This window comes from Malania oleifera, chromosome 1 (genome assembly GCF_029873635.1).
Source record: "Malania oleifera isolate guangnan ecotype guangnan chromosome 1, ASM2987363v1, whole genome shotgun sequence".
NCBI lineage: Eukaryota > Viridiplantae > Streptophyta > Magnoliopsida > Santalales > Ximeniaceae > Malania > Malania oleifera.
In genome coordinates, this window is record NC_080417.1 from 49,895,291 (window position 1) to 49,967,379 (window position 72,089).

Here is a 72,089-nt window from a genome sequence, read left to right on the forward strand (position 1 = left end):
CTTCTGATGCATCTATGTTTTATAGGGACAACTATACTAATTAAGTGATAATATGCAATTGACAAATACTCGGTATAGTTGATTTTAAAGTTTTGGATTGATGGCTTATACTACTAGGCTTTATGAAATAATTCTCCATCCAGTATAACCAGTTTGTTGCATCTAAGCTATAATTCAAATCGATAGGGGGAGCATTTAAAATTAAAATGCCTATCATATTATGCTCACAAACCTTTGAGGCCTAGATCTGTGTTGAATTCACTGTGGCATGGGCTTAAATGAAATGATATTATTGAAAATCTTAATTTGAAGCATGATGGTTATTGTTGCCATAATGATATGTTTTGCCATATGATCCTTGTTTTGAATTTGTATTTTCTTAGGATTTACATGGTTGTATTTTTCTGGTCATAGTTTATTTTGTACTTAAATGCCTACTAGAAAAATTGTGCTTGCTTGCATGATCTTCGAAGTTTGCTTTGCAAGCATAACCCCCAGCACTATTTTGAAAACATTAAAAATGGGATGTATATTATAATTATATACGTATATATATATTTATCTACATGAACTTTTGGCAAGATCAAATTTCAAAACAAACTCTTTTTCCTCTTGCCTCATTATTATATATATATATATATATATATATATATATATGTTTTTCAAAATTGCATAACTGGTTTCGTAACATCATATGAAAATGCAAGCGAACCTGATATCATATGTCGTGTGCCTTTAACTCAAATATTCCACGGGTCTTATGATATGTTTCAAATTGCAAATGGTTTGTGTATGTTTATGGTCTAACCTTATTTTCATGTCATTTAAATCATTTAAATGACTAGTTATATTATTTGTGTGCTTAATTGTTGAGGTTATCTTTGTCATTCTGTTTGCATAGTATGACTATTATATTTCTTAAATGACTGAAAGTTATACCTCTATTTTATGCGTTGAGAATATTGGTCTGTTTGAGTAAGTAGTTATGGATATCTTGTCAAGATATTACTTAATCAGGTCACTTGTTTACAGAGATTTTTGGGAAATGTTTTATTTTCAAACGACATGCTACCAGATTTTCTAAAAACCTTTTCCCAAATATTTCTTGTATTCAAATGATTATTTGCCTATATTATTAAATGCTTAGTTAGGCCTTTTTTGCTATTGCCAAAAGAGGGAGAAGTAAGCAAGTATTTGTCATCATCAAAAAGGAGGAAATTGTTGACCCTATGGGTCATATCCCGGTTTTGATAATGACAAATACTCTTGTATTTAATGGATATCTAGTTTATGTGCAGGTCTATATTAGCAGATACATTGATGGCACATAAAAGCTTAAAGCTAGAATTAGCAGATATATTGATGGCACGTAAAAGCTTAAAATTAGAAGAACCTATACATGTTGTACTTTATTTCATTATCATTAAAGGGTCTATAATAGTAAATAGGGCTTTGATTGTAATAATTACATGCATCACCTGCATGATGTAATGTGTAAGCTCAAAATGAAAATGACCTTAGACAGACCTTAGGGAACGCCCTTTAGTCGACCAAAGGTCGATCGACACCGAATTTTTTCGGTGCCCTAAAAAGGACCTAAAAATGACCCTAGGACACTCACTCATGCACACACATGTTTAATTATGTGGAATAGGGTGTTTATTGCATAAATAGGATCGAAATGCACAAAATGTGCACCTTCGGTCGACCAACACCTCACGTGTATTTTGCCCTTGGTCGACCGAACTTGGTCCGGGTCAACAAGTTGACCACAGCCTAGTCAATCGACCTATGTAGTTCATTTTGGCTCCGATCGACCGAACCCGGTCTGGGTTAACAAGTTGACCACAACCCGGTCGACTAAACTATGTAGTTTATTTAGCCCCGATCGATCAAACCTCCTAGGAGTCAACTTTTTGACCACCTGATCGACCGAACTATCCAGTTCAAATATTCCTGGTCGACCGAACCTCGCTATACTTATTCGGACGACCGAAGTTGTAGTTCATTTTTTGCCCCACCGACTGAGCCTCAAGAACTTCGGTCGACCAAACCCGTCCAAGTTGACCGGTGCTCTCGGGTTGGTTTGAATTTTTTACTGCGGTTAACTTTTTTAAATGGGGTTGAATAAATTAAATATTGTTAAAACTTTTCTAATTATTCCACTTATGTCCCCAATGGTTATATTTCAGGAGTAGTTAATAAATAGCCGCTTATTTGGAGTAATTAGTGGGGATTAGCAATCTTGATTAGGAGAAATTCTCTAAAATTCCCAAAACCTATAATACCAATTTTGAGCCTTCAACACTTATTCTTACCAGTTCTTACTACTCAAATATCTTTTGTAAGTGTGATTTAAGTGTTGTTGTTCCATAAGGATTGCTCTCTCAAGATTGTGGTTGTGTGAAAGTATTTTATTTGAGAGCACATCCTCAAGTGTTCTTAGGGGGCTTTATTAATAAGTCTTTCCTAAGAAGACTTCGTTGGAGCTTTTTAGTATTGCATCGTCATTGCAATATCTTGAGAAGCTTGTATTTGATTTTGATTGCAAAAATTCTTTTCAAATCACTTTCAAATATCTAGTGTGTTTTTATCTTGACAAATCTTTGAAGAGATATTTGTTTGTGTGATAAAAATCTTTGTTGCAATATTCATTGATTTATATCATTTGTTGAATACAAAGATTAAACTCTTTTTGCAAACCAAACATATATATTACTTGAGCATCATACGATTGAGAAAATCTGCTGAATGAAATATACATATATATTGTTTGGCTAATTTCTTTGTTTGAGCATTTAGATTGAACATCTTGTGATACAAAGATCATATAAGTTTGTATTCTCACGCATTGATTACATAGATAGCAAATATTTATTTGAGAGTTGACATATTGTAAACCATATTGAGCTTACTTATTATATCGTATTGGTGGTGTATGTGATTGCGTGTAACTGGGTACATATCTGCTTTACTTGAAAGCATAATCACTGTACCGTTTCATTTATTGAGCAAAATTGTTGTATTGCAGGCACGAGCTTGAAGAGGGAGACTAGCCCTTTGAAATTGTCCCAAATTGGCTTAGACCCGATTAGGAAAGTTAGGTGTACCATCCTGTTAAGGTGTAGGTTAAGATTAGCCCAACTAATTGACCTGATTGTAAAGGTTGAGATCAGCCCTGTGCTAATTGACCTAGTTGTAATCAGTGCCGCTCGACCCTTAAGTGAGCCTTTAGTGGAATCCTTGGGCTTGTGAGTTAGAGGTGTGGACGTAGGCACAGTTGGCCGTACCCCGATAACATATAGTGTGTTTGTTTATATTTTCACGCTTTATATTTACCACAAGTGTATGTTATGGTGTGAATGATGCGTATGATTTAAATTTCCATACATTATATCTACTTGCGCATTTGGGATTGTATAGAAAGACCCTAGGTAGCTAAATCGTATTAATTTCTGATTTAACTTAGGAGAAAAGTTTAAAATTTCAATTCACCCCCCTCTTGGGAATACACCAATTCTAACACATTGTATAAAATTCACTTTGCAGTTTTCTTCCATATATATATATAGCATGCATATATGATTTTCTTATTATTATTATTATTATTATTATTATTATTATTATTATTATTAAATATAATAATTACTATTTTAATAAATTATCTATAAATTTATGATTTAACTTTTAAAATTTTAATAAAACTACCACAAATTTATAATTAAAATTTTTATTGTTAACTATAATGGAATTAATATTTTTCAACATGGGACCATTGCAAAATTATCTTTGAGCTTACAACAACAAATAATAAACAACAATAAATTAAGTTTTAAGTTCTATTACATGAGGTCAGTTACATGAATTTATTGTTGTAAATTTAAGCAATCATGGGAAATTCCTTTTGATATGTTAGCTTTGGTGCAATCTCAAGAGGGGGGGGGGGGTGAATTGGTATTTAAAAATTCCTTCCTTGGTCAATCAGTCTAGTCGCAGTATTACACAACCTAGGAGTAGTCTAAGTATATATGAATTGTAGATATGAAATATTTACCAGTATTCAAAGCATACAACACAATTTCAGTATTTATCAACTCAATGCAATTCTGTTTCTATTAGATACGCAGTATATTCAACAAGGAAATCAAATCAAGCACATAGCAAGATATAATACAATAAAATTTAAAAGTGACACGGAATATGATATCGGGATTCGACCAATCCTGCCTACGTCTCCGCCTTGGCACACCCGCACAAGGATTACACTATAAGGCTTACATAAATGGGTGGAGTAGCACCTAAACAACCAGGACAATTAGCACAAGGTTAACCTCAACCTTTACAGACAATCCTTACCGGACTGGATTACCACCTCCTTAGGTCACGCCTGAAATACAACAAATTTCTCAATATAACAGGGTACAGTGATTATGCTTCTCAGTCAAGCAGATATGTACCAAATGTAATCAATCAAATGCACATCGACTATATAGGTAAATGTAAGCTCAGTGATGTGAATATTTGTGCAAGCAACACTTAACAAGATATTATTACCAGAATGTTCAAGAGTGTTCTAAACAAGTTATAGAAAATCTCAATAACAAATCAAGGTTTCAAAGATGCAAATCAATTACTCAAACTAACTCAAAGGATTTACTTTAATGAAATATGCACAAGAGTAGTTTGAAAAATATTTTAACTTGTAGGAAATATTTTTTCACAACAAAAATATAGCTCTAAAAATATTGCAATGACAATGCAAGAATCCTTAAGCTTATGAGTTTATCCCAACACAAGATTTATTATGTTCAAATCTGTGGGATAAACTTTGCTAACCTCCCCAAAATTAATCATTCAATTAAGCAAGAGTAATGGGAGTATAAGCAACCTCCAATGAGCACTAGCACAATCAATAACTCTCACAATATCAGAATGTATCAAGGGAATGAATTTTGAGAGTATTTGGGGAATATAAGCTTTTGAAAGTAGAGAGGATTTTTCACTTAATGATTTTGCTAATCACCACAAATCCATACAAATGAACTCATATTTATAGACCAAGGTAAAAATATAACTGTTTAGGACATATAGCGTATTATTAGTATAACACATTAGAAAAATTAACCCTATTTAAAAACATTTTAACCTCGGTAAATATTAAGTAACCTGAGAAGATTCGGGTGGCTGAACTTAAGTTTGGTTGCCCAAATAGACTCAGCTAATAATTTATTTTTAAACAGTTCGGGTGCCCGAAATTGGATTTGATTGGCTGAACCAAAGTCAGAGACATTGGCGAGCGGTTAGGGTGGCCGGTGCAAAGTTCGGTTAACCGAACTGACCAATTCGGTTGCCTAAGGTTTGATTTGAACTGAGAGTTTTGGAAGCCCGAGTAGGTGAGAAGTCTCTTTCTAAGGGTTTGGTCACCCAAGGGAGATGCGTTCATTCTTGGTTCGGTAGCCCGAACCCAAGTCAAACTGCTGACTTTCCAGCAGTTCGGGCACCCGAGGAGTTTTGAACTCCTGGGGTTTGGTCCTCTGACCTCACTCATTTTGTTCTTATTATGTTCAATTTAATTTATTTTTTACACACCTGATTATGAATGATATTTGTGCATGAGTGTTGGGACCTAAGGTCTTTTTTAAGGCCATTTGAGGGCACAAAAAAAATCCGATGTCGGTTGACCTACCCAAAGGTCATTTGGTCCCTATGGTCAATCTACGGTCATGTTGAGCTTACAATTACCTACATGCATGACATGCATAGATTATTACAGACCGATATAAATTATTACAGACCAATATAAAAATGAATGCAAATACAATAGAAAATAGGTTTTCATTCTTTCGATTTTTCAGACGCCCTAAATGAAGCTTGATCTTCGTAGTCCGTATGGCTTGCTTGTGTTCCTACCAACAATTCATGACTATTAAATTTTTACTATCTTATTGCAAGTTAATTTAAGTCTACCTTTACCCCATCTATTATTCCTTATAGCAACTAGTTCATTCCTTATTAGTGCATTATTTGGCCTACATCGCAAATGTCCAAACTATTTGAATTGCCCCTCCCTTATCTTACTTTTTGTAGGAGCTACCCTAACTTACAACGAACACGTTCATTCCTTAATTTATATTTTAATGTTATACCACTCATCCACCTAAATAATCTTATCTCAACAACTTTTACTTTTTGGATATGTTGTTTCTTAGTCTCCTAACAGTTTGATTCAATAGTATAGTTGGCCTTATAATAGTCCTATAAAATTTTTCTTTTAATTTTAAGGTCATTTTATAATCATAATGCAAATTCGAAACACTTCTCCATTTCACCCAACCTATTTTAGCTTTATGTATTACATTTTTTTTTTCAAATTCTCATAATAGATTTCATGTATTGAAATCTACTAGTGTTATTGATAAGATACTATCAACTTTAACTTTTTTCCACTATTCCTCATTCCATATCTGAAAATTACATTTCATATATTTCATCTTATTTCAACTTATTCTTAAAGTTTTAAATTATAAAGCTTCTCTTCATAATTTCAATGTAGATTTTACTCTAACAATAGTTTCATTAATAAAGACAATGCCATCTGCAAAAAACATACACCGTAGAACCTCATTTTGGATATTCCTAGTTGTTGGCCCAAAGGCAACCCAAGAGGGGATTGAATTGGGTTTAATAAAGTGCTTGATGGAAAATTAAAGCAAATTAAATCAAGCAAACAATTCACACAAATATGAAGCAATAAAATCAAAAAGAAAGGAAGAGAAATTGCAAACTCCTTTTTATAGTGGTTCGATCATCCTCACTTACGTCTACTCTCTCAAGACCAATTGTCTTGAGATTCCACTATACCTCTATTTTATTAGAGACCAAGGAATTAATTTTCAACCCCTTGTTCGCTACAAAAAATAAGGTTATTAGTGACAGTTTAAAACTGTTGGAAATGGTGTGATCCCAAGAGGGGGGTGAATTGGGTTTTTAAAACTTTTTAACTAATTTAAACATTTGCCGATTCACCACATATCATATCTCATTTGATATTACTGCGTGTATGTAAAATGATTAAGTTATGAGTGTGAACATACACATGCAGCATATCTCATTTAAATAAAAGTGTGCACGCAAATAATTAGAACTATGAATAAGCAAGCATACACATATGGAAATTTAAAGTGCAATAATTAAATGAGATAGAGAAAGACACACACGATATTTGTTATCAAGGTTCGGCCAAACTAGCATACGTCCCCGCCTTGGGCATACCCCCTAAGGATTATACTATCCCTACTCACTTAAACGGGTGGAGTAGAAGCCGTTACAACCTCTCCTCACGGGGTGAGGTAAACCCCAGCTCAATTACAAGGTTGAGACCAACTTGTCTCCCTTACAGGGCGGAAGCTCCCCAGTTCAATTAACAGACTAAACCCAACCGGTCTTACTTATGGGGCTGAGACTCCCCAGTTCAATTCCGGGTTGAACCCAACCAATACATTAAAATATTTTTGTACATATTAAAACACTTTTAAATACAAACATGGATGCACATATTAAAAGCTCAAATACATGCACTCTCTTATGATATGAGTTATGCTCAGTAGAGAAAGGGTGCTTTCTCTAAACAATATTTTCAATCTTTGAGAAATGATGTGTATGATAAAATACTCAAAAATATGAGCCTAATAAAATTTTCTCCCAAAAATATATTTCAATATAGGAGAACCTAGGGTTTGCTTTTCAAATAGTTTTTACACAAACAAAATATATATGAAAAATGAGTATTGTAATGACTAGGAAAATTAAAATAATTAGGAGATATAATAAATGAAATGGATTAATGGATAATAAGGGAAAAAGGAAAGAAATTGAAGAAGGAATAGTAGGCCTCGTCGACGAGTGTTCTGTCTTCATCGACTAGTGTCCTTTTAGGGATCGTCAACAAATTCTGTTCCTCGTTGACAAAGGAATCCCGAGAGAGTAATTTTGAAACTTTGAATTTCGTTGACGAAGGTATCTTCTCGTCAATGAAGTCTTTTTAGTGCCTCATCGATGAACCCACATGTCTCGTCGACGAAGTCCTACCTATAAATAGAGTTTTATTCATTTCCGCAAGAGGATTCGAGATCTTCTTCTTCTTTTTCTATCTCTCTCTCTCTCTCTCTCTCTAAAATGGTTTTCCCAGCCTTCTCTCTTCAATTTCGGGTCGGATTTGACCCGGGTTGACGATCTGGAACCACTACGAGGTTTATAGGATCGTTCTCTGCAAGGCTGCAGGAGCTGATCGTTGGTTTGAGAGGTTTAGGAAACATCCCAAATCAGGGTAAGTGAGTTATTTTGGGAATTTCTTAACAAATATTGTTATTTGGAGCCTAGGAATTATTAAATAAGTATTTTTCTTAAGATTTAAGTCAATTGGAGTTTTTTTTAATTAAACTAGGATTTTTGGATTTAGGGTCCAAGTGAACGCTGTGGGCATCAGTTCAGGGATCCTGCCAACGTAGTTTAAAAGTCAGGTAAGGGGAAATCATATATTAAATCAGGTTTTTATGAATTAAATAAAATGGACCATGTTATATATATGTATATGAGTTTTCATTTAGGTATAAAATATCAATCATGTAAATTATGTTTTTGAGCCTAGGATTGCTTATATAGCTATGCATATGTGAAAATGAACCAATGAAAGTGAATAATATTTTCAGGATAATTATGTAAGAAATGAAAGATATATTTTCAGTATATGACTATTAAAAGTTGATTGGCCTATTTCATAGAAATATGTATGAATTTTACTGTTAAATTGTGTGGCTTGAGTAAATGTAAGTTCTCTACAAATATATGTTAAATGTATGAGACGCAGGCTAAATAAGTAAAGCATTAAGAGTAAAATATGTTATGGACAATGTTGCTTGTGTATGTTAATGCAACCATCTAAATGTAAGATAGCTAAAAAGAGCCATGTTACATTTCTATGTAAACTAACCGACGACAGCTAAAAGGAGTTGTAGACTAACTGATGATGGCTAAAGACCAGCTGTAGTACGAATGAAAGAAATTAAAATGCAATGTAATGATAATGGAATGAAATGTGAAATGTGAACGATATGAATGGAAAGAGTCACTTAAAGTGAAATGTAATGTTATGTTTAAGCTATAAACATGAATAGATGTGAATGGTTGAATAATGGCAGAAAGAATAATGTATTACGTTATTAGAAGTATTTACACTATTAGAACATGTTTGATTGGGTGAGGCATACTCTTTGCCTAAGGGCTTGTTGAGAAAGGTGAGTGCGCTAGTAACTTTAGATGTGGCAGTAGCGGAATAACGAATTAGGGCAGAAGGAACCTACTTGTATGAGCAGGTAGATTTCCCTATCCTTGGGGCCTTCATTAGTAAACTTTTGTTGAACTGCATGAGTACGAGATCATTCTAATACTTGAGGGCTTACTGAGTAAGGTGAGTGCCCTGACATGCTTTAGTTGTGACCTTTTGGTTGCCAAAAGTATTAGAGCAGAGGGATGCTATTTGTATAGGTGGGTAATCACCCCTATCCTTAGGTAATCTCGTGGGTCAAATCTCTTTCATGTGTTTGGTTAGGTTCAAAGAATGATTTCAGTATTTAAGATAATGTTTTGCAAATGTTATTAAAATGATATTTATAAACATCATGTTAGTCACATGTTGTTTTAATATATTGTTTCTTCCCTTACTAAAATGTGTCTCACCTGAATATGATTATTTGTTTTTCAGGACATCCTCGAGGTCAGGCCTAGAGAGCTCGAGGGTTTATAGTATTTTGGAAATTGTAAAGAGAAAGGGTATATTTTTGTTGAACTACGAGGTTGTGTAAATTTAAGTTTTTGCTTTATGTTTTATGTTGTTATGTTTTAAGTTTGTTGAGGAAGGAACGATTGTGAATACTGAAATGTTTTTTGGAGATATGTGAATATATGGAAATGCAGGTGATGGATGGATAATATGGATGGTAGATAGGAATTAGTAAACTCTGATATTATTGTATTATGTTTATGGAGATTATGTTATGTTTTCTGCTGCGTATGTTATGGATTATCAAGATTTAATCAGGTATAACGCACTAAACCAGGTTTAAGGGTTTGGGGCATTACATTTTTGGTATTAGAGCAATGATTTTGGGATTTTGAGAACTTAAGAAATGATTTATACCAGAGTATAGGAACGAGTTAGGATGAAAAATAGGAGATAAGTAGGTTAGGAGTTGAGAAATAGGTATGGTGTAGGGAAGTATAGGGTTTTCTTTTGTAATTTAGAGATGAAAATAAGTCAACAATTTCCTGTGATTTTTCTGAAGCAGTCGATGGCCTCAAAAAAGTCACAGTAAACCTTAGATGTTTTTGTTTCTAAATTGTTTCTGACTTTCATTTGTTCGGTCGACCGAAGCGTTTATAACACAAATTGGTCGGTCGATTAAGGCTTAGTTAAACTTTTGAATTTCTGGCCTACGGTCTGTTCGGTCAACTGAGCTAATTTGTGCATGGTGGGTTCGGTCGACCGAGACTATTTAACTGAGCCAAAAATCCAATGTTGGTCAACTAAAGGCTTTTTTTTTTTTCCTTGAATTTTGACCTTAAAGCTATTTCAAAAATCCTTATTTAATTTTAACCTTTTAGAAAAATATTTTTGGTGCTATTTTGGGTCCCTTTTGGTCAGTCTAAGGTTGTTATGAGCTTTCAAACATATAATGCAGATGCATGCATTATTGTAGACCAGATAATAAAAATTAAATGCATTATAACTTAAATTAAGTGTCTTCCTCTTTTACTCTTTTGGTGTCATGGAATGCACCTGAGTGTGTGATCTTTATGTTCTTTTTGGCTTCCATGTCCATTACCTCATGTGTGTGCTAAATCATGAACCCGTTCAAAAACGCTAAATGCACACATGAGATACAAGTGCTTTGTCAGTATCAAAACAGAGATCAGACTTAAAAAGTCAACAAAAATCATCACTTATAATCCAAAACCATCATTAATACTTATTAGCAACGGTTCAGTCATTATTAATGATGGTTTCAAATTGGTCATTAAAAAAAAGGTGACTAATACTTATTAGTGACGAATTTTAAAAACCGTCACTAATAATGAGTATTAGTAATGGTTTTATTCCGTCACAAAAAGTCTAAGACCGTTACTATAAATTCTACATTTTTTTGGATCAAAATCGTCACTAAAAGTGGTACTATTAATAGATGCTCACCGGTGCAACTATTAGTGACGGTTTGAAAACCGTCACTACTACTGTGTAGGGGTGCTATTAGTGACAGTTTGAAAACAGTCACTAATAGGGGTAGAATTAGTGGCGGTTTCAAAATTGTCACTAATACTTTGTAGTGGTGTTATTAGTGCCGGTTTTCAAACCACCACTAATACTTTAAAATAATATATTTTTTTGAATTCATTAATTATTTCTTGTAAAAACATGTAATTACATTTTAGCATACATAATATTAAACCAGAGTTAAAAAAAAATTCATAAATTATTCAAAATTAAAATACAAATTTTTCAAGATTCAAATTCAAATTCAAATTAAAATACAAAAAATCATTTTGTTCAGATAACAAAAAAATACAAAAAGGCTCAAAAGCTGCATCCGACTGTAGTGCCTAGCATCATTTTGATGTTGTGACAATTGCAAACCCTACAAAGTAATAATTATACAAAAAATTTGTATACGATTTTTGAACATATATGTATACATACTATAAGTAAAAATGATTTGATATAAAAATGATCAGACATTCAGACATAGTTAAAAAAATTATAAAATTTTAAATAGTTGAGTTTGATTAGTCAAAATTCACCCCACTCGGTTTGGACCTCGTATGCCTAATTCAGACACCTAAGTGCTAAAATTCGCTAAATTTACTAAGTTTTTTTTGTATTCTAACTTTACTTCTAAGTGAGCAAAAAACTGTCAGGGAGGAGTTATTGGGCACCGTTAGGTCTGGCACGTCCAAATCAATGTGATAGACGTGTCGGGACTAACCGAATTCAATTTGGATCTTGTATGCCCGAATTGGACACTTGAGTGCTTAAAATCAACTAAGTTTACCAAGTTCGCCTCTAAGGACATAATTTTCAATCGGGGAGGAATTTTTGGACACTGTCAACTCCGGCATGTCAAGCTCAATGTCACGAACGTGTTAGGACCGACCCCACTCATTTTGGACCTTATATGCCTGAATTGGACACCTCAGTGCTAAAATCCACTAAGTTTTCTAAGTTTGTTTGTATTATAACTTTACTTCTAAGCGGGCAAAAAGCTCCAAGGCAGGAGTTTTTGGGCACCGTCAGCTTTGGCACATTTAGTTCAATGTTACGGATGTGTCAGAACCGACCTAATTTAGCTTGGACCTTGCATGCCCGAATTGGACACCTGAGTGCTTAAAATTAACTAAGTTTACTAAGTTCGACTATAAGCATATAATTTTCAATCGGGGAGGAATTTTTGGACCTCGTTAATTCCGTCACATCAAGCTCATTGTCCTAGACGTGTTGGGACTAACCCCACTTGGTTTGGACCTTATATGCCCGGTTTGGACACCTGAGTGCTAAAATCCACTAAGTTTGCTAAGTTTGTTTGTATTCTAACTTTGCTTCTAAGTGGGCAAAAAGCTCCTAGGGAGGAGTTTTTTAGCACCATCAGCTCTGGCATCTCCAGGTCAATATGACAAAGGTGTCGAGGTTGACCGTGTTGATTAAGGTGTAATCCCAAGAGGGGGGGTGAATTGGGTATTTTAAAAATTCTTTGAAACCTATTTACCAATCAATCCCTATTTCTATGTTTAACTAATTACTGGTAGGGACTTATGTCCGAATTAAAGTTCTTTTATCAATGAATTCCTTTTTACCCAATTAAGTGCGTGTAAAGTTATTCAACATACACAAGCAAGTAGGAAATCAAAATACGATGCGGAAAAAAAAAAAAAAAAGGATAAGGGAAGAGAGAATACAACCATGATTTTACGAGGTTTAGCCAACCCGGCCTACATCCTCGCCTTGAGCAACCCACTCAAGGATTCAACTATAATCCTTGCTCCTTAAATTGGGACGGAGCTTCCTTTACAATCCACCGCTTACAAGAGGTACAGCTCCCTCCTAATCCGCTGCTTACAAGAGGTGCAGCTTCCTCCTCACATTCGGTTCACAACCAAAACCGTGTTTACAATTTAGGCTCAAATCTGCAAACACTCAATGTTACTTCTAACAAAAGCTGGTGAGTATAATTCAAAGTCCTAATACATTAACATATGATGTAACTTGAAGCTCAGAATGTATGGAAATGATTCAATCGTTTATGTATGATATGCTTCAACACAAAAAATCCCTCTTTAACCAAAACTCTCAAGTAAAGAAATATTTGAAATGCCCTAGAGTCAACTAGGGTTCTTGATTCACTTTATAAAGATGCACAAGAATGTTTGATGTGAGCTATTTAACAAAAACTTTGACTTGAATACAAACTCAATAAAAATCACAAAGTTTCTTTCAAGGTTCAATCTTTTAATCAAACTAGGTTTTTCAATAAAAAGCCCTATGAACAATATATATGTATATTTATATACTCTTGAATCAACCGAGCTAACAAGACTTTCTCAAGAAATGATCTTTTCAAAACTCAACTTTTATACGTGTATGCACACTCAAGATCAAAACCTCTTTCTAATGATAATCAAGAAAAGACACGTAAAGAGATGAGAGGTTCTTGAAAATTAAATAATAACTTGAAAGATCAAACCTCAATACTAGATTGAAGTTCAGTTGAGTGAAAGAATGCCCTTTGAATTTTAGAAGAGATTTTTCCAAAGAAGATGGACAATCAGCTCTAGGGTATTCTCAAATCTTGCAATGAGATGTGTTCTTTTCTTGTTGTGTGTCTTGGCTTGTTTCTAGGGTTTAAATAATCAATATATATAGTGTATAACCCTTAGGATTGATCTCAGCCGTTGGATCAATAAGATAGCTCGCGAGTTCGTTTAATAAAAAACACGTTTTTAACATTCCCGTGACTTCAGGTGCCTGAGGGTAAAAGTACAGGCGACTGAAGTTCCTTAAGCCTTGAAAAATCACGTTGGAACTCAGGGTCAGGCGACCGAAGTGGTGACTTCAGGCTCTTGAAGTGACTTCAGGCGCCTGAGGTTCCAAGTCAGGCGACCGAAGAGCCTCGGTCAGGTTCTGTCTTTCCCATTTAATTCTTTAGGCTACTGAACTTAATCTTCAGGCAACTGAAGAAAATCTTCAGGCTCCTGAGGTTGAGTTCAGGCTACTGAAGTCCCCTTTTTCTCAAATTTTCTTTTCTAATTTAAAAATCTGCTTTGCTCCTTTACTTGGGTCTTTAAAAAAAATATTTTTCATGATTTTGAAAACATTTCTAAGTCCATGAGAGTTTCCTAATGATGTACATTAAATGCATGAATCCTAAAATCATTCTAAGTTATATTTGAGCCTCAAAATAAATCATACGAAAATGTAAATACATGAGTTCTAAATACCCATTCCCAAGACATTCTTGAACTTTGCCGCTTGCATCTTGATTCTCATACTCTTTGAGTTCCATGGTACTTTCTAATATGTATAAGCTTTACTTTATGGCATCCATGACTCGTTATCTTTCCGTGCATGCTCAGTGTAATTCCTGTTCACAAACTCAATGCACAGATCAAATATTAAGTGATTTGTCATTATCAAAACAGGATTGGACTCATAGAGTCAACAGACCCCATTCAGTTTGGACCTCGTATGCCCGAATTAGACACCTGAGTGCTTAAAATTAACTAAGTTTACTAAGTTCGCCTCTAAGCACATAATTTTCAATTGAGGAGGAATTTTTGGGCACTGTCAGTTTTGACACATCAAGCTCAATGTAACAGATGTGTTAGGACTAACCCCACACGGTTTGGACCTCGTATGCCTGACTTGAACACCTGAGTTCTAAAATCCACTAAGTTTGCTAAGTTTGTTTGTATTCTAACCTTACTTCTAAGTGCGCAAAAAGCTCCTGTGTAGGAGTTTTTAGGCACCATCAGCTTTGACATGTCCAAGTCAATGTGACAGATGTGTCGAGACTAACCCCACTCAGTTTGGATCTCGTATGCCTGAATTGGATACCCGAGTCCTTAAAATGAACTAAGTTTACTAAGTTCGCCTATAGGCGTATAATTTTTAATCAGGGAGAAATTTTTGGGCACCGTCAGCTCCAAAACCACATTGTTTGGAATCTGAACCACAAGTAAGTTGGGTGGTTTTAATCTTCTCCATTGTTATATTTAGGAAAGAGTTTAATGTTGGATGACTTTGTGCACAAGATTGGAGTGTGCAAATGTTTGCAATACTACTAGTTGTCAAAGTACCAACTTTTGGACCATGGCCTGGAGACATCCTATTTCCCTAAGACCTTACCACTGGTTTGTATAGCGTCATTACCATTTACATGCATTATAATAAGATGAGTCACCTGCATCATCTCGACGAGTTTGGCGCAGTAGTTGTTCCATTTCCGCTTTCTAGGCCATCAAATGATCCATTTGTTGTTTTAACATCTGGTTCTTAGTTTCCACCATGTCTAGCTTGATAGCTAGCTCATCCGCTCGAGACTTGGTGGCTCGACGTGCTCAATCAATCTCAACATGAGAAGCCACACTTGCACTCAAAGATGATGTTGGGGCTACGTATCCACTCCAACGACCTTTCACGTAATCCCCTGGTCGATGCCCAAGCACCTGATTGCAGATCTCATCATCTGTGGGTGGCTGACTACCATCAGAAACGTCTACATCCCTCATCTGGACAATCCTCTCCTATTTTCAGTCAAAAAAATGTAGAAAATGATTAAATAACAATGCAATAAGGGCGTTTTGAATTCAATAATGAACTTAATACTATAATTGACTTACATGTTTGCTCTGAGCACCCTAGCACCACTCCCCCGATGGCCTTTGATGTGTTCTCCAATAAAGGGAAGACCTCAGCTCCAGTTCTCTAGTGACGGGATCATGCTACCTTATTATATAAAACGTCATATTAACAACTTTGGAAGTGTAAACATAAATAACACTTGTAATGTAATACTCAAATAGTTTTATATAAATTATTGCTCGATGATTCAAAATTAACTTCAACCCACCACAATGTGTCGCATCTAATTTGTTACGGTTCTTGGCATTTTATTGGCAGATAGCTTATAGAAGAGATTTAATGAGATAATAATTCACATTGATACCAAAAAGTAGTTCTAATCTAAACACATCACCTGATAGTGAGGCACGAAAATGGTGACACACTAGCTCCCAATATTTGCGGGAGATCATATTGCACGGGTGTCGTTCAGCCTCATCTCCCATTGCCTTAAAATGCCTATGCATATTGTTGCGATAGCTATTAAACCGAGTGCACAAGTGCACGTTAACCGCCTTTTTGACATGAGGATCAGTGTGAATGTCAATATCAAACTTATCCTACATATGAAATACATATAGAATGTTAGATAGTAAATAGTGTAGTATATTAAAAGTAAAAGAATCGGTTGGAAAACTTACCAATATGCGCTCGTACAAAACCAAGCACTGCTCCTCAGTCACCTTTGGCCAAGTGAAGTAGGTGACTGGAGCAAATTATCAGCATATAATGTCGACCTCCCATGTCCAAGCCGTGCACCAATCTCCCAATGATGCCGTGTAGCCTGGAGGAATGTCGATCCTGATCCGCTGCTACATCCTCTACAGGTGCTTACGGAGCGTGGTGTTCTTTGCTGCACCACCGTCTGACCTTGTTGTTTGTGTTGATACGGTCGATGCTGAAAAAGGACTTTAAGGATTCATTATAGATACATGTGTAAGACAATCAATATATTACAAAAATTAAATACTCATAATCTTAATGACATCGCTCATAAGGGTGGGTGACTCACCCTGGGTCTGATCCTCAGCTGACGGTTGCATGTTGGGATAGGTTCCTGAGGGATCAGACGGTGCCGTATCAACACCATCATGCTCCGACTCTCTCGAGGATGCTGCATCCTCGTGGGATGTCATACTGGAGAGCCTAATCCAAACAGATCGATGAACTCCTGTGTCATGTCTGTAATATTATACACAAGCAAATATAAGAATATTGCATATTAAATGGATGAATAGTAAATATATTTTTAGTTATTTACACATATTAGATACATGGTGACAACATAACATGCTTAGCCCCTATACAACCTCAATATCGGTATCATCTTCATTTTCTAGTATGTCTTCCTCCTCATTACAATACTCGACCATAGTTTCATCTTCCCCATCAGTTTCATCATTGTTGATGACGTCAACATTTTCATCTTCCCCATCAGTTTCATCATTGTAGATAAAGTCAACATGTACAAAAAGTTTGATTCCAATGTTAGTAGCCCCTACGTGTTCTACCCTGGCACCAACCCTATTCAATGGTATAGGATCAGCTCCTTTCTCAGCAACATTGAAATCAGATTGAGCTGCTGTACTGACAGATGACTCATCTTCTTGGAAAGCATCTTCGTTGACACTCTTCTCCCTATTACATTCTGCCAATTTTGTAAAAAAAAAAAAATTTAAAAATCCTCTATGTGTAGTAACAATGTCAATTTATTAAAAAATTAATTGATCTTTACTTCACATAAACTTGTTTAAAGTTACGGTCCAGTCGACCACTTGCAAGTTGTTAGAGATAAGAAGAAAACCATTACACGCAAAACTTGCCAAATCAATCGACCACCTTTAAAGGCTAGTCAACCGTATTAGGCCTCTACCTGGGCCTGTTGGCCGCCCCTTAGGGCTGATCAACCGTTCCTGGACCAAGGTTGAGGTTTAATCTACTTTTTGTTCTCCTTATGTCGGTTTTGGGACATTAGTGTTATACCTTATATTTTCTCATTATTTTACAATATAATGTACATTACAATTGTTAAGCGTCGTAGCCCGAGAGTATATACGTGTGCCCTGTAGCGGATATACAATGTAGAGTCAGAGGAGGGGGGGTGAATGGCTCTTTTCACATATTAAAAACTTCTCTTTACAAAACAATAGTCTTGGCAAGATGGCAAACAATTATATCACAATATGGAAAATAAATCATGCACAAGACAATATAATAAAGAGTAAGGAGAAAAAAAATTTAGCACTGGGTTTTAACGCGGTTCAGCATTAAGCCTACGTCCACGCCTTAGCAACAAGCCAAGGATTCCATAATCCACTATAGACGCTCCTTCCCCAGCGGAGCAAGCCTTACAAGTCAGGTACACAACCCTACACTTGGGAACAAATCTCTACGCGCTCACAAAGAGCCTTCACTTTGGTTCACAAAGAACCTTCACCAAACCGGTTCACCAAGAACCTTACAAAGATATGGAAGATTACAAATCAATGCTCCTCAAATGAGCAAATATGAAATACAATCAAATCCTCATTATAATCTCTCAAGGAATGATTCACACAAGATCAATGAGCAAGAGAGAATGAGTACTTTTGAATGATTGACTAAGATGCAAAGTGCAAAGTGTTAATTTTTTGGATTCAAGGATATTTTTCACAAATAAGATCAACAATAATCAAAAACCATGCTAAACAAATTTAGGAACTTGTATAAATAGCACAAAGACCTAACTAGCCGTTAACAAGCCATTGGGAGCAATACCCAAACAGAAATGGCCGTTTTCTGCTCGTTGGGACGCTGGGCTCGAGGCTTTTAGTCAACCATTCACTTTCTATGGTCGACCATTCCCCCAATGGTTGACCAGTGCATGGTCGACCATTGCCCTGCACTGGTCAACTATTCATCTGGTCTGTAAGGAAAAATGGCTACTGGAATTGCTGGTCGACCATTCCCCTATTTTGGTCAACTGTAACCCTAAATTAGAAAAAGTCATCAACACAAAGTTGTGGGATTTTTTATTAACTTTCCATAGACATCAAGATCGTCCTATTTAGACTCTACTAGAAAAAGTTATGCCCCACATACCGAAAGATGTTTAGGACTCGAGGCCGCACTACGTTAAATGACGATTGCTTGATTTTTCCTTATTAAAAAGCCTTTTCATGACTTAAAACATTCTTATACAAAAGTATATAAAATATATAAAGTCTTATAAAGTTTAATGCTTGTCCAAATGAGTTTTCCCTTGAATGTAAGATATCTTGATAATAAAAACATATTTGAAAACTTATTTTGATATCTTATATGCTTAATATGTCCTTTATAAAATATTCTTGACTTTCTTAACACTTTAGGACAAAAGCTCATTTTGACACAAATGGGACCAAGTATGGAAATGTTTATAAAATCAATATGTTTAAAAACTTGGTCTCTTTGAAAACGTATTTAAGTTTAGGATTCATTTGACAAACTCTAAAGTTTAACTTTGAAAATCATGAAAGTTGAGTTTGTGATTTTAGTGTAATCCTATAAACTCATGTATCCTAGTATGCATTCATTTGCTCAACTCTCACTTAGAAATCATGCAAGAAACACACCCGTAAGAATTACAACATTGACTACCTCAAACACTCTCCCAAAACACATAAGACTACATTAAGCTTCCTTTGGTCATGCTTGGATCCTTCCGAGTACGTGTTCTTTTGATCTTTCCTATTTGATGTCTACTCGGTCCGATCTTTACTTCTCATTTGGTACCTCCGTGTATACGACACTTTGTACCCATATTAGATAAGATCTGCAAAGATGTAAAATATTAGGGACAACAAATAGGTTAATATCATCAAAACATATAAACCAAGATAGTGTAGCTGTGAGGGCAAACATTTTCTCCCTTTTTGATGATATCTAACCTATGAAGAATCTACTTAATTTTTGCATTTGTGTTTGTTCTTACTAAGACTTGTTGTTCAAAAATAAGCTTACTTAGAACCACTAATGGTTTGTTGTCATCAAAACAAGACAAATGAGATAATGTAGCCACTAAAGCTAACACACAAGATATTTGATTTTTCTCTCAAAAGTGAGTAATTGAAAGCAAAATAGAGATCAAAAGAGAATCGAAGTTTGGACATTTAGAAATTCAATATAGATATGTTCACTAATGTTCCTTAGGCTTTATAGAGTATACATATAGAGATTAGAGCATACAATCGAAAGCACCAAAAGCTGGCAGATCGCAAAATGGTGGCAACAAACCAAGACCCAATTGAGAAAACGAAAAATATTCTTAAAGAATCAAGAAGGAAAAACCCAATTGTTGCTATAAATTTCAAAATATTGAAGTTATTTCTCAATTTTAGTGCTGCCAGAGTTATTCATCCTCCAAAAAGAGTGAATATTTTTTTCTTCGAAGATCCTGGAGAATAGGTCAAAATATCACCAAGTAAAATTAAAATACTGTGAAAATTTTCTATTTTGATTTTTCTTGCAATTTTAGAAGTATCAGAAGAATGTTGGAAAGTCCTTTAGATGCTGTTTGCTGGCGTATGAGCATATTGACTACTGGAAAGTTGAGATGTCTTGTAACGAAGCGTGCAATACCAGCTTATACAAAGTTCCCAAAAAAGCAGACCCATAATATTTTCGTATAATCGTATACATTATACACGCAGCGAAGCAGACTCAAAGCTACACCGGCTTTTGGAATAACTCTTAATTGCGTAGACGGAAACACCTTGCGGAGCGCGCAAGGCAAAACGCGTAACTTAGCCACCCCACCAAAAAAAAGAAAAAAGAAAAAAAAAAAAAAAAAAAAGAAGAGGCAAAACGAGTGCAAAACCCCCAACGGTAATTGGCGGGTATCGGTTTGGTTTCTATTTCCAACGAACAGTTAAGGCGTTGAACCTTCGTTCTCACTCACAGGTCCTTCGACACGACGATCAAATATTCAAACGCTCCGCCAAATTCCTAAACTTCACAACCCCCGGAAATTTCAGCGATCTCGCGTCCCATCTCTGCTAATCGTCAAGCAAAACCCTCTTACTCAATGATGCAGCAAGGTGATTCCGCCACTTCGTGTTACCAGTTCTATCAATCTCAACTCCAAAACCCTAACCCTAACCCTAGCTTTAACCCCAGCGATTCCTCGCAAGCTACGTATGCATCTGCGTCCGCTCCTCCGTTCCCCTACGATCAGTATTCATATGAGTACCCTGATCTTGTTCCTAATCCACCTTCTTTCCCTCATTTGACGCCTAATGGACCTTACGATCAAAATCAGACGCCTTTGGATTATGCTTCCTTCAGTAGGGCTCCATACGGTCACCGCGGTGATTCGACTTTGCTCACTTGTGAAGATCCGTATCAGAGTGCCGCGAGCCGGAGGGGAGGTTACTTTGATGGCAATGCCGGTAGATATGTTGCAATTTTGCTCTATTTTGATTGGCTTATCTAAATTTTTAGACTCTCGTCCTTGAATTTAGTTTTTGAATTATTGCCTACTGAGAATTCTTTTTTTTTTTTGGAACAATGGAAATCAGCTTGGCTTTGAAAAAAGTGGCTAATTATTTGTTAATGATTTTAGGAGGTTATTCTGATGATGTTGGTGTTGCTGTTTATGCTTATGAAGGAAGCATGGTAGAGCCACTTGGTGGTCGCGAAACTGGCCTTGAGCCTTCTGGTAAGACAGCTTTTGATGATTATGGGAGGCCAATATGCACTTCATCCGGTAAGGATGGGGTGGAATTGGCATCATCAGATGGGAATGTTAATGGAATTCCAAAAAAGGGGATGGAACCCGGTATGAAGAGTGGGGTGCAGAAGTTTCATGTGAAGCTTTTGGCAGAAGATGGAGGTCAGAGTAGCATCGATGTTCTTTGCCAGGTTTGTGGTGCAAAGGGCTTGTATTTGTGGAGTTTTGTTCAAGATGTTCTCAAAATTGTGCAGTATAATTTCATGTATTTGGGCCTGGACTTTTATATACTATTCTTTGTTTTTAATTATCACCGAGCAATAGCTCGCAACTTACATGATTTAATTGAAGTGCTGCCTCGTATTGATCATTGTTGTACTATATTTGATTTGCTGCATGAGTTTTTAGGTTACAAGAGTTACAAACATGTGATTCATGTTTGTAATATAAAGTGAATAGTGGTTTACAGATATGAGTCCTCAATTCAAGTGGATTAAATTTAGGTTGTCTTTTAGACCACAGAGCCTAATACAAAATTATATAGTGTTCTGTCCAGATCAAGATCTGAACTTAAGAAACAGAGTTAAAACTGTGAAACTGTTTTTTGTTTCAATGAGAAGTTAGAAATACGGATCAACTTCTTGACTGTGAAATATTCATTGCTCTATCGCTTGCTTTGGACAAATATAATGCAATTGTTGTTGAGAGAGCACTGTATCTCTCTCCAGAAATTTCTCTCTCCCTCTTACCAGAAAATTCCGTCTCTCTGGAATTCTCTTTATCACTCTCTAGAACACATGCTGCCCTGCTGAGGGAGATCTTCAGAAACTTTGAGTCAGTTTAACAGTGGACTTAATGCTGCTATAAAGGAGCTTAAAGCCCCATTTCATGCATGCAAGTGTGCAGGAAATGTAGGAAGAAGTGTGAGGGTTTGCAGAAGTGTCAAGAGAAATTGTGGGTGCTAGGTGTCATATTGTAAGTATGTTTTGAGAGTTTTTGTTTTTGTGAATACTTGTGTAGATGCTGCACACCAAATTTCATATTTCACTAATGATGCAGTTGTCTTTTTTGAATCCATCTCTTCCAATTCTCAAGAAGTGGTATCATCCACAATTAGGGACCTTTGCAAAGATTGTGGTGTGAGGAGATTCCTCTAGTATGCATTCTAGGATTGTGAAATGAGTTGGTCTTGGAACTAGCTTACTGACTCACTCTAAAAATGAGCTGCTCGGAAGCTATCCTAAGTATAGGAGTTCAGTCATGTAATAATTAGCCCAAGGGTCAGATCGTCTCCTTAGGGAATGCAGTTTAATTTCAAATTTTGTGTAATTCCAAAAGAAAATAAGAAGAGAAAGGTTTACTAAACACAATTCAGATTCGGCTCTTGGGATGTTTGAGATTTTTGTAGTAGAATTTAAACCAACGTAAACCCTAACTAAAAGTTTAACATGCATGAAAATAACTATTAAATACCAGATTTAATACTAGAATAACGAAGTAAGTAAACCCTGCAATCATCCAACTGAATGAAAACGAGCTAAACTAATTAATAAATAAAACTCAACTAAATGAAAATACTAAATTTAATAACAAGCCAAAACCAGATTAAACAAAATAAAAAAACACTGACTTTAAGAATAAGAACACCCAAAGAAAATATTTAAATGCAAACCAAGATTCTAAAAAAAACTCGAATAAGATTCAACTCCAACAACGTCTTTAAATAAAAAACAAATTGAACTTCATAATAAAAATAACCCCCCATAAAAAAATATTTAGATTCCAAAGAGAACTTTAAATAAAATAAAGACAAATTGAAATTAACTTAACCATACTTAAACAAGAATTTAAATGCAAGCTTTAAATTAAAATAAACTAAGGTCTTTAAAAAAAATTAATCCTAACAATGTTGAATTCAAAAAGAGAGAGAGAGAGAGAAAGAGAGAAAGAAGGAGAGATGAGAGAGTAAAGAGAGATAAGAGAGATGAGAGAAGAGATGAAAAGAGAAGAGAGAAGAAAAAGAAGAGAAAGAGAGTTGGGAGAATGAGAGAGAGAATGGGAGAGAGATAAAGCCGTGAGAGAGAGAATGGGATTGGAGCTGCTCGGGTTGGTGGGGTATTCAGCACAGTAGCAGGCAGCAGCAGCAGGAGCAGGCAGCAGCAGGTGGCAGCAGGAGCAAGAGGCAGCAGCAGCGGGCAGCACAGCTCTCGGGTCCCCCTCCTCTGCGTGAAAACTCCCCTGCTGTGCGCGGTGCCTCCCCCCCAAAAGCTGCCGCCCTTCCAAGCTCCCTCAAAAACAAATCCTACTAAAGCCTTTTACAAAAACACCAAAAGCAAAACCTCCTTCCCAAAATGCCCCCCAGCCATTTTAATTGCAATATTTGGCCACCTACAATACCCAGTGCCCCAACGCACGCCTCATTCATGCATGGCCGGGTCAAACCAATTTGTTTTTTTTTTTTTGTTTTCTTGTTTCTTTTTGGTTTCCCAGCCTGGCCTCTCTTCAGCCTCCTTACAATGCTGCCAGCCCACCATTCGGCCTTCAATCATGCTCCAGCAGCCCACTTCACGGCTTCAATACATATATATATATATATACATGTATTTTTTTTTTCTTTAAGTGTCCAAGAGGTCCTTTGGCTCGTAATCTCATTTGGTGCTCACGTACACGGCATCTCTTCATGTTCACGACCCGCGTACATTCTAATATCGGGTTTAATCTCCAGAATTTTTCTTGCAATAATAAAATACAAAAATCCATAAATTATTTGAAATAAGATTAAATATTACAAATTAGGTGCAATGCTAAAATATTGAATATACTTAGGCATTTTATTAAAAATATAATCTCTAATGTACAATTTTAAACGCCTAAATATGCTACTTTGACGCGTAATCACACCCCCCAACTAACGTTTTGCTAGTCTCTAGCAAATAACGTGAATGAAATCCAAGGCGGTACCTACAAATACTAATTTCAATGAATATTAAATGAATACACATGCGACCGAAATATATCATTTCACATACGGGAATATCACCAGATTACACACAAGCTATACACAATTCACGCAACTTTGAAGCAAGTCACTCATGCAAGTTTCATCATTATATAGCCATTAAGAACAATATACTCACATAAATTCAACCAGCAATTACAATTTAGAGTTAATGTAGCCATATAAATTCAAGTATAAATAGGCGAAATCTTGAAGCATATATAATGTGTATGACTCGTTACACCCAAGATACCAGTGGACACCTACAGAACGGTCGTTTTGACTCGGTCTAATTGGTATACCCTCAAAAATGCTAAAAAAGGATGAGTTCACTCATCATATGTGAGGAGAAATGTCATGATCAAACATCCCACGTATTGCAAGAAACAAATGCTAAACGTATGGAGCGGACTAGTCTGAAAAGGATCCAACTTATTTGTGAGGTGTTGTCAGGTTCTTCACCTTTGCATCTTCTTACCTACTCGTCATATCCAACCAAGACCACCCTAGATCAATTTATTCACAAACCAGGCGTGAATACATCTAAGGCATTAGGCAGTTGAAGAGTCTTCATATGTGGAGAACATGTGTCGTGTCCCTGACTTTTTATTATAATTGTGTGGAGCAGGTATTAATCTTTCACTTCATTCTTGTGCATTTTTGTTTCTTTTTTTATTTTTTTCTTTTGCTTATTCTTCGATTTTTGTTTTTTCATGGTCAATTAGGACAATCATTACACTTTCTTTATTGTGTTCATACCACCCATGTGAATTAAGCTCGAATAGGAGTTCATGAACTAAGTTTATTTCTAGGGGTGACTCAGCTTTCACATCTTGAGTAGGCTACAAGACCTAGGTTTCTATCTCCTCACTGGATGTCACCTCTAGGCTAGTAAGTCAAAAACATAGACTAGTGTACAATGAGTATCCAGAAAAAAAAGAAGGGAAAGTTGAGTTTCATGAACTCTAAGTTGACGTCAAAAACTCAAAAGAACGATAAATGACTCAGCAGTACCTTACAAGGTGTCATAGTCGTCACAGGCGCTCTCTCAGTGCTCATAAGGAATCCTAAGTGCTACAAGTCACGTGAATGTGTATTTTTTTAACCTCATGAGATACTATGTAAATACAAAAGTTTATATAGTCAGATTAACACAAATGAACTACCAGTCAACCTTCATGGAGTTACAATTCCTAGATTAGCCATATAAAGAGAAACTACACATAAATGACCCAAGTGTGTAACTTTTAGGTTATATGCAAGTATGTAAAGGGTATAAATCAGTGTTAATCATGGTTTAATAATCCATATTCAATTTTTTTGTCAATGTATTTTCTCATCCCCCCAACTAAAGTGAAACATTGTCCTCAATGTGAAAGCATAGGGGAGACGGGAGAGATGATAAGGAGGGAAGTAGAGACATACTTAGGTGGAGAAGTGAGGGAAAAGAAAAACTGAACTAAGGAAAAATGTATCTAACAATAAAGCAGGATGAAACAAAATGAAAAGAAAGGAAAGAAAAATATCACAGTCTATCTGGTGGAAGCTCGGGAGGAATTTCGTTTGGTGGGTGCAGTTTTATAAATTTAACTGGCGGATCTCCAAATTTTGTGCCACCACAATGAATCAGTCTTATTACCTGCACAAAAGTTAGTCTCAAATGAATTAATACTCTTCAAAATACCAAACAATACATGTGCAGATTGACTTTCTTTAAGAACTAGTTTTTGAGGAAAAGTTGTTGGAACAATTACCTTTAGTTCTTCAGAAGCATCAACATTAAAATTTTTACCTGGTTCCTTGAAAGTTGAACTCTCATCATTCTGCTCAACTTCTTCATCTGGTGCACCAATTACCTTACCGTTGTAGAGATTTGCTTCGACATTGCAATCCTTGACATTCACTACAGTAGGTAATAACGGTTCCATGGTTGTCACTTGCACTTGAATATTTGGCTGGGATTGACTTGACTTCTTTAATTTCGTGCTCGCTTCCTCTGATTCTTCTTTAACTCCATCTGTCTCAGTTGTAACTTCAGGTGTCAGGAGAACTGTTTGTTTGTCGATGGGTATCTCAGGTCGGGGAACTTCTTTTTAACTTCTCAGAGTACTAACGGCCTTCTCTGTCTCAAGAGAATCCCTTGAGACATCATGTACCTGTTGATGTTGTTTCCGGTATACTTGAGGTCGAATTGAGGTTGTGCTGGAAATTCCCCTTGTTCTAGGGTACTCAATTGCGTGCTTAACTCAATAATGGTGCCCGCAATTCCTTTATGGTCTGAGTATTAATCTGCATAAATTCCTGAAGTATATTAGCCATTTGTGCCATGTTATCCTCAAAAGACGTCATCGGTGGAACAGGAGTTTCATTAGATTGAAATTCTTGAAGTGCGTAGCTCTTATAGATTTGCTGTGGCGGATAGTGATGTAGAGGAGCATCTGGATAATATGTTGGCTGCAAAGGTAGTGCATAAGACTGAGGAGACTATTGAAACTGTGAAGAATATGGACTAGATTGATCACTCTCCCATGAGAAATACGGGTAATTCCTCCATTCCGGATTGTAGGTGTTCGCGAATGGTTGATTTGGAGCTTTGTTAACCCAATTTGCTGATTGTATCTGATCATAACTACTTTCCCTTTCTAATTCTTCTACCCTCCTTTTCAGTGCATCAACAAGAGCTTGGAGATCATTCTCCTCTTTGACCTCATATTTACCTGCACCACTGATTGCGTTGAGAGGTTGTACTGCCATTGGTGCCCAATCATATTGTGTATTCCAGGGTTTTACATTTTCAGCTAAGTAGTCAAGGAATGACAATGCCTGATTCGGTTCCTTTCTAAAGAATTCTCCATTGCACATATTCTGGATAAATTGTTTCCATTCAAAAGTAAAGCCTGTATAGAAATAATTGGCTAACCTTCAGGATTCGAACCCGTGATGTGGACAGATATTTATCAGATCCTTGAACCTCTCCCAACAAGCCTGGAAGGTCTCGTTACCCTTCTGCATAAATTGACTGATTTGCTCTTGCAGGTACTGGGTTCTTTGAAAAGAAAAGAATTTGTGTAAGAAGTCACGCTGCATATCAGTCCAACTATTAATAGAGTTAGGTCTCAATGAGTTAAACCGGATCTTCGCCTTATCCTTCAAAGAAAAAGGAAATAAGCGGAGCTTGATATACTCATGAGTTCCAATAAAGGTGGTGCAGGCCAACTCAAATCTATCAAATGTTGATACAGACTCTTAGAATCTACCCTGTGGAATTGGGGTATCACTGACAACACCCCAGGCTTAATCGTGAAATTCGGTGCGTCATGTGGTAAAGCAATGCAAGAAGGTGTGGTGGTGTGTGTAGGCTGCAAAAAATCCATAAGCGTGCGTGGTGCAGGTGCAGCCATATTTATTTTATTTTATTTTATTTTTTTAATTTTTTTTTTCATGAAGAAAAACAAAATAAAAAGGAAAAACACTAGTTTGAAACTAAATCTAGCATTTCCCGGCAATAGCGCCAAAAACTTGACTCACTCTAAAAATGAGCAGCTCGAAAGCTATCCCAAGTATAGGAGTTCAGTCGTGTAAATTAGCCCAAGGGCCAGATTGTCTCCTCAGGGAATGCAGTTTAATTCCAAATTTTGTGTAATTCCAAAAGAAAATAAGAAAAGAAAGGTTTGCTGAACACAGTTCAGATTCGGTTCTTAGGATGTTTGAGATTTTTGTAGTAGAATTTAAACCGACGTAAACTCTATCTAAAAATTTAACATGCATGAAAATAACTATTAAATACCAGATTTAATACTGGAATAACGAAGTAAGTAAACCCTGCAATCATCCAACTGAATAAAAACGATTTAAACTAATTAATATATAAAACTTAACTAAATGAAAATACTAAATTTAATAACAAGCCAAAACCAGATTAAACAAAATAAAAAAAACACTGACTTTAAGAATAAGAACACCCAAAGAAAATATTTAAATGCAAACCAAGATTCTAAAAAAAACTCGAATAAGATTCAACTCCAACAATGTCTTTAAATAAAAAACAAATTGAACTTCATAATAAAAATAACCCCACAAAAAAAAATATTTAGATTCCAAAGAGAACTTTAAATAAAATAAAGACAAATTGAAATTAACTTAACCATACTTAAACAAGAATTTAAATGCAAGCTTTAAATTAAAATAAACTAAGGTCTTTAAAAAAAATTAATCTTAACAATGTTGAATTCAAAAAGAGAGAGAGAGAGAGAGAAAGAGAGAGAGAAGGAGAGATGAGAGAGTAAAGAGAGATAAGAGAGATGAGAGAAGAGATGAAAAGAGAAGAGAGAAGAAAAAGAAGAGAGAGAGTTGGGAGAATGAGAGAGAGAATGGGAGAGAGATCAAGCCGCTCGGGTTGGTGGGGTATTCAGCACAGCAGCAGGCAGCAGCAGCAGGCAGCAGCAGCAGGCAGCACAGCTCTTGGGTCCCCCTCCTCTGCGTGAAGACTCCCCTGCTGTGCGCGGAACCTCCCCCCCAAAGCTGCCGCCCTTCCAAGCTCCCCCAAAAACAAACCCTACTAAAGCCTTTTACAAGAAAACCAAAAGCAAAACCTCCTTCCCAAAATGCCCCCCAGCCATTTTAATTTCAATCTTTGGCCACCTACAATACCCAGCGACCCAACGCACGGCTCATTCATGCATGGCCGGGTCAAATCAATTTGTTTTTTTTTTTTTTCTTTCATTTTCTTGTTTTTTTTTTGGTTTCCTAGCCCGGCCTCTCTTCAGCCTCCTTGCAATGCTGCCAGCCCACCATTCGGCCTTCAATCATGCTCCAGCAGCCCACTTCACGACTTCAATATATATATATATATACACATGCATTTTTTTTTTATTTTTTCTTTAAATGTCCAAGAGGTCCTCTGGCTCGTAATCTGCCACCTCTTCATGCTCACGACCCGCGTACATTCTATTCTCGGATTTAATCTCCAGATTTTTTCCTGCAATAATAAAATACAAAAATCCATAAATTATTTGAAATAAGATTAAATATTACAAATTGGGCGCAATGCTAAAATATTGAAAATACTTAGGCATTTTATTAAAAATATAATCTCTAATGTACAATTTTAAACGACTAAATATGCAATTTTGACGCATAATCACTTACTTGGTTAAGTGTGGGGGATCACCAAGTAATGATGGCGGATATTACAACCTTGGCTAGCAACATTGAGAAGCTCAGCAACAATAATTATAGTTGTTGGAGTATTGCATGCAATTTTACTTGCTTGGACTAGATTTTTGGGAGATTGTTGGTGGTAGTCATACTACAGTCTACACCACCAACTGATGTTGAAGAGTTGAAGAAAAAGAAAATTGTATGTGCTGTAAGCAGCATAGAAAATGAGCTATCACAACACATTAAGGATGCAAAAACATCCAAGGATGCATGAGACACCCTAGCAGCTCTACTTACAAGAAAAAACGATGCAAAGCTCCAACACTTAGAAAATGAGCTTCTATTAGTCTTGTAGCAATGATGATAAGACAATATTTCATTAAAGTTAAATCTATTTGTGAAAAAAATCCAAAGTTAGACCGTGAACATAAATTGTGACCTTCGGATTTGATGTAAGACAAGAAGCAAGACCTTGAGAAGATTCTTGTTGGAAATTAATGGAGGAGAATTGGACAAGGGTCGTTGTGTTTAATTATTAGTAGTTTATAATGTATGCTTAGTATAATAGTATAGGATTATGCGTATTTGGTGGCTTATTTGTAATATTTGTGTATTTTAGTGGTGTTCTCATATTGTTTTAGGTTTATATGTGTAATTTCATGCGTTAGAGGGTTTCTTATAAATAGTGTGTGAAAGTCATGTTGTAAGTAGGTTGTTGTTGAATTTGAAGTGAACATGAGTTTTCCTCCTTGTATCTCCTCACTTGTCTCTTCCCTGTCCATCTTATATTCAATTTCTTCTATTTTCTCCTGTGGCTGCTGATCCTTGATGCTGCCTATCATCATTTGGTAGCAGAGCCCAACCACAATCTCTGTTCTTCCATTCCATTCCTCAAGCGCTGGCTCTCGAAGAGTCTGAGTTTGCTTCTTCCTTCTGATTGTTTAACATCTCAAAATTTGAGGCTGAATTTTTTCTAAGTGGGAAAAAGGAGAATGTGGTTGGGCTCTAATCCCAAATGATGCACGGGTAGCATCAACAATCTGCAGCCATGAGAGATCTAAGGGAGGAAGAGGGAATGCATATGTTCTCCCACTATAATGGGAAGAAAATCATTTTGAAGCCTGCTTTACCAGTCAACCAACAAAAAGATTCAACCACATCTACTCAACTTGAAGGCACTACAAGCAAGAAAATGAATGTGTTTGAAGACATCCGAAGTCTTTTAGACATTCCTATTGTCTTGTTTGTCATTCCTAATGTATTTTTTGATGCTGACTCTCAATTTAAGCCAAAGGATCATGATTTCTTGTATCAATCAAGCGCTGGATTTTGAAGAGTTTGAGTTTGCTTCTTCCTTTTGATCATCCAACATTTCAAAATTTGAGGCTGAATTTTTTCTAGGTGGAAGAATGGAGATTGTGGTTGGGCTCTGATACTTAATGATGCAAGGGTAACATCAACAATCTGCAGCCTCAAGAGATGTAAGGGAGGAAAAGGGAAGAAGGAAGGGGGAAGTGAGGAGAGAGGAGATACAAAAGGGAAAACTCTCGTTTCACTTAAATTCAAATTCGACAACATACTTACAAATTGGCCTTCAGAAACTATCTATAAGCAAGCCTCTAACAATGGAATTACGTATATACCCCTAAAACAACATGAAATTATAAATGAACCCCTAAAACTATATTAATTTACAAACATACCCTTAAAATATAAGCCCTCTAATACACATAATCCTATACAAATTAAACTAAACACATGATTAACAACTAACTAAACCCAAATATTCCTAGTCCAAATTCGTCTCAAATATTCTCCAACAAGGATCTTCCCAAGGTCTTGCTTCTTGTCCTACACCAAATAGGCCAAAGAACCAACTCTATTGTAGTTAAAAATATATTAGCTAACCAAGAGGCTTTGGACGAACATATGTTTAGAGTCATAGTGAAGGATGAGGAAAAGGCCCTCTTTAATAAGAGAAGCTTTAAAAGAGGGAATATTGGATGCAAAACAACCATTGCTATAATTGCAACAAGAGAGGACACTTCATTCAAGGCCATTGTTTTTAAGTAGCAGTTGCAGGTAACATCATGTAATGGTTTTGACTTTTGAGCGAATCGGGAAGTGAGAGTAGGGGATTTTACATGGGGTGAAGCAGCACATAGCAGCTGTAAATTTTGTCAAGCATTCACAACCATGTCTATATTAAAGAATAAACATATGATTTTTTGGTGTATTTTGGATCAATTTATTCTACCTAGAAAAAAATTATTTAGCTGTGAAACTAAATTTTATATCAATTTCAACACACTATTGATAAGAGAATTATATATTTTTTGTTTTACCATTCACTACTTTAATGTCCTAGATGTTTAGAAATACAGTTAAAATTTTAAAATTGACAAGTAATTAATTTGCGACATGACAGAAGTAAATTAAAATATATTAGAAGTTTAAATTACAGAACATATTTATTGTGTATTTTTTTGTTCACTTTTAACTACTTTAATGACCAAGATGTTTAGAAATACAATTAAAATTTAAAATTGAAAAGTAATTAATTAGGGACTCGACGCAAGTAAATTAAAATATTGGCAAAAGACACTAATCACTGCCAAGGTTTGGCAAAAAGACATTTATAGCTTTCAAAAATCCCAAAGACCTCCCTTGAGATTTCAAAAATCCCATAACCTCCCTTGACATTTGATTTTTGGGACACTTACACCCGTAAAAAGGTTTGTCTTTTTTATAAAATATAAGGAGAGGTTTGTGTCCTTTTAGTAGACCTTGGGGAGAGCTGTGGAATTCTAAAACATCAGGGGAGGTCTTTGGGATTTTCGAAACTTCAGAGGAGGTGAGTGTCTTTTAGCCAAACCTCAAGGGAGGTCAATGTCTGTTAGCAAGCTGCTCCCTCCCTTGATGGATGTTAATGCAAGACTTTGCTTAGATGAAGGCAAATACTTATAGTATGTGATTGTTAGATTACCATTTTACCTAAAAACTTAAGCTATTAGGTTGAACAATGTATATCAAGCTTTAACACTACCCTGCATATGCAGTCCGACAACACGCATAGAGATAAACACACAATAGATAATACCCATGACAAGGAATACAATATTTTTTTAAACACCACATAATAAACGCAGGCAATGAGACTAGAATCAATGATCTCCTAGTAACCAGCTCTGATACCATGTTAGAATACCACTTTACTTAAAAACTTAAGCTGTTAGGTTGTGGGCCAACAATGCATATCAAGCTTTAACAATTACTGTAATGATTTGCTATTTCTTTAATATTTTTTTTTAATATTCATATACGCTAATATTCTCTGTCTGTAATACTACTGATAATTTCTCAAGCTCAACGGAGCACTGAAGAAACTCTATGCACCATACATATCTAAGCAGCGGTATACAAAAAATGGGAACTAATATATACAATACCAGAAAACTACCATGTTCTGAAATTTATTTACAATACAAAAATACCCAGTGACATCACCATAATCTGAAAACTATCTCAAAACACGGGTATCTTATAAACATCTACCCTTCCACCAAGGGCAGCTCAAAACAACCTCTACCCGCGAGCCTGATCTGCTCGCCTAGCTGGTTCTCCTGAAAAATAGAAAGTCACTGGGATGAGTCGATGCTCAGTAAGAGGAAATATGCTATTACTAGTGTGTGGCGGCTGAGTTACACTTTTGAAATACTAAAATAATACTGATACTATAATATGAGTAAGCTGATAAACTGTACAGAATATATGGAATATAATTTAAAACATAGCTGTGTATCTGAGTTTGCTATCTGAAGGTACTGCTAATATAATAGTATAAACTGCTGTTGTGTGATATATTTGTACATAGGAACTTCTGCTAAACCCTGGGATTTGTATATCATGATATATCATCTCATGATAGGGTTGTGCGGCCCGTAGGCTGGACTTACTATGGTTGGCCTACCAGGCAAGTCATTTTAAATCTCTAACATCCGCCAATTTGTGTAAATCTAGCCCACTGCAATCACTCCGGCCATCTCTAACCTCTGTCATCGTCTAACTGGTTACCTTAACCCAACATGCTGGGGAGATTGCAATCTCTCCTCGCACGGTTAGACGTTAGACGGAATCCACATACTATCTAAGTTGTGTGGTTGCACGTGTCTGAAATAGCAACGGTACCATGCTCTGCTATATATCTCTGTCTGTAATATCCACAGGGGTCTGAAACTGTATAATACTATATACATATATAAATATATAATCAACTTGCTGCTTTTATCATGATTTCAAAACAACCATAACACTATAAATTTGAGATGTAATATCAGAAATATTTATCTGAATTATCTGTAATATCTATTTAAAATATCTGAAATATCTGTTTGTAATAACTGGAAATATCTGTCTGTAATAAGTAATAATTGTGATATCTATCTGTAATATTTGTTTGTAATGTCTGTAATATCTGTCCGAAATATCTATATATCTGTCTGAGTGTTATGGTTTAGAAATCATGTTATTCTGAGACATATTATAAGTCTCATTCATTGCTATAATCTATAATATTGTAAAATCTACATACTATACTGTAATAAACTCATGCCACACATTTGGGTAATCAAAATCTCATGCTCAATTTCTGTAATTTTGTTGTAAAAATAATATTCATGCTATTTTAGAAAAATAATTTGATCTGTATGCTTATAAATACTCATTCATAATTTTCTGTCATACATATAAAAAATCTCTAGCATAGCATATTTCCCTTACCTAAACTCTGGAAAACCCCTACTGTACTTTAACCCTATACCCCCAGGGTTCCCTGTTCAACATCCTGAAAATATAATCTCTCAGAACAAAATATCAGTATTTCATTGCATACTACATTTCCTATAACTGTGGGAAAGGTAAAAACTGGATAAAATACCTTACCCTAAGATTGGGATGAATTTCAAACCATCTCCACCAAAGATCAGCTCTGGCAGACTTGCAGAGAACTTCGCTAGGAGCGTCGTGGTGGCCTCAGATCTTCAATCCGGTGAGAAATGGAGCCGGGATCCAAGAGAGAAGGAGAGGAAGACGTTTTAGAGAGAGAAAAAGAGTTTCTCGCTAGATTTCCTGCTGAAAAATTCGAGTTTTAACTATTTATAGGGCCGATTTCGTCGACGAGACACGTCATCTCATCGACGAGTCTTGTAGAAATTTCGTCGATGAACTTGCACCCTCGTCGGCGAGTTTTAGTCTGCTTTAAACCCTCTCTCGGTATCTTCTCGTCGATGAGATGGGTCTTCGTCGACGAGTTCCTGAAGAGCCCTCGTCGATGAAACCCCTGTGTTCGTCGACGAGGCCTGGAGGAATTTCTTGGGTTATTACATTCTCCCCTCCTTATAAAATTTCGTCCTCGAAATTTACTATTTGAATCATACATCATTCTCTGAGGAAAATGGTCTACATATTTAATTACTTACCCTCACTTATAGCGGAGGAAGACCGTGGTTACATTTTTAATTCTGGGAGATTACACACATATAAAAACTAATAACTACTTTTATCTATTCAATCCATGTACTTGCAAAAGAAGCACTATCTAGCTATTATACTTTACCTGATTACCTCTAAACCTCTTTGAACAACTGTGGGTATTTCTGTCTCATTTGCTCCTCGAGCTCCCAAGAAGCTTCCTCTATAGAATGATTTTTCCACAAAACTTTTACTAACTGGATTTCTTTAGTGCGTAATTCTTGTGTCTTTTTGTCGAAGATTTGTACGGGTACTTCTACATAAGCTAATGAATCCTTAAGCTCTATTTCTGCATAGCTAATTATGTGGGGTGGATTTGAAACGTATTTCCTCAACATAGTAACATGAAACATGTGTATTTTGGATAAAACTGGCGGCAGAGTTAGCCTATAGGCAACTGACCCTACTCTATCTAGTATCTCGAAAGGGTCAATATACCTAGGGCTCAATTTTCCCTTCTTTCCAAACCTTATAACTCCTCTCAGAGGAGCTACTTTTAAGAATACTTGGTCTCCCACGTCAAATTCTAACTCCCGACGGCGAGTGTCTGCGAAGCTTTTCTGCCGATTCTGTGCGGTACTGATTCTTTCTTTAATTAATCGGACCTTTTCATACGTCTGCTGAACAATCTCTGGACCCAAAACTCGCCTCTCGCCTACCTCATCTCAGAAAAGAGGTGAATGACACCTTCTACCGTATAATGCCTCGTATGGTGCCATGTCGATACTAGCCTGATAGTTGTTATTGTAAGCAAATTCAACCAACGACATAAACTGACTCCAGCTGCCCCCAAATTCTAGCACGCATGCCTGAAGCATATCTTCTAATGTCTAGATTGTCCTCTCAGTCTGACCATTTGTTTAGGGGTGAAAAGCTGTGCTAAATGCTAATTGTGTACCCATAGCTTCCTGAAAAATTTTCAAAATCGTAAAGTGAATTGAGGATCTCGGTCCAAGACTATGGATATCGGTACCTCATGGACGCGAACTATCTTCTGAACATATATTTCTGCCAATCTGTCCATGGAATAACTGATTTTAATAGGGATGAAATGGGCAGTCTTCGTCAGACGATCAACAACCACCCAAATTGCATTCAATCCCTGCCGTACTGGTGGTAACCTAGTAACAAAATCCATGGAAACGTGGTCCCACTTCTACTCTGGAATGAAGAGTGGCTGCAATTGTCCTGCTGGTCTCTGGTGCTCAGCCTTAACCTGCCTGCAAGTCAAGTATTGCTGTACAAACTCGGCTATCTCCCTCTTCATTCCACTCCACCGAAAGTACTCTCACAGATCCCGATACATTTTAGTACTACCTGGATGTACGGTGTATAGGGATTTGTGAGCCTCCTCCAATATAGTTCTTTGGATCTCGGTATCCGCAGGAACACATAGCCTAGTACGGAACCATAGGGCTTCATCATCTGATATGCTGAACTCCTCTCCTTGAGCATCCCGCACTCTAGCCATAACCTCTGCCAACTCTGCGTCATCACACTGAGCTGCTTTAATTTTCTCATATAGTCTAGGCTGTACAACCAGATTGGCAACAAATGCCTGAGGACTATCTTCTACTAATTCCATGCTAAGTCTCTCCAAATCCATTAGGATCGGATGCTGAATCTCCATGGCTGCCAGTGCTGGTCCCATTGATTTCCTGCTCAGAGCATCTGCTACCACATTTGCTTTCCCTAGGTGGTAACTAATAGTGCAGTCATAATTTTTAAGAAGTTCTAGCCATCTTTTTTGCCTCATATTCAATTCTTTTTGGGTGAAAAAGTATTTCAAACTCTTGTGATCCGTGAAGATCTCGCATTTTCCACCATATAGATAATGCCTCCAAATTTTAAGAGCGTACACCACTGCGGCCAACTTTAGATCATGCACAGGATAGTTTTTCTCATATTCTTTAAGCTGTCTAGAAGCATATGCAATGACCCTGCCATGCTGCATTAGTACGCACCCGAGTCCCTTCAGGGACGCATCACTATATATCACAAACCCGTCCTCCCCTGATGGGATAGCCAACACTAGGGCTGTAATCAACTTTTGTTTCAACTCTTGAAAGCTCTGCTCACAGTCATCAATCTATTCAAACCTCACATTTTTCCTTGTGAGTCGCGTCAACGGACCTGACAAACTGGAGAAACCATCCACAAAATGCCGATAATAACCTGTTAAACCCAGAAAACTCCTAACCTCTTGAACATTTCCTGGCCTTACCCAATTCACTACTGCCTCTATCTTACTCGAGTCAATAGATACACCTGTCTTAGAGATTACATGGCCGAGAAAAGAAACCTGCCTCAGCAAGAATTCACATTTCTTAAATTTCGCATACAACTTCCTCTCTCTTAATGTCTGCAATACCAGCCTCAAATGATGCTCGTGCTCCTCAAAGTTTCTTGAGTAGACCAGTATATCATCAATAAATACAACTACGAACTTGTCCAAGTATTGATGGAACACTCGATTCATTAAATCCATAAACACCGTTGGTGCGTTAGTCAATCCAAATGGCATCACTAGGAACTCGTACTGCCCATATCTTATTCGAAACCCCGTTTTTGAGATGTCTTTTGCCCTCACTTTCACTTGATGATACCCAGACCGTAGGTCAATTTTAGAATAAACCTGGGTCCCTTGGAGCTGATCAAACAAATTGTCGATCCTGGGAAGAGAATATTTATTCTTAACTATCAGTCTCCCTGTAATCTATACACATTCTCATGGTCCCATCTTTTATCTTCACAAATAAAACTGACGCTCCCCAGGGCGACACGCTGGGCCGGATGAATCCTTTATCCAACAATTCTTGCAATTGATTCTTCAATTCTTTTAACTCGAATGGGGCCATCTGATAAGGAGCTTTAGATACTGGTGCTTACCCCTGCAGAAGATCCACTGTAAACTCAACTTCACGATCTGGTGGCAAATCAGGTAATTCCTCTGGGAATACGTCTGAAAATTCTCTGACCACAGGAATATCAGCTTGTTTTAATTCTTCTTTTGACAATTCCTTAATGTAAGCAACAAATCCCTGGCAGCCTTCTTGAATCAGTTTTCTCACCTGAATAGCCGATACAAGCTATAGGGAAGAACGAACCCGTGAACCAAGAAATCTGTATTATGGCTCGCCTAAGAGCTCTGAAAATCACTTCTTTCAAATGACAATCAATACTAGCATGATTAACTGCCAACCAATCCATACCCAGAATTATGTCAAACCCCTTCATATCTAATATCACCAAATCAATTGGTAACATCTTTCCCTGTATAGTCACTGGAAAATCCCTGAGTACCCTCCTACATCTCACCACTGACCCAGTCGGCGTAGCTATAGCTAACCCAATATTCAACAACTCTATCTCATACCCCATTAACTTAGCATATACCGATGAAATAAAAGAGTGGGTGACACCTGTATCAAATAAAACAATAGCTGTATATGAGAAAATAGTAAGGGTACCTGTACCTACGTCTCCAGTTGCATCGGCATCATCCGACGTTAATGCGTACGCTCTCGCCAGTGCAGTGTTCCTTTGCTGTTTTCCACGGGGCGCCTGATAACCACCTTGGTATGGTCTGGATCTGGTGCCTAAGTTGGTAATCCCTGACACGACCAAGATCTATGCCCGGGTCTCCCACAATGGTAGCAGACGTCCTCTCCCATTCTGCATTCACCTGGATGTCTACGACCACATCTAGGACAGGTAAGAACCGTCCATCCACCCTGAAAAGCACCATGGCCCGACATCCATCCCTGATCACCTCCATTGCGATCTCCTCTCTATGGCCCTCGGTTAGAGCTCGCCTGTAAATCCTGAGGTGCGGACCCCTTCCTCTGACCCTGAGTTTCAGCACCTCTCTGCATACCACTCTCAATAATAGCAGCTCTATCCACCACCTCTGAAAACGTCTGAGCCCGAAAGCTAATAACTTGCTCAAATAAGCTCTGTTTCAGACCTTCTTTAAACTTCCTTGCCTTTTTCTCCTCGTCTGGTGCCAAATGTGGGGCGAAACGGTACAACTCAAGAAATCGCGCAGCATACTGTATCACTGTCATCAACCCCTGAGTTAGATGCAAAAATCTGCTGCCTTTGCGCTTTGAACGATAGTAGGAAAATATCGCTTGAAGAATAATTCCTTGAACCGACTCCATGACACTGGCACTGGATCTGGCCCCTGCTCCTCAATCAGCCACTTTATGCTCGTCTGTACATGCCAGTACTGCTAAAATATATTCTACGTCCTTAACCCAATTCTCAGCTACAATCGGGTCAGGTCCTCTAGCAAAAGAAGGAGGTTTCATTCGCGTAAACTGCTCGATCGTGCAGCTACGCTCTCCTCCGCTCCTAGCCATCTCAGCCATCACCTGCTAGGCGACGCTACGTAATACGGCATCTGTATCTCCACCTCCCATACTGGAGGGTCTTGATCTGTCACGTCTAGTATCTGTACCACTGCTACCCGAATTCATCCTGAAAATACAAAGAATACTATTTTAGAATCCTATTTCCCGCACAGATCTAATTTATCTTATTCAACTAAAATCTCAGTTTCTCTATTAGCAACTTCCCTGTTCTTACCCCAAAATCCAATCCTGCAACCTAAACACATGACTCGTTGATAGTTTATTACGGTTTTCTTGAAATCGTCACCCCAGGAAAAGTACAGAAATCACCACGAAAATCCTGTATTCAGACCACAGAACAAATCCTCAAATTCTTTTCCTATATTCTGGTATTGTATTCGCTGCATTCTAGAGTCTACAGAATCTAGTAACCTAGGTTCTGATACCAAATTGTAACGACTTGCTATTTCTTTAATATTTTTTTTAATATTCATATACGCAAATATTCTCTGTTTGTAATACTACTGATAATTTCTCAAGCTCAAAGGAGCACTGAAGAAACTCTATGCACCATACATATCTAAGCAGCAGTATACAAAAACTGGGAACTACTATATACAATTCTAGAAAACTACCATGTTCTAAAATTTATTTACAATACAAAAATACCCAGTGACGTCACTATAATTTGAAAACTATCCCAAAACATGGGTATCTTATAAACACCTACCCTTCCAGCAAGGGCAGCTCAAAACAACCTCTACCCACGAGCCTGATTTGCTCGCCTAGCTGGTTCTCCTGAAAAATAGAAAGTCACTGGGATGAGTCGACGCTCAGTAAGAGGAAATATGCTATTACTAGTGTGTGGCGGCTGAGTTACACATTTGAAATACTAAAATAATACTGATACTATAATATGAGTAAGCTGATAAACTATATAGAATATATGGAATATAATATAAAACATAGCTGTGTATCTGAGTTTGCTATCTGAAGGTACTGCTAATATAATAGTATAAACTGCTGTTGTGTGATATATTTGTACATAGGAACTTTTGCTATGCTTTGGGATCTATATATCATGATCTATCCCCTCATGATAAGGTTGTGCAGCCCGTAGGCTGGACTTACTCTGGTTGGCCTACCAGGCAAGTCATTCTGAATCTCTAACATCCGCCAATCTGTGTAAATTTAGCCCACTGCAATCACTCCGGCCATCTCTAACCTCTGTCATCGTCTAACCGGTTACCTCAACCCAGCATGTTGGGGAGATTGCAATCTCTCCTCGCACGGTTAGACGGAATCCACATACTATCTAAGTTACGTGGTTGCACGTGTTTGAAATTGCAATGGTACCATGCTCTGCTATATATCTTTGTTTGTAATATCCATAGGGGTCTGAAACTGTGTAATACTATATACATATATAAATATATAATCAACTTGCTGCTTTTATCATGATTTCAAAACAACCATAACACTATAAATTTGAGATGTAATATCTGAAATATTTATCTGAATTATTTGTAATATCTATTTAAAATATCTGAAATATCTGTTTGTAATAACTGGAAATATCTGTCTGTAATAAGTAATAACTGTGATATCTATCTGTAATATTTGTCTGTAATGTCTGTAATATCTGTCCGAAATATCTATATATCTGTCTGAGTGTTATGGTTTAGAAATCATGTTATTCTGAGACATATTGTAAGTCTCATTCATTGCTATAATCTGTAATACTGTAAAATCTACATACTATACTGTAATAAACTCATGCCACACATTTGGGTAATCAAAATCTCATGCTCAATTTCTGTAATTCTGCTGTAAAAATAATATTCATGCTATTCTAGAAAAATAATTTGATCTGTATGCTTATAAATACTCATTCATAATTTTCTGTCATACATATAAAAAATCTCTAGCATAACATATTTCCCTTACCTAAACTCTGGAAAACCCCTATTGTACTCTGGCCTTATATCCGCAGGGTTTCTTGTTTAACATCTTGAAAACATCATCCCCCAGAACAAAATATCAGTATTTCATTGCATACTACATTTCCTATAACTGTGGGAAAGGTAAAAACTTGATAAAATACCTTTCCCTGAGATTGGGATGAATTTCAAGCCATCTCCACCAACGATCAGCTCCGGCAGACTTGCATAGAACTTCGCCAGGAGCGTCGTGGTGGCCTCAAATCTTCAATTCGGTGAGAAATGGAGCTGGGATCGAAGATAGAAGGAGAGGAAGACGTTTTAGAGAGAGAAAGAGAGTTTCTCGTGAGATTTCTTGCTGAAAAATCCGAGTTTCAACGATTTATTGGGCCGGTTTCGTCGACGAGACATGTCATTTTGTCGATGAGTCTTGTAGAAATTTCGTCGACGAACCTGCACCCTCGTCGGCGAGTTTTAGTCTGCCTTAGACCCTCTCTCGGTATCTTCTCGTCGACAAGACGGGTCTTCGTCGACGAGTTCCTGAAGAACCCTCGTTGAAGAAACCCCTGTGTTTGTCGATGAGGCCTGGAGGAATTTCTTGGGTTATTACAATTATAATGTGCAAGAAATTATTGGGTGGATTGATATATCTCACTGTGGCAGGAAAAGTATCATTTGAAGCGGTGTGATGAATTGGTTCATGCAAAAACCAAAGATGATTCATCTAGATGCAGTGTGACAAATTTTGAGGTTAGTGAGAGGAACCGTCAAACTCTTATATGGTCAAGAAGGAACATATGAAGTAGTGGGGCATTGCAATGCTGATTATACTGGTCACTGGTTACCATAACTCATGTTGTTTTACTACTTGGTATGTGTTCAATCTTGTCTTTGGAGCAGTCTTTTGTTGTAGTTAAAATAAAAAAATAACCAATAGTGTCACCATCCACTACTGAGGCAGAGTAGAGGGCAGCAGTGATGGCTGCACCAGAAAGTGCCTGGTTAATGCAACTTATGGAGGATCTTCATCAACCACTTGATTATCTAGTTCAATCACACTGTGATTGTCTATTGACACTTTCAGTTTGTAGAGATCCCTGTATTCCTTGCAAGAACTGAGCATGTAGAGGTGCCTACTTCATCATGGAGAAAATATTACAATGAGAGATTGAGATGAAGCACATTAAAATACAATACAAATTGCAGACTATAAAAGGACTCAGCAGTGTCATATTCAAAGGATTCATGATGCAACTTGGTATGACTTCTAGAACAACATTAAGAGAGAGTAGTCGTTGTTGGAGGGGGGGGGGGGGGAAGTTTTGAGAGAGCACTGGCTTTCTATCTCTCTCAATAAATTTCTCTCTACTACTCTCCAGAAAATTCCTTCCCCTCTTTAGAATTTTCTGTCTCTCTAGAGTACATGCTGCCTTGCTGTGGGAGATTTCTATAAACTTTGAGATTGTTGAGGAAGCAACTTACTACTGCTATAAAAGGACCTTAATGATCCATTGCAGGTGTGTAGGAAAGAAGTGAGTGAGTGCAGGAAGTGCAGGAAACATAGGAAAGAAGGAGGGGTGTGTGTTCAAAAGTGCTGAGAGAGTGAATGTGGATGCTGGGTTTCATATTACAAGTGTGAGTAAGTTTTAAGTATATATGATTGTTAGTTTGGGCTTGTGTGTTTTTGCGTGAATGAATACTAGTGCAGGTGCTGCTCACCAAATTTCATATTTCATTAATAAAGTAGTAGGTTATTCTTATTTATTTAGTTATTTATTTATTTATAGTCCAGCACTTCCCATCCTCAATGAATGTCAGTTTGTTACATCAATCTTATGGCTGGATTTGTAAATTTTGTTCCAGATTGGCTTTAATGGGATTCAAATGCTCGATCCTTCCTCAGGTCGGAAATTGAGAATATATCCACTTGAAACAATCATGAGATGGGAAGTGAGTTGGTTGATTTAGTTTTTCCTAATAAATTGGCCTTAACTCACTTGAAAATAACTTCTGCTGGAATCTCCTTGTGATTTATTACTCCCTCCTTATTTAGGTATTGGATTCGTCTATCTTTGAGTTCTGGGCCAAAAGCTCCATTGATATTGAAGATAAACGCATCAGGCTGCAGTCAAACAACTATACTACAAACATCATTCTGGACACACTTACAGCAGCAACAGTTCAGGTTATGGGATTTTATAGTTATTCAGTCATATGCTTTAATGTTTCTCTTATAGCTATGTTTTTTAATATTCTTCTCTTAAAATGATGCAGCTCCAAAATCTATGAGTGGCCGATGTTGTAGTTAACCTTTTTGCGAACTGAAATTCCAACAACATCTTGCATCTTTTCCGTTTACATTTTTTCTTCCCCCCGCTTTGCAAATTATGAGTTTATTGATAGGCGTCTTTTTCTCAATATCTATTGAAATCAACAACTGAGGATGCTAGTTTTCAGTATGATTTCAATGTTATTCATATTGCAACCTTCAATGACTTCACAAGATGGGACCGTGGGAGACATAGGTATAATATCAGAATATAATAGTTTACAAACAAAGAGAGTCATTTTAAGGTGAATGACATGCAAACGTTGTTATTGTTTGATGTAGAACAGTTGGGGTTTGCAGGGAAAGATAGAAGGAAGGAGTGACAAGGGGAAAGATATGTTTAAGAGCTCCAATCAAATTCACAACTGTCTTTGCATGATATCCTTTGACTAATTAATAAGAAAGACTAAAATAAAGGAAATTACAAATAAACCCCTAAAAGACACATTTATTACAAATAAACCCCAAATACACGTAAGCCTATTACAAATTAAGCTAAACACATATCTTAACTACTGATTAACTGAACACATTTGGGTTTAGGACCCAAAAATCCCTTTACACTATTCTTTGAAATCATTCTCCAAATTAGATCAAAATGATTCATTTAATATCCCGCTTCCCATCATTCCTTCTTGCTGAAAAGAACTCGAGGGAGTTGGGGGAAGCACCAAGGAGTCCATCTATGAAAGGAGTCATACTGCTGCACAAGAAAGGAAGCAGTGCATTTCATTTTGGCTTGTGGATGAGCTCAAGAGGGCATCAACTTATGCCTCTTCTTGCCAATGGAGAAGGTATATTAATTTTCATCAGCAACATTCTTAACCCTCCTATCAAGAACCATGAACCTCTCGAAAAGGAATGTGGCAAATCTTGAGAGGAAGGATATCGCATTGCAGTCTCCACAACAGAACTAATGCTGAAGGTAAGCAAGCAACAATCATTGACCTTCAAGTTGGTATCATTCATCCAAGCAACCTTATATGGATCAAAATTTGGTTTAATCTTTAAGTTCCAAGCAACCTTATATGGATCACAATGTGGTTTAATCTTTAGGTTCAACTTCCTGACAATTTCTTCAGAAACTACATTTATAAAACTGCTGGTTTGTCTCCAATCTTCAATCCTTCAGCCTTGTGGGAACAGAGGATAGGTTGAGGTACTACTCAATTTCCCATGTTGTTATCTTCATCTATGTCACTTGGGGACTTTTGTCTCAACATCAATCATTTGGATGACATCATCATCATCATCTTCTTTTACTGCAATTGCCATGAGTTGGTTAGGACATTGTGCAGCTTGATGCCCAAGATTCCCTTAACATTCGAAACACTTAATTTCTGGTGGGACCTTAGAAAAGAACATTCAAGAGTTACTGAGGAATAGTAGTCTAAACCCCTTTACCAACTGCTCAACTGATTTCTTGCACAACTCCACTAATCTTCTTCTCAAACCAAAGGGTTGATGTTGTAGGAGGTTATACCTGTGTATCGTCTTCTTTCTGAATAGCAACCTGCACAGCATCTTCAATCATAACGAGATGATATGCAGAAAGCTTGAAGATAGCTGGCTACAACCTTTTCCTGTACAGCCTCTCTCCAATTTGTGTTGACATGAGTGACCAAATTATAGAACCTACTACTTCTGCCATTGTCTTGTCTTCCTGCTTCAAATTAAAAAAAATTGCAGATGAAGACACTGTTGGTAGTTGGGAGGTGCAAATTACAGAGAGGAATAGAGGAGAGGAGAGGGGAAGAAGAGGAAGGAAGAAGGAGGGGGAAAAGAGAGGGAAGGAGATACAAGGGCAAACACACATTTAACATCTCCATTAAACTGTCTTTACATGATATCAACACACTAATTTAGAGGCCCTTAAAAGACACATCTATTACAAAAAAACCCCAAATGCACATAAGCCTACTAGAAATTAAGCTATACGCACATTCTAACTGTAACTGCTAATCAACCAAACATAATCCTTGACCCTGAAATCAGTCTTCTGATTTGATCAAAATAATCCATCCATTTAGCTGCTTCGCATTCTGCATCATTATTCCAACTAACATGGAATAGCATGGTAATGAACATTTCTATAGTGAAATTTGGATACTGTCATTCCTTGTCGATCTCATCTTGTTGGAATAACACCAACTTTTGCATGATAACTGCCTTGGAATGTGCACCTGTACTAAACAATTGCTATTCCATTCCACAAACCAAACATAACATTATAGATTGAACTTCTTGTTCACACCGAGAGATAATGGTATCTATTAAAGTGGTGAGACACCTATGAAGCATACTGTGATTGCAGAATCATTTGTTGAGCTCAATGTTTTGGTTTGAATGGTTTGGAGTTTGATAGTTGATTATCCAAGAACACGTGCCTGTAATATTCATGTTGTGGGAGTTTTCCGCTTTTAATATTCCTATTGAGTTGTTTAAAATGACCTAAAAAAGTAGCAGACTGTAAAGTGTTAATTTTTATTTTCACAATTTAGTGATTGATGATTTAACGCATGAGGAATATTCCTTTATTCTGGTAAGTCAGTTTGTCCAATTTCTATTTGGTAGGGTCAGAGAAATAAGCAGTCTGCGAGGATGGATATTTATTTGACTTGTACGAATGCTGTTTTTGGGATGAATGATTCCCTGGATGAAGTTTCAAGTTGAAACAACTACATATCTTTTGTTGAAATTGTTGGGGAATCAACTTAATTGTGAGGTTAGAGTAGGATCATCAATCCTTTTGTTTCTTGTGGCAACTGTGAGTGGTCATGTTGTTAAACTGTGGCAGCATGTTTTAGATCTCAATGTGGATGGCAGAAACAGTTTTTAACTTGAACAGTTATCTTTTATCACTTTTCTATAGGCTGACATACAAGGTTTTTCAATTTGAAGTGCTAACCTCGTCAATGCCATAGGATGCTCGAGATATGTCATGCTTTTGGAACATTATGGTCTAAACATTCATATGCAGCTGATAATGACAAATTTATGATGTCTTTGATAGTAATATTTGTCAGTTTTCTAGTTGTTTCTTCATGGCTTCATCTGCATGCTGGGTTTCTAGTTTTCTGATTGGTCTCTTCCCCCGCACCCCCACTCCTCCCTGTGGAATAAGCAAAATTTTTATTAGTTTTTTGGTTTCTTTATTTGCACAATATTGGTTGCCAATATGTACTGAAAAACTGTGATTTGTTGTAGTGAATGTCAAATTTTTTTTCTTTTTTTAAAAAACGAAAAGGTAGTGATAAATTCTTGCTCTGTAGTTTCCTTTGATTAAATTATGAACTTGTGAAATTGTATTCCTTCTACTGTTTTTGTTTCGTTTTTATTATTTTGTTGATGGTCATACTTCTATGGAGCATGGTCAAAGAAGGGCGTCCATGTCTAATTCAAGTGAGGTGTCTAACAAGGCTTTTGAAAATAATGAATCGCACAGGAACAAGGACAAATTGGTTGTCATGTCTGACATGGATGCACTGTGTATATCTATAACCTGACATGTTTTAGGTTTTGAAACTAGTATCCTTTTTGGGAAGCAGGTCAAGGAGATAGGTGGAAGGGATGAACCTTCAGACTCTTTCAAGGTCTCTGAGCAATTGTCAGAGAAGAAGAAAGGCTTTGCTGATTGGATAAACCTGATGAAACCTAGCAATGAGGAGAAAGATCACTGGGTATGTATTTGTTTTGCAACTAATATTTAGCTACTGGAGTTTAGGATTTCCAAGGTCATTTAATTTATTGCTTCACTTGAGTTGTTCCCCAGATAGCTATAAAAATTTCATTGATTTATTAATTTCATACCCGAAACTGATACAGCCAAGTGATTTTAGAATACACATTGCAAGTGTGTGGGGGTGTGTGTCTCTGCTTACCTTTTCTTTATTTTGTTTTTTCTGCTTTGCTGTGAAGTAGCTAGGGCATATATTTTTTCAATTTTGCATTGTCTAAGCATCGTAATTCTTCAACTATAAGAATCATTTCCCTCTTCTGATGGGCTTGAACTTGAATTGAAACTTTGAAAGTCAGTATATGTATGCGATGCGTGCACATGCATACACAAGCGTGCTGGAGGACTCCAGCACACATTTACACTCTTAGAAGCAAATTTTAGTGACATATACTGGTATGTGGCATGTTGCCTATTCACAGGAAGCAATTGTGTTTAATATTAAAAGCTAATAAGAGTTATGTTGTAATAGAGTACAAATAACATATTTTATGTGTTATTGAACAAATATGAGTTGCTAGTTATGATGATTGCTTAGCCATCCAATGCATATATTGAAGTGTGCATTTGGTGTTATCAGCTCGTGTTTTGTCAGTTGACTTTCATTATTTTAGTATGACTTACTGACTTTTATAGATGTTGCACATCCGTCTTCTTTCCCCTATTCTTTTTATGACTAAGATGTAACAAACTGTGATAGACCTAATTAAGGTTATGGAGACTGATTTCAAACTTTTCTGAGCCTGTAAATCTTGACTTGGGAGGCTTGATGTTATAGCTTAATAAAGCTTTGTTGGAAATGCAGTTCCTATTCTATTATGACATTTGGTTCTCTTGTAAGTGATAAGAAATGGAATTTTGTAAAGCAGATGGCATTCCCCATAGCTACTGGCCACCATTGCCTCACAAAGTTGGTTTTCAAAAAATTGTTGAATTTGAAACTTGACAAATGTTACAAACATAAATCTAGCCAGGTAAATGTTGAAGTTTCATGTTTTAACAATTAGCTTAATTGTGCTGCTGGCTTGTGCAATTGTTAGACTTCTTTATTTTTTAATGGGGTTATATCCTGCTTTTACATCTTGGATTTTGATTAGTGATTATATTATTGTTTTTGAAGGACTATTCATTTTGAATGGTCAAACTTTGAGCTTATTGATAAGTTTTTCTTCCATTATATTTTCATAGGTTCCTGATGAAGTAGTTACCAAGTGTATGGCTTGTAGCACAGAATTTGGGGCTTTTGTGCGTAAGGTTTGAGTTTTTATTAATTATTTTTTCATGGAATGTTCGTGGTCAAATTGGCTTGAACAAAGACACTTTTGGATATTTTGATTGGTGATTCTCATTTTCCCGACTACAGCATCATTGCAGGAACTGTGGAGAAATTTTCTGTGACAAGTGTACCCAAGGTCGAGTTGCACTCACTGCAGATGAGCTAGCTGAACCAGTTCGAGTTTGTGACCAGTGCATGGTATGCAATTGTTCATGCATTATTCTTTCACAATTTTTTTTTCTATTTTTTCAATTATGTTAGAGGAGTTAATTCATAAATTTAAGTGGTGTTGAGAATTATTAATGTGGGTCATCTATTCAGGTTCCATTTGGTGACTTCTATATGTCTATGAAAAAAATGAAAACTTTCCTTGAATTGGGGGCTATTGATGGCGGTGCTGTATATTATTCATTAACGGGGTCCTAGGAGCTCCTTCACTTCCTTGCCTTTCGCTCTTCTGCTGCCTATATCTTCTTTTGTTTTTTTTTGCTCCCGTCTTCTTAATAGAAATTGTGAGAAGTTAATGAGGATAAAAAAGAGAAGACACGGTAGGAGCTCCACAACCGCAAAAGTGAGAAAACCACCATAAGTCTTCTACCTAACCAACATGTTGTCCCGGACATCACTTTGGTCATGTCTGTCTCCACTACCTCCATGCTCCAACATTTACCACTTCCAATGCCCCGTTGCTGTTGTATTAACTACCACCATTGCTGTCACATGATTCACATCCATGCCATTATGTTCAATACTTCACTACCGTCATTGTCACTGCAGTGGCAACCATCACAATTTTACTGCCTGTGGCAACCTTATGATGAACTTTGGTACTTCACCACCACTTTAAGGGACTTCTGGTAAAATTAAGTGGTTAGTCTGAATCAAGTTTTGATTGGTGAACTGATTCAGAGACTGAAAATTTTAAATTGTTTGGTAAACAACTAAATTTTAGTTATTGCCACTGTTTTTTCGCCTTGAAGAAATTTAGACGTGTTATTAATTTGCTATGGTGAGGACAGCACATGGATGGCTATCTATGCATTATTACTTCATTCAGTACTCAGTTGATAAGTTTTAATTTTGCTCAGCTGTGGTTTACAGCTATCTATTTTAAAAACCCTTTTTTTATGCATATTATTTATGCCATTTGCTCCTTTGGCATTTGAGTTGGTTTGAAATTTGCATGATTCTTATAAAATTAGGGAGTTCTGTTGCCCTTCTCTTTATTGATCTGTATGAATGCTCTTGTTCTTTGTCTAATGCTCTTTTTACAGGCTGAAGTTACTCAAAGGCTAAGTAATTCAAGGGAAGCGTCTGGAAAATTTTCTGGATTGCCGAGCCACAAAGATCTTGCAAAAAAGCTTCAGGTAACCTTTAATGTGCACAGTGAGCATCTCATATTTAATTAATTTATTTTGATTGGCAATTTGTTCTATATAGTTTGTTTTTACACTTTTAGGGAATGATATTTCATGGAGATGCTGGATTCTTAATATGGGGATTTATTGTTCATAAGAATAAGGGATTTACTGTTCATAAGAATAAGCTGGAAACTTTATCTTGCATTTATAAATTTGTCAATTATACCCTTCAAAGTTCAAACATATTAATTCAATGTGTGTCCTGCATCTTTTTTCCCTGTGGTGGAACATAAGTATTAGCTTTTATGGCTTCCAAGTCTGCAATTTGTCAAATTAGTGTCCAGCTTTTGATTTATGACTATATTTTGGTGTTCTGTCTGCACTCAAGTTCCCTCTCTCTCTCTCTCTCTCAAGCATGTAAACAGGTGGATCTGGAGCAGATGGCCATTAACATCCTGAACCCGCCTAACTGCACCCCCCCCCCTCCCCCCTTTTTACTGCCTAGAGCCTGTTTCAGGGAAACGTTTGTATGCCATCCCTGAATTATTTAAAGCCTTGCCTCCTGCTTGGGCTCTACTACCCCAACAGTGATCCAATACCCCCATCTCTCTCATTCAATTTTTTTTTGTTTTTTAAAAAATAAAATTTCTCACTGCATCAACCAAAATAAACACAACTCACATTCTGTTTTCATTGAGAAATCTTTTTTATAATCATATTCCCCAACTCCTTTAAAACCATTACTGTGGCATTTACGTTAATCAAGAGTCCAACAATTAGAAACGTAAGGAAAAAAAAAAAGAGTAATCCAAATCATTTTGCTCTGTGTGCAAGGAGGTGCAAGTGTAAACAATCAACAGTCTAAATGCTGTGTGTCAATCCACTAATACAAGGATTTTTTTACCGCCGAAGTTTTTTGTTCATGATACATATGTTGTGTGTGGTCACTATGAGTGAGAGAGAGACCTGTGATGAAGAGGCTGGGTGATTGCCTGACTGGGGAGTTGTTGGGCTATGGACCGAGAGGACTGCCAGATGGCTCTGACAGTGGGGCTGTGACGGGACTGCAACAGAGCTAAGGGCTCTCAGAATGGGTCTAGGTTGTCTTTGAGATTGCAAGGAAGACGAAAACCTCAAGCTCCTGGCTGCTGCAGTGTGTCCGTGCAGGGGTGATGTTGCTGCACTATGGCTTTATGGTGCCACAATGTTGTGACACTGCAGCTTGTGTGGGCTATGCAATCCCTGAACCTAAACAGCCATAAAGACTAAAGATGAAGCAAACTTAGGGTTTTGTGGGAATGTGTTCCCGAATTCCCAAATCCTGCTTTCCACTTTTGTACCTATTTTTTATTTATATATTTCTTGGTGGTTTGGGCATGAAATAATTGCATTGTGTGTGTGTGTGTGTAAATTGTATACATGTATTTGGGGTGGGGTGAGGTGGGGAAGGAAGATACGGGGCAGGAAAATACAACTCCTATTTAGTTCCCTGAATCTGTCTCCTAGGGATCAGGGTGGAATCTCCACTAACCTGGATCTGTTTACATCCCTACTCTCCCCCTCTCATCAATTGGGAGGCTTGTTGGGCCTGAGATACAGTAAGGGGGAATAGCCCATCCCCATCCCAAAATAGAACCTAAGACTCAATATGGAAGTCCCAAGTCTAGTCACTGGCATGTCCTTTCCTATTGTATTTTGGCTTCTGTATGCAATCAAGTTCTCTCTCTCTCTCTCTCTCTCTATCTCTCTCTCTCTCTCTCTCTCTCTCTCTCTATTCTGTGCCCCTCCCAACTTGTTGTAGTTGGTCAATCTGGTCTCTAGACATGCCTTTTTTTTATTGGTTTCTATTTTTTTTAAAAAAATTTATCTTACAACTCTTATGCCTTTCCTGATTCTGTCTTAAAAAATTAGTTTGTCAGAAGAATTCTCTTTTTTTGGCCTGTCAATCAGTGAGTGGACTGAAAGTTTTCTTCACTATAGCTTGCTTGCCATTTTACAATGTATGGGAAACATCTCCTGCAATCTTCTGTCCCTTCTAAAATTGAAATCAAGATTCCAACTACCTCCACACTTCCTTATAGGTGATTATAGTGGACTGACATTTTTTCCTTTGCCCAGCTGAAACTACTAGTGTGTTTATTTTTGCAACTCCATTCAACCTCAAAAATGTAATCAAGCAATATAGTTTTGTTGTTTTTATCCATAACTCTTCCCCATCCGAGGTGGATGGGATCGTGGCATGTTGCATGGCCTTTGTCCAGTTAGACTAACTGAAGCTATTCAGGGGGTCTGTCTCCCATAGTTTTAAGAATCGAGAGAGAATTCTCTTTTGCAAGAACTACTGATTTAAATTTTACTAATGCTGTTGCCTTGTGCTTGGGGACATGTAACAGGAGATGCTGGACAGAAATCACAAGACATCATCAGGTAGTCATTATCTCTGGATGTCCCTTAATAGTTTTGAGTATACCAGCATTTTGCTAAATTGAAGGATGGAAACAGTACTTATAGGAGTTGGGCTTATGGCAGGGGCTTTTTGTTGTAATATTCATAGCTTCCTCGGTTTCATCCTGGCTCCTGATGCTAGGAATGCACCCTTTGGATGAGGCCAAGGAGATCTTCATCCAAGATGCTCCTTAATCTGATTCCTGTTGAATTTTATGACTGCAGGTTTGACGTCTGACAGATCTATGACGCAGATAAGAGAGGTTGAATGTCCTACTTGTACTGTTCATTTGCAGGTTTGCCATTTTTTATTTGCTGGAGTCTTTCCTGCTCTACTTGTCCCCCTTCCTGTCTGCTGGTGTGGTCCAAAAATGAGAGGCTTTTTTAAGCCTCAACAGTTTGGGGCAACCTATCCTAGTTACAGTTTTGTTCCTTTTTAAAGTTATTTTTTCGGCGGCCTCCACTACATGTAGTACATATATAGCTCTGCTTGTGCAGGTTCAGGTTCCAACCATTGGTTCGAAAACCCTCGAGTGCAGCGTCTGCCAACATCCGTTTCTTGTGAATGCTCATTAGCCTACCACGTTTACAGCAATTCCTTTATCAAAAAATCAAAATCTCTCTCTCTCTGTGCAATAACATTACATAGATTTTATAGCTCATTTCTGAATGTTGTCAGGTAATAGACAACAAGTTCATTTGATATTTCAATTCTTTTTCTCACTGCAGATTGTATAGTTCCTTCTTTAATTTCTATACAAATTTTCAATGACACAGAAACCCCTATATCATTTGAAATCATTTGTCCTCAAGCAAAGATGAATTCCATGAATGAGGGTTTCCTAGTTGCTTTTCAAAGACGTGATGTTGTAGAAACTAGCTAGGAAGAGGAAGCAATACTCGGACACCACCCAGGGGCAGAAGAAAAGAAAACCATGGATTTTGAATTCCAATTGTTGATTACTGATAACTCACTTCAACATGGAACTACAAGATGGATGAATTTATGCTCTGCAAGTCAATTAAAATACGTATATAATTGCTAAATTAATCCCAACCTAACTGAAAAATTCCACAAAAAAGTTTAATGCGAGCATTCTAATGTCCTAAAAATCTAAGCCTAAAATATGTAGGTTGCAGGACAAAACAATTGTGTAGACCATCCAGTTCTCTTAACTACCAAGGGAGGATGTGCCGGTGGTGCTTCTGTTGACAGAGTTAGTATATACTATAGGTGTAGACATCAAGTTTAATGGATAATTATACAATTCACTCACTTTATGTTTGAGAGAAGTTTTGAATTTAAATGTGTGAATTTAAATGAGATATAACATAAAATTATATTAATTTTTATCCGAATATATTCAAATTTAAATTTAAAGATCGAGATTGATGCTGCTAAATGCATCATGCACTGTGCCTTGTGGTTGTAAAAGTGGGAAAAAAAGAAAGAGCCCGAAGCATTACAAAACAGAAGGTTCGTTTTAATTTGTCTCAGTAGTAAGATGCCAAGTCCTTCAGACTGAGAACATGTGTTATGAAAATAAAGCACGTATGCAGTCGGTCCAAGTTTTTTGAGGAAGGAAAGCGTGCGGCTTCTTAAAAGAAATTGCGAGGGTTGCTTTCGGGTCTAGCGCCAACGATGATGCTACTACGACATGAAATAACTACAGCATGCAAAATCATATCTTACAAACAAAAAACTTGAGATTTAGACATATAGGCAAGTGGTGGCAAAGGATCAAGATTAATGACTGGATGTGATGTGTAATCGAACCCACCGAAAAAGATTTTTATCAACAAATTTTTGTTTACAAATTTGTTACGAGTCAAACTTAATGTGTATGATGTGGAACTTGGCAAAAACTTCTTAAAGAACGAGAAATATATATATACCTTTTTAACATTTATGTAAAGAATTTGTAAAATAATTAAAAGAAGTTTTCTTACTATGTGAATATTGAAAAACTAAAAGTCCGATAACTTTTTGAGTATGATCTCTGTTTTGATATTAATAAAGCACTTGTATTTCATGTGTGTATTTAGTGGATGAGTAGGTTTATAAATCGGCATGCACACAAATGAGAGGTACAATGGAAGCCATGAGGATCCAAAAGTTCATATACACTTGGCGTATTCCATGAAAATGTGAAGAGTAAAAGGAAAAGAAGACACATGATTTTACTTGTAATGTATTTAGTTTATATTTTAATTTGTAATAATGTATATCATGCATGATGGGATGAATGCTCAAATAAAGACCATATACTGACCTTAGGGAACCCAAATTTTCATGAAAAATCCTTCACTTAAAATGTCATACTTATACACATAGGGTTGAAATTTTTCAAAGTTAAATTTAGGGTAAAACCTTAAGCTTTCATTGACCTCGGTCGACCGAATCCTTCACATTCAAATAAGTTCAGTCGACTGACCATGCCTTGTGGGTAAAATAGTAACTTTATCCAGGCTTAGTCGACCGACCAGTTTTTCTCTTGAAACGCCCAACCGACCAACCCTCATATACTCGATTGATTTGCATAGCCCAACCGACCGGCCATCTTAGAACAAATATGCCTCAGCCGACCAGCCCTCAAGCTCGACCGACAGCTCTTAGGGCTCAGTCGACCGAACTATCGTAACTTTGGAAATCACCTAGGCTAGTCGACCGACGCATTGCTCAGTTGACCAACCCTCTCGGGTTGCCCAATATTTTCAGCACTAAACATGCTTAATTTTTTGTTTAAACAATTCTAAAATGACGAGCGTGTCCCCAAACAGTCATATTTTTTTTAGTGCTTTGTTTATAACCCATTCTAAAGCATAATTAGGGGTTGATTGGTTTAGAAATTCTCTAAAAATATTTTGTACTATTTTTTTTCTTATACTCCCACATACACAAGCTTTCACTTATTCTCTTTCTCATATTTCTTTGTAAAATCTTCTTAGAAAGAGAGCATTGATTCTCATTCTTCATTTGCAAATTTATTGCACTTGAAGATTGATTGAGTATTCATTATTATGGGCATTATACATTTTATTGCTAAACTTATACTCTCATTCATTAATATTTGATAATCATTTTTTAGAGAGTGACCTTGAGTTTTTCCCATACTATTTCATTGATAAATATTGTTGGGAAAAATCTCTACAGCATGTGAATCTTTGCATACTTATTGCAAGACTCAAAAGCTAGTCTTTGTGCATATTAGAAAGTATCTTTTAAGCTAATCATCTTTATCTCCTACATCTCATCGTTGAAAAATATATTTTTTGGAGATATTACTTGTGTTTTTAAAAGATCTTTGATTTACGCTTAGCAAATATTATATATTTGAAACAAAGATCAAATTCACCATCATCTTTCACAATATTTCATATATATATATATATATATATATATATATATATATATTTGAGAGGTATCATATAAACTTTACTGAGCTTACACTCCCATCATACTAGAGTGCATTGCGTTTATTTTTGTACACATATGCTTATTAGAGAAACATTTTATTTGTATAAAAATCATTTTATTATCTTTGTATTCTAGGCGTGGCATGAAGAGGAATACACCGTCATGTAACGTGTACCAGTTTGGCTTTAGTCCAGTTAGGTGAGCTGAAGAGACTCTGCCTTGTAAGGAGAATTGGTTTTGTGATTTTAGGTATAATCCCAAGAGAAGGGGAGGGGGGGGGGGGGGGGGGTGAATCGGGTATTTAAAAAAATCTAGGTCTTCAAGTCCTAATTTTAAAAATCACAACCACACAAACACAAGGTAGGAGATATACATATTTTAGTGTTACACAACCTAACAAATTTAAACTATGAATTTCTCAAACAATCAGTATTACCCAATTAATCTCAAGTGCAATAAATATTTTAGACATTCATAATAAAAAATATGAAGTAGTTATAAACAAGCACAAGAGGAAATAAAAAGTGACATGGGAAAGAGAAGCGAACTTAAGATTTTATGAGGTTCGGCCAAAACCAGCCTACATCCTCGCCTTGGGCAAACCACCCAAGGATTCCATTATCCGCTCCTTAAAATCGAGCAGGCTTCTTGTTACAATCCGCTTCTTCCCATGAAGCGAAGCTACCTTTTACAATCCGTTGCTTCCACACGAGGTGTAGCGACCTCTCCCTGATTCACAATCCGAACTGTAAATACAAAAGATATGAAATATTTTTCATACAAAGAAATGCTTCTTAATAAGCAAAGATGTACAATATGAAGTCTAGATGCACTCTCAAATGATTTTATATTTGAAGCTCAGTAGAGTATATGAAATCCTCTCAAAAATATTTTTCACTAAAAGGTGAGATTATGGAAAATGATTTTCTCAAATTTTGACCTTAGAAAATAAGAAAGCTTTGATGTAATAAATATGAGTGTAATTACACTCAAAGCTTTTCAAGAATAAGGAGCCTTCCAAGCAAGTATATATAAGTGAAATATATGCTCAAGGCTTCCTTGTAAAACTCAAAATATTTTCTCTGAGAGATTTTTCAAAATGAAGAGTAGGAGAAAAATATTTCTTTAAGATTGACCCTTAAAAAAATCAAATGCAAGAAAGCTTTCAAGCAAAAAAACTCCTATAGATGTGAATATATGCTCAAACTTTCAAGATTACCTCAAGAAGAAGAAGCCTTTGAAGCAAAGAATATATGAGTTGATATATGCTCCAAGCTTAATTCCTTGAATAACCCCAAAAGATTTTCCCCAAAAAGAGTTTTCAAATAGAAAGAGTGGGAGAAAATAAAATTTGATCTTCAAATAGGGTTTGAAAATATGAATAAGAATCAAAGTATGTGCAAGTATGCTCCAATATAAATTTCTAACCTTTTTCAAGTCTTTTGGCTTTGTATTTATAGGCAAATTGGAGATATAGCCGTTATATGGATGTTGGGGAATAAATAATTGATTTTATTTTTAAAACTAATTATTTTATGGTCTTTGGTGTTTTGTCACCGTACAAAACTATTGACGATTTTTATAGGTTCTCCCAAACCGTTGACCGTTTTTTCTTGAAAGTCTTCAACAGGAAAGGAATTTTCTACTGCGGATACCTTCCAGTATTTTGGGCATAATTTTTTTCTATAGAACTCCAATTTGGATGTTCTTGGTATCAACATAAATTTAGGATAAAATCACACAACTTTCATGTTGGACACTTTTTAAGATGAGAACTGATTGATCAAGAAAATTGCTCATCAAGGAGCTGGAAGAAACATGAAGGGATTTTTAAAGAAACTTGTTTTGGAAAAATGGTTTCATGAAAGTTTATGTGCCTAAGGTCGGTCTACGGTCATCATTGAGCTTTTCATCATATCATGTGAGACATTCATATACATTATAATCTAAAACAATACAACTGAAATAAAAACATGTCTTCACTCCTTTGCTCTTGAATTCTCATGGAATATGCCATATGAATTGATCTTTGTGTTCCTCCTGACTTCCATTTTGCCTTTACCATATGAGCATGCTTGAAGTATGAACCTGTTCAAGTACTAAACGCACAAATGATATATTTGTGTTTTGTCATTATCAAAACGGGATCAGACTCAAAAAGTCAACAGGTTTGGTTCTGCCTGGTAAGTGAACTGAGGAGACTCTGCCTCGTAAGGAGAACTGGTTGTGGCTTAGCCTTGTTATTGAGTTGGGAAGATTCTGCCCTGTATGGAGAGTTGTAAACGGCATTGCTTCGCCTAGTTAACTGAACATATAGTGGAATCCTCAAGTGGGTTGGTTTGAGGCGGGGATGTAGGCAGGATTGGCCGAACCTCAATAAAAATAACTATTTCATTCTCTTTCCCTATACTCTTTACTTTCCGCACTTGTATGCTTATGCTTAAATTATTATGAATGATTGACTTGTTTTAAATATCTGCATACATTAATATTTGTGGGAACTGAGATTAGTTAGAAAGACCCTAGGTTGCGTTATATTGATTGTGGATTTCAAAATAACACGCACTTGATCTAAGAATATTTGTTAAAATCCCAATTCACCCCCCTTTTGGGAATACATCATTCACATCAATTGGTATTAGAACTTATAAAGTGAATAAGAATAAATACTCTTAAAATTAAAACACTATTAAGTTCAGACGAGTATGTTAACTTTTTGAGTCCGATCCTTGTTTTGATGCTGACAAAGCATTTGGATCTAATGTGTGTACCTAGTACTTGAACATGTTAATTATTCAGAACACACACATGGAAGAGGGAAATGGAAACCCGAATGGACTTAAAGATTATGTAATTTTGGCACAGTCCATTAAGAGTAGAGGAAAAGAAGACATATTTTTTTTATTATTGTAATGCATTTTGTTATTGGTTTGTAATAATGCATTTCATGCATGATATGAACGCCAAGCTCAAAACATGACCATAGATAGACCCTAGGAGCTGACAATGTAGAGACCCAAAAAATATAATAATAAAAGAATTTGGGAAAAAAAGTGGATTTTTGGATCGGTGACGATTTTCTGAGAGTCATAGAAAACCATCGACGGTTATGGGGATTTACCGTGGATCGGTAATGGGTAAACGGTAATTTTGGTCTGGTTAAATTGAAAATCGGCAACGGTTTTCTGACAGTCATAGAAAACCATCAAAGGTTTTCCCTGCAGTGTGAATGATAAGAAGATCCCGCGAGCTTCATTCTTCATTCAAAAAAAATCACTCTCTCTCATACTCTCTCTCAAACCCTATGGCCCTATCCCCTCCTTCCTTCGATTCTCACTCTGTTAAACCCCAATTTGACGATCAGGAACCAATGAGGTTCGTGGGAAGGTTCTCTGCAACTTCATCGAAGCAAATTTTTAATTTGGGATTCCAAGGCACCACTCCAAAACTAGGGTAAGTGAGGTGATCTATAGTTTTATTGTTAATTTGGAGTATATAGAGTCTAGGAAATACTGAATGATAAATATACTGGTGGTTGAGTTGATTAAATTTTGGAAATATGAATTTCAAGGTTTTGAGCTTCGAACGCCATGGGGCGTAGATTTAGAGTTTCGGCAGGCTTATCATGAAACAAGTAAGGGAAATATGTTATGCTAGATAAATTAGAGATTTTTTTTACCAAAAAAATATAGTATATGGTTATGGGTTTCTAGAGTAAGATTTTGAATAATTCAGAGTAAGAAATTATATAGTTTTACAGATTATACTTAGTGAGTTTTAATTATTGTGTGACATGAGAATATTGGTATAGTACAACATTCTACACAACTTTTACAGAACTATGATTATATAGTCTTTACAGAATCATGATATACAAATTATACAATTTTATTTACAGAGCTATAGCTAAACAATGTTTTACAGAATTATAGTTTACACAGTTATACAGAACTATGATATACAATTTTCATAGTACCATGACATTCAAATTTCAAAACCATAACGTACAAATATTACAGTTTATACAAATCAGTTTATTACAACATCGTGGTTAACACAATTTATTACAGAATCATGGTAAAATAGTAAAATATAAATATAACAGTATTATATAGTATCGGACCTTGATGGACTAGATCAAATTACAAAGCACGGTACCGTAGTTATTTCAATTCAGAGTGCAACCACACATCTCAGATAGAGTGTTGAATTTATGAGTAGTAGATTGTGCCTTAGGAGAGACGAAGACTTCCTGGTAGTCTAGGTTGACGTGGCCAATCTGACGATAGAGGTTTTCAGTTGACTTATCCTGGTAGGCCAGCCAGTGTTAAGTCTAACCCATGAGCCACACAATCCTGTCATGAGGGGTTAAATCATGACATACAGTTATCCATATAAGGAAGTTTTTTCACAATTATATATATATATATATATATATATATATATGTGTGTGTGTGTGTGTGTGTGTGTGTGTGTGTGTGTGTGTATAGATTTTCAAAAAACAGAAAGTATATATATAATAGCTGAAAGTATGATTATGTAGAAAGTTAATAAACACTTGTACTTTAAGTGACATAAGTGTGAGTTATGATGTATCTTATCTTTATATGTTATCCTAGTTACAACTTGATCTACAAATATATTGCTCATGTAGACTCATTTGCCACACATTGGTAATAATATATTTCGTCTTACAGAGAGTTGTCTCATCCTAGTATTTATAAACATTTCAGGTGATCCAGTTATACGAGCAAATCAGACTCAGGGTTAGAGGAGACCCTTGTACTGCCCTGTTTATAGGGTAAGTGATTTAAAGCGATGTATTTTTGAGTAGCACCTAGGGGTTTTTGTGGATGATTTTGGAGAGATGTGTATGTATGTTTGGAAATTATTGAAACTCTGGTATTGTAATTTATGGTAATGTAAATTATGTTTTCCGCCGCATAGGTGTTTTGTTTCTATGAACAGGAATTCTCGGTGTCCATTTTGGGATCGAGACATTATAGTAGATTTTATAAGGGGTATCAGAGTAATATAATTTCACAGTTTATAAAAAAAATTGTATGAATTTTTGGGTTGTCACAGTTTGGTATCAGAGCAAAGGGGTAGTTACCCCTGATCCTCGGGAACTCTCACTTATGAATGATTGTGGCAAAGTAAGACTGTCATGCCCTGAACCTAGTAATGGGACCTAGGGGTGAATAAATAATCTAACCTGTCCTTGTATCATACAAATCATCAATGACATAGAACAATGAATGAGGGTCCAACCCCGAGGGTTCCCGTACACCCTATATACATTCATATACATTATAGATACACAGCGGAAAAAAGGTCTTTCTATACATAATCCATACCATACCAAAGTCTATACAAAAGGAATCTAGGTCCCATAATACAAAACACAACCTGGGTGTCAACCAAAACCACAAAAGACAACCCAATACAGTCTTAGTACTTACCCAAGTACTTCCTGCAGTACACCGAACACTACGCTCCCAATACAAGGACGCTAGTTACGATTACTCGAAGGACCTGAAAAATATGTATGTACAGTAGGGGTGAGACACATCTTAGTAAGGCAGATCCAGGTTATATCGGTGTGTGGCATATGATTGTTATCATGACATAAAACATACATAGTTTAAAACACTTTTAGTATTTTCACAAAACAAGCAATACAATCTAGTGTCGTCACACACTTCGGCCAAAGCCGGACTGTCTGGTGATATTTCACACCTTTCGATAAAAATTGGCGATCTGGTGATATTTCAAATCCTTTGGCAAAAGCCGGTAGTCTGGTGATATTTCACACCCTTTGGCAAACTCCGGTGCTCCCGGAAACTTGGCATAGCATCAGCCCACAGTGTTGAACCGATGCAGATCTGGTGTTTTCACACCCTTCAGCAAAAGCTGACTGATCTAGTCGTATTGTGCACTCTTCAGCAAAAACCAGATTTCAAAACCTGGAACAATTCGGAACCCCGTTCCTATTTCATCTCCTTAAAACACAACTCATGCACGTTCCTATAACCAAACAATTCCACACCCATTTGGTAATCTAAAATCATGATTTTCCAAATAAATATAGTTTAAACAAGTCAAGGCACGACCATCCCCATAACATAATATATATCACAATATATTCACGGTTTTCCAACAAAACCAGAGATGCAAACCAATACCCCCTTTTCCCAAAACTGCAACATGAAAAACCCATAATTTTACCCGTTAGATTTTCCCAAATGAGTAACCAAAACATACATAGGATCGTGAACCATAGTTCTACCGAGTTCAATTTCAGAAATAACCGACATAAATAGAATCCCCTTACCTTTCCCTAAAAATCCAATCCTGAACTCTACGGCTCCTAAACAGCAAACCGAGTTCTCAAAACCTATAAAACACAGTACATAATATACTTACAGTTCCATTCCCTACAAAACTTCTGGAACGAAAATGAAAACTGAGCCTTACCTTGATTTTGAGCCAAAACTAGAAAATGCCTAGAACGAAGATCCGATCCACAAATCTTGTAGAGAATCCTTCCCTAATACTCGTGGTAACATTGGATCAACGATTTCAGCAATGTACCGTGAAGAAAACTAGAGAAAGAGAGAGTGTCTTTCAAGTTTCTAAAGAGAGAAAGAGAGAGGTTTTCTTAATTTCTTAGCTAATAAGTAATGGAACAGATATTTATAGCCCTTTGACTCGGCCAACCTCATCGACGAGATGACGTCTTCGTCGACGAGTCACTGAAGAAAGTTCGTTAACGAGGTAGTGGCCTCGTCAATGAGTCACTGAAGAAAGTTCGTTAACGAGGCAGTGGCCTTGTTGATGAGCCTGAGATTCCCGGTTTCTCGAAACCTCTCGGCTTCTCCTCGTCGATGAGCTTCTGCATTGCATCGCCGAGTAACAGTAGGCCTTCGTCGACTTGGCTTCGTTGATGAAGCCTGCTTAATTACCATTTCACCCTTCTCTTTATTAATTCATTCCATATATCACGGTTTGGGTTCTTACAACCTCCCCTCCTTACAAAAATTTCATCCTGGAAACTTGCAATCTCTCATTCACGAACTCATTCACACAATCAAACACACACTCGACTCTAGAAAGAACCGGCGACCACAACAATGCAGCTCTGTCATAATATATACATACCCTTACTTATGGCGGAGGAATACCGTGGTTACATACATAAACCGTCTCAGGAGTTTCCAATACACACACTCCCCAAGACTAACCATCTATTCCAATACAAAGTAGGGTAATACACACACATACTCACAACAACTGTGGATACTTTCGGCATATCTCTGCTTCTAATTCCCAAGAAGCTTCCTTAAACCTCATGATTCTGCCACAATACCTTCACTAACGATATATCCTTGGTACGTAACTTCTAAAGTTTATGGTCCATAATCTGAACAGGTATTTCTTCATACGCTAAAATATCCCCAATTTCCAAGTTCTCGTAATTAATAACATGCGAAGGATCCAACACGTACCTCTTTAACATGGATACGTGAAATACATCATGGATCCTCGAGAGTGTTGGAGGTAGTGCAATCCTGTAGGCTATCGGACCCACTCGCTCAAGAACCTCGAATTGGCCAATATACCTTGGGCTCAGCATGCCCTTCCTCCCGAATCTCATCACTTGTTCATCGGAGTGATCCTTAGAAATACCTTACCCCCCACCTCGAACTCCAACTCACGGCAATGAACATCCGCGTAACTCTTCTGCCAAATCTGAGTCGGTTTAATCCTGTCTCGGATCAAACCCACCTTCTCAGATGCCTGCTGCACGAGTTCAGGTCCTAACACCTGACGTTTGCCAACCTCATCCCAATACAGAGGAGATCGACACCTCTGACCATATAGAGCCTTGAACGGCGTCATCTCGATACTAGCCTGGAAGCTATTGTTATAGGTAAACTCTACCAGTGGCATAAACTGTATCCAGCTACCATCAAAGTCTAACACACAAGCTCGTAACATATCCTCCAAGATCTGTATTGTCCTCTCCGACTGTCCATCGGTTTGGGGGTGGAACGTTGTACTAAAAGTAAGCTTCATCCCTAGTACTTCCTGCAAGCTCCTTCATAAATAAGAGGTAAAACTCGGGTTTCGATCTAACACAATGGACATCGATACCCCGTGCATTTTAACTATCTCATGCATGTACATGTCTGCTAGCCTACTCAAAGAGTAGTTAACCTTCATCGGTAAAAAGTGAGTAGATTTTGTCAACCTATCCACAATCACCCAAATGCATTCTGCCTGTGAAGTGCCAGCGGCAATCCGGTCACAAAATCCATGGAAATATGCTCCCATTTCCACTCTGGAATAGTTCAGGGCTGTAATGGCCCTGCCGACATCTGATGTTCAGCTTTCACCTACTGACACGTCAGACACTGCTCCACAAACTAAGCAATCTACCTTTTCATACCACTCCACCAGAAGGTCTCGTGCAAATCCCAATACATCTTCGTGCTACTCTGATGTATTGTATACAAAGAACGATGTGCTTCCTCTAGGATCACCCTTCTGATCTCATCGTCGTTTAGAACACAAAGCTTGGTTCCAAACCTCAACACACCCCTCTTAGAGATGTTAAAGTCTGCAGCCAACCCTTGCTGCACTTTCTCCACAATCTCAGTCAACTCCGCATCACTAGCCTGCACGACTTTAATACACTCAAACAACGTCGATTGGATCACCAAACTAGTAATGAAAGCCCGATGATCATCGGACACCAACTCTATACCCAAGCTTTCCAGATCCCATCTGATATGATGTTAAGCTACAACTGCAGATACTGCTGCATGCTCCGACTTCCGACTCGACGCATCGGCTACCACATTAGCTTTCCCCGAGTGATAACTGATGGTGCAATCATAGTCCTCGATTAGCTTAAGTCACGTCCGCTGCCTCATGTTCAAATCCTTCTGTGTGAAAAAGTACTTAAGACTTTTGTGATCAGTGAAAATCTCACATTGCACACCATACAAGTAGTGTCGCTAGATCTTCAGTGCATAGACAATAGCATCTAATTCTAAATCACGCGAAGGGTAATTCTTCTCGTATTCCTTCAGTTGTCGAGAAGCATATGCTATTACCTTACCCTGCTGCATAAGCACACATCCCAAACTCTTTAGAGACATGTTGCTATAAATCACAAAACCGCCATCCCTAGAATGAATGGTCAAAATCGGAGCAGTAACTAGCCGGTGCTTCAACTCTTGAAAGCACTACTCGCAATCACTGGTCCACTCAAACTTCACCCCCTTCTTGTTTAATCATGTTAGAGGCCTAGACAACTTAGAGAATCCCTCCACGAACCGATGATAATAACCCGCCAGTCCTAGGAAACTCCAAACCTTTACACACTCTTCAGTCTCACCCAGTCGATCACAACTTCAATCTTGCTAAGATCAACTGAGATACCACCTTTAAACACCACATGGCCTAACAATGTGACTTGATTCAACTAGAACTCACACTTCTTCAGCTTAGCATACAACTTATTCTCCCGAAGAATCTATAACACTAACCTAAGATGGCTTTCATGCTCTTTCGAACTCCTCGAGTATACCAAAATATCATTGATAAACACCACTACAAATTAGTCCAGGTACTCATGGAAAACCCTATTCATCAGATCCATGAACACCGCTGGAGCATTCGTCAACCCAAAAGGCATGATTAAAAACTCATAGTGGCCATATCTGGTTCACAAAGTAGTCTTTGCAACATCTTCAGATCGAACCCTCACCTGATGATACCCTGACCGTAGATCGATCTTTGAAAAAACCTGCATCCCCTACAGCTGGTCAAAGAGATCATCAATTTGAGGTAAAGGATAAAGATTCTTCATAGTCACCTTACTGATCTCACGATAATCAATGCACATGCGCATCGACTCGTCCTTCTTCTTCATAAACAAAACTAGAGCTCCCTAGGGCGAAACACTAGGTCTAATAAAGCCCTTATCCAGTAATTCTTGCAATTGTTCCTTCAACTCCTGAAGTTTTACTAGAGTCATTCGGTACAGAGCTTTAGAGTTTGGTGCCTTACTAGGCAGCAATTCTATCGCAAACTCCGCCTCACGATCTAGAGTTAAACTGGGTAAATCATCGAAAAACACATCCAAGAACTCGTTAACCACTCGAATATCCTTAAGTTTCAACTCATCCCGCGGAAGTTCCCTCACACAAGCTAGGTACCCCTGACATCCGTCTAAGAGCAACCTCCTTGCCTATAATGCCGATAGAACCTATGGCGTTGAATGCACACACGATCCTACAAATTCGTACTCCTGTTCCCTAGGAGGTCTGAACACCACTACCTTTCCTTGACAGTCAATCATAGCATAACTGGAGGATAACCAATCCATCCCCAGTATGACATCGAACCCTGACATGTCGTATACCACAAGATTCTCCGGTAGCAGTCTTCCCTGAACAACCACTGGGCAGTCTTCTAACATCCTCCTATAGAATGATACATTCCTAAATGGTGTATCTACAGAAAATTCTTCATTCATGACTTGGGTCTCCACCTCACATAGTTTTACAAAATTAGAAGATATAAAGGATTGGGTCGCACCCGAATCAAATAAAACCACAGCTCTATTTAAAAGCAACATTATAATACCTGTCACCACATTCCTCGTATGCTCAGCATCCACTGGAGTAAGCGAGTATACCCTTGTCGAAGTTGTGTTCGCCTGATAAATTCCTCGGGATGCCTGATTACTTCCTTGATTCTGACTCGAAGAAGGCGTACCCCTATTTGATGAGTGACAATCCCGAACCATGTGACTTGAATGGCCACAGTTGTAGTAGTAGCCCCCAAACAGTTGGCATTCATCGTCATGCCACTTATGGCACCTGATACAACGATCATGCAACTAATCCACTTGAGAACCCTGACGCTCGGTAGTCTGATGGTAACCCGAGCCCCTGTTCCTCTTCTTCCATGATCCCTGAAGAGATCCCGACTGAGAACCAGAAGGTACTAGCCTCTTCTTCGGTTCTTGATCCACCTCATCCTCCCAGAGGCCGGTCTCGATCACAGTGGCCTTATCCCCTAAAACTGAAAACTCACAGATCTGCAACATACCCACTAATATGTGGATGTCCTTCCTCAAGCCCTTCTTAAACCTCTGAGTCTTCTTGTACTCGTTTAAGATCAAACATGGCGCGAAACGGGATAACTCTATATACCGAGCCGCATACCCCTGCACTGTCATATTCCCTCGAGTCACAGTAGAAAACTTATCCGCCTTAGCATTGCGTGTGGAAGCCGAGAAGTATCTTTCAAAGAACACCTCCTTAAAACGGCTCCATGTCATCTCCATAGGACCGACTCTATGCTTCTCCAGCATACTCACCGAAGTCCACCATCGCCCTGCCTCCTCAAATAGCTGAAAAGTAGCGTAAAGGACTCTCTACCTATCTGTGCAGTGTAAGACTTCCAGAATCTTCTTATTCTTCTCAACCTAGTCCTCAACTATCATTGGGTCATGTTCTCTTGAGAACGTTGGAGGGTGCATACGTGTGAACCTCTCGATGGTGCACCCCGCGGCAGTAGGAGAACATTCGCGTCTCCTAACACTCCGCTTGATTTCTCGCATGACCTACCTCATTAAACCTCAAGGCACAGAAGGAGACTCACGCTCGCGGTCTCCTCGGAGCCAATTCTGAAAAACGATAGGAACCTATTAGTATGTAAAGACCCGAAAAATTAAAATGATTAAAATAATTAGGAAAAAATAATAAAATAAAATTAATTAGTTAATTAAAAATATTAATCAATTAATTAGTTAAATATTATTAATTTGATGAATTAAATAAATAAATAAAGAGAAATAATAGGAAGAAAAAAAAAGAAAAAAAAATTAATTGAAATGTGATGTGTGAAAAATGCAAAATGGGAAAAAATCATATAAAGTGAGATGCTATGAAATGTCAAAGCTGAGAACATGAACAGATGTGTATGAATGAATAATGATAGAAAGAATAATGTATTATGGTATTAGAAATATCTATGTATATAGAACACGTTACGTTTGGGCGAGACGAACTCTTCGCCTGAGGGCTTGCTGAGAAAGGCGAGTGCACTAGTGACTTTAGATGTCGTAGAAGCTGCATAACGTACTAGGGCAAAGGGAACCTACTTATATGGGCGAGTGGATTTCCCTATCCTTAGGGCCTTTGCTGGTAAGCTATTGTTTGAACTGTGTGAGTACGAGATCAATTTATCTTGAGGGCTTACTGAGTAAGGAAAGTGCCCTGGTATGCTTTAGCTGTGACCTTTGGGTTGCCTAGATATCAGCGTAGAGGGGTGCTACTTGTATGGGCGGGTAATCACCCCTATCCTTAAGTAATCTCGTGGGTGAAATATCTTGCATGTGTTTAAATAGGATTAGAAAAATGATTTTAGAAATTATGTCAATGATTTTCAAATGTTAAATATTATGTGTTGTATAATCTCATGTTGGTCACACATTGTTTTAATATATTATTTCTTCCCTTACTGAGATGTGTCTCGCCCGAATATGAACTAATCTTTTTCAGGACCTCCATGAGATCGAGCTTAGAGAGCTCAAGCTGTTATAGCACCTTTGAGGAAAAGGGTATAATTTTGATGTTTTTGGGAATGTAAACATTTTATGTATTATGTTTAAGTCTTCTAAGTGATAGATGGTTGTGAAACATACTGAAATTTGGGGATTATGTTTTGGAGATATGTAATCCTACAACACGTACAATTAACACAATTTTCTACAACTAATCATGTTAACTACCACCTCATAAGTCTAGGTCTGTCCTATCACATTGACACGAAAGTCATCAATGGTTTGCCATGATTTTACTAAAATCTTCATTCCAGGAAAAACACGGAACACCGCCTATGAGTCCCTATCTAGCAACAAAACAACCCTCGATCTACTCTACAAATTTCTTACCTCCTATACTCTGGTATGTACACATAACTACGCCTAACCAAGTCTACAAGACGTAACAACCTGGTTAGCTCTGATACCAAGCTATCACGCTCTGAACCCAATAATGGGACCTAGGGGTGAATTAAATAATCTAACCTGTCCTTGTATCATACAAATCATCAATGACACAGCACAATGAATGAGGGACAGGGTTCCCATACACCCTGTACACATTCATATACATTACAGATACACAACGAGAAAAAGCTCTTTCTTTACATAATCCATACCATACCAGAGTCTATACAAAAGGAAGGCAGGTCCTATAATACAAAACACAACCCGGGTGTCAGCCAAAACCACAAAAGACAACCCGATGTAGTCCTAGTACTTATCCAAGTACTTCCCGCAGTACACCGACCACTACGCTCCCAATACAAGGACGCTAGTTCTAGTTACTTCAAGGACCTGAAAAATATGTACGTACAGTAGGGGTGAGACACATCTCAGTACACATCTTAGTAAGGCAGATCCAAGTTATATCGGTGTGTGGCATATGAGTGTTATCATGACATAAAACATACATAGTTTAAAACAGTTCCGATATTTTCATAAAACAAGCAATACAATCTGGTGTCGCCACACCCTTTAGCTGAAGCCGGATTGTCTAGTGATATTTCACACCATTTGGTAAAAACTGGCGATCTGGTGATATTTCAAACCCTTCAGCAAAGCTGGTAGTCTGGTGATATTTCACACCCTTCGGCAAAGGCCAATGCCCCTGGTAACCTGGCATAGCATCAGCCCACAGTGTTGAACCGGTGCAGATCTAGTGTTTTCACACCCTTCAGCAAAAGCCAACCGATCTAGTGGTATTGCGCACTCTTCGGCAAAAGCCGGATTTCAAAACCTGGAATAATTTGAAACCCCATTCCTATTTCATCTGCTCAAAACACAACTCATGCATGTTCATACAACCAAACAATTCCACACCTATTTGGTAATCTAAAATCATGATTTTCCAAATAAATACAATTTAAACAAGTCAAGGCATGACCATCCCCATAACATAATATATATCACAATATATTCACGGTTTTCCAACAAAACCAGAGATACAACCCAATGCCCCATTTTCCCAAAACTGTAACATGAAAAACCTATAATTTTACCCATTAGATTTTTCCAAATGAGTAACCAAAATACACACAGGACCGTGAACCACAGTTTTACCGAGTCCGATTTCAAAAATAAACGACATAAATAGAATCCCTTTTCCTTACCCCGAAAATCCAATCATGCACTCTACGGCTCCTAAATAGCGAACTGAGTTCTCAAAACCTATAAAACATAGTACAAAATATATTCACAATTCCATTCCCTACAAAACTACTAGAATAGAAATGAAAACCAAGACATACCTTGATTTTGAGTCAAAACAAGAAAATGCCTGGAACGAAGATCTGATCCACAAATCTTGTAAAGAATCCTTCCCTAATACTCATGGTAACGTTGGATCAACGATTCCAACAATGTACAGCGAAGAAAACTAGAGAAAGAAAAAGTTTCTTTTGAGTTTTTAAAAAGAGAGAGAGAGAGAGAGAGAGAGAGAGAGAGAGAGAGAGAGAGAGAGAGAGAGAGAGAGAGAGAGAGAGAGAGGTTTTCTTGATTTCTTAGTTGAGAAGTAATGGAACAGATATTTATAGCCCTTTAACTCGGCCAACCTCGTCGACGAGATGACTTCTTTGTTGACGAGTCACTGAAGACAATTCATTGACGAGACAGTGGCCTCGTCGACAAGCTTGAGATTCCCGGTTTCCCGAAACCTCTCGGCTTCTCCTTGTTGACAAGCTCCTGCATTTTGTTGCTGAGTAATAGAAGGCTTTCGTCGACGAACTTAGGCTTCGTTGACGAAGCCTACTCAATTACCATTTCACCCTTCTCTTTATTAATTTATTCCATATATCACAGTTCAAGTTCTCACAAGAACTCTTTGCCCAAGGGCTTGCTGAATTAAAGGACGGTATGTAAAGCCTCAATCTCAATGAGTGCTCTGATAGGTACTGTTGTTTCCACAGGCCCAAAGCCCACTAGGTTAAGTGACAATGCCTGAAAGGGGGACATAACAATTTGGTATCAGAGCCTAGGTTGTTAGGTTTTGTAGACTATAGTGTACAACAGAGAACAATACCAGAGTATAGGAATAGATTTGGGAGAGAATTGAAATTGGGATAGATCATAATTTCAGTAAGTTAATGTTGGGAAGTTAAGGTGAGAATTTAGGGGTTTGTTTTACGATTTGGAGATAGGAACTTCGGGGTGGTTTATGTGATTTTCCTGAGGTGACGATTCTAGGAAAACCATAGTAAACTATCATCGGTTTTTATTTTTGGATGGTAGAACTGAACCTTAAATTAGAAATAAGTGGTATGAGGATATCTTAGTTAGATAAAGGTATTATTTATATTATGAAAATAGGGTCCTCAGACTATGTTTTCTAATTTCAGGATGGACCTTGAGAACAACAACATAAATACTAGAAGTAGTGGCCTACGCGAGGGCTTCCAGCATAGGTGGTAGTGACTCTGAATAGGTGCTGCGTAGTGCAGGCCAACAAGTCATGGCAGAGATTGTGTAGAACTTTAGGGGAAAAAATTGCCCACCAGTTGACCCGAGCTGCTCTATCGAGCAATTTACCTGTATGAATCCCCTGACTTTTATGGGAGGAGCCGATCCAATTATTGCAAAGGAATGGATCCAAGAGATGGAGGGTACATTGGCAAGTCTTCGTTGTGCAGGCGAGCAAAATGACTGGGGAGGCCAAGCGTTGGTGGATGTCGATGAAGCTACTCAAATAACAAAGGCCAGATTCAGCAACCTTGACATGGAACCATTTAAAGGAAATTTTCTATGATTGATACATTCACTCTTCCACCAGAGATACCCAGGTGGAGG

The 72,089-nt window shown here is 37.3% G+C and overlaps 1 protein-coding gene and 1 non-coding gene across 4 annotated transcripts; both read left to right on the forward strand.

Moving 5' to 3' along the window:
* Positions 1-20,631: 20,631 nt before the first annotated feature.
* On the forward strand, positions 20,632-53,808 carry LOC131167048 (protein FREE1-like). Of its 3 annotated transcripts, XR_009139976.1 has the most exons (12): positions 20,658-21,351; positions 21,525-21,823; positions 43,478-43,564; positions 43,668-43,799; positions 47,492-47,623; positions 48,868-48,933; positions 49,043-49,153; positions 50,230-50,322; positions 52,710-52,743; positions 52,987-53,057; positions 53,260-53,440; positions 53,539-53,808. XR_009139976.1 is itself a non-coding variant. In XM_058125818.1 (11 exons), the coding sequence occupies exons 1-11, from the start codon at positions 20,988-20,990 to the stop codon at positions 53,335-53,337; spliced, it is 1,422 nt and encodes a 473-aa protein (XP_057981801.1). In that variant the 5' UTR covers positions 20,632-20,987; the 3' UTR covers positions 53,338-53,562. The 3 variants fall into 3 exon arrangements, 2 of the variants coding, with proteins under 2 accessions (XP_057981801.1, XP_057981790.1); XM_058125818.1 differs by having other exon boundaries at positions 20,632-21,351; positions 21,570-21,823; positions 53,260-53,562; XM_058125807.1 differs by having other exon boundaries at positions 53,260-53,562.
* Positions 27,563-27,668, forward strand: LOC131147421 (small nucleolar RNA R71). The gene has a single exon (XR_009134802.1). It is a non-coding gene; the product is annotated as a small nucleolar RNA R71 (small nucleolar RNA).
* Positions 53,809-72,089: the final 18,281 nt, after the last annotated feature.

What these genes read in the sequence shown, in the direction of transcription:
- LOC131167048 (XM_058125807.1), top strand. Translation starts at nt 20,988, where the DNA reads ATGATGCAGCAAGGTGATTCCGCCACTTCGTGTTACCAGTTCTATCAA. An exon ending in TTACTTTGATGGCAATGCCG is followed by an intron (nt 21,352 to 21,524) that starts GTAGATATGTTG and finishes TAATGATTTTAG; the next exon opens with GAGGTTATTCTGATGATGTT. An exon ending in GAGTTTGTGACCAGTGCATG is followed by an intron (nt 49,154 to 50,229) that starts GTATGCAATTGT and finishes CTCTTTTTACAG; the next exon opens with GCTGAAGTTACTCAAAGGCT.